This window comes from Chenopodium album, chromosome 18 (genome assembly GCF_948465745.1).
Source record: "Chenopodium album chromosome 18, dcCheAlbu1.1, whole genome shotgun sequence".
In the NCBI taxonomy this organism is placed as follows: Eukaryota; Viridiplantae; Streptophyta; class Magnoliopsida; order Caryophyllales; family Amaranthaceae; genus Chenopodium; species Chenopodium album.
The window spans coordinates 12,056,369-12,128,457 of NC_137851.1; the positions used below are offsets into that span (position 1 = coordinate 12,056,369).

General features: G+C 32.1%; 5 protein-coding genes and 1 pseudogene across 6 annotated transcripts; 4 read left to right on the forward strand and 2 right to left on the reverse strand.

Moving 5' to 3' along the window:
• The first annotated feature begins 14,961 nt into the window (after positions 1 to 14,961).
• On the forward strand, positions 14,962 to 18,042 carry LOC145591501 (pentatricopeptide repeat-containing protein At3g61360 pseudogene; annotated as a pseudogene). Its single transcript, XR_014102314.1, has 2 exons — positions 14,962 to 15,105; positions 16,402 to 18,042. The product of XR_014102314.1 is annotated as a pentatricopeptide repeat-containing protein At3g61360 pseudogene (transcript).
• A 566-nt stretch (positions 18,043 to 18,608) lies between these two features.
• LOC145591502 (short-chain dehydrogenase reductase ATA1-like) lies at positions 18,609 to 21,443 on the forward strand. The gene is made up of 3 exons (XM_081647976.1): positions 18,609 to 18,740; positions 19,852 to 20,102; positions 20,702 to 21,443. Coding segments are annotated over exons 1-3 (807 nt in total). The 5' UTR covers positions 18,609 to 18,738; the 3' UTR covers positions 21,256 to 21,443.
• A 1,342-nt stretch (positions 21,444 to 22,785) lies between these two features.
• On the forward strand, positions 22,786 to 28,483 carry LOC145593106 (cryptochrome DASH, chloroplastic/mitochondrial-like). Its single transcript, XM_081649615.1, has 13 exons — positions 22,786 to 23,271; positions 24,627 to 24,766; positions 24,860 to 25,084; positions 25,205 to 25,330; positions 25,492 to 25,566; positions 25,744 to 25,860; positions 25,963 to 26,009; positions 26,097 to 26,173; positions 26,314 to 26,389; positions 26,822 to 26,891; positions 27,000 to 27,123; positions 27,555 to 27,604; positions 27,916 to 28,483. Exons 1-13 carry the CDS (start codon positions 22,833 to 22,835, stop codon positions 28,132 to 28,134), a joined length of 1,785 nt encoding a protein of 594 aa, XP_081505741.1. The 5' UTR covers positions 22,786 to 22,832; the 3' UTR covers positions 28,135 to 28,483.
• Positions 28,484 to 29,379: 896 nt separating this feature from the next.
• Positions 29,380 to 37,962, reverse strand: LOC145591503 (RNA-binding KH domain-containing protein PEPPER-like). Its single transcript, XM_081647977.1, has 6 exons — positions 37,558 to 37,962; positions 35,182 to 35,434; positions 33,505 to 33,653; positions 33,168 to 33,425; positions 30,355 to 30,549; positions 29,380 to 29,785 (listed from the first exon to the last, which is right to left on the reverse strand). The coding sequence occupies exons 1-6, from the start codon at positions 37,831 to 37,833 to the stop codon at positions 29,588 to 29,590; spliced, it is 1,329 nt and encodes a 442-aa protein (XP_081504103.1). The 5' UTR covers positions 37,834 to 37,962; the 3' UTR covers positions 29,380 to 29,587.
• Positions 37,963 to 52,698: 14,736 nt separating this feature from the next.
• Positions 52,699 to 58,295, forward strand: LOC145593107 (protein CUP-SHAPED COTYLEDON 1-like). Its single transcript, XM_081649616.1, has 3 exons — positions 52,699 to 52,879; positions 53,963 to 54,234; positions 57,538 to 58,295. Exons 1-3 carry the CDS (start codon positions 52,699 to 52,701, stop codon positions 58,093 to 58,095), a joined length of 1,011 nt encoding a protein of 336 aa, XP_081505742.1. The 3' UTR covers positions 58,096 to 58,295.
• A 3,412-nt stretch (positions 58,296 to 61,707) lies between these two features.
• On the reverse strand, positions 61,708 to 65,485 carry LOC145591824 (uncharacterized). The gene is made up of 7 exons (XM_081648318.1): positions 65,192 to 65,485; positions 63,708 to 65,102; positions 62,767 to 62,979; positions 62,586 to 62,608; positions 62,366 to 62,537; positions 62,066 to 62,314; positions 61,708 to 62,022 (listed from the first exon to the last, which is right to left on the reverse strand). Exons 1-7 carry the CDS (start codon positions 65,483 to 65,485, stop codon positions 61,708 to 61,710), a joined length of 2,661 nt encoding a protein of 886 aa, XP_081504444.1.
• Positions 65,486 to 72,089: the final 6,604 nt, after the last annotated feature.

The window sequence follows — 72,089 nt, forward strand, 5'->3', positions numbered from 1 at the left end:
AGTTATGACCTCTGCAAGTTCTGCCTATTCTTTCCTACGAAAATTCAATTCTCTTTAATCCTATTCCTTTATTTTCTTCATGGTTAGTTTTCTAAAATACAAATACCTATTTCAAAGCTATAATTTTATATTAAAGTATTATTTTAAAAGATTTTTATAGTCCATGCACATTAGATTTGAGTTTATGTTGTGATAACCTTATGGTTATGGTATTTGCAAGGTGTATTCGTGATTGAACTTTGAAAGTGCGAAGTGTTGATTGATATTCAGAATCAAGGTTCTTGAGGTTCTTTTTGTGTGGTTTTTCTAGCAAGGATCAAGGTACGTTTAGGTGGCTAGATACCTTTGAAAGTGATTGGTTTGAAAACATGTTTTATATGATTTTATTGGTGATTGAATTAAATTGATTTGAATTATGATTTTGAAATATATTATGTTTGAAGGTATTGATTTTAATAAAAGTATTTTGAATGATTGATTTTTAAATCATGTTTTGAATGGTTTGAATTACTTATCATGTTTAAATAAAGGAATTGATTTTAAAAGGTTTGCTGAATTAAATAAAGGTTTTTCAAGGAAGAGTTGTTGATTTTGAAAAGCTATTAATTAATATGAGATTTTATTCTCAAGTATTTATTTACAAGGTTTGATTTTGAAAGCATGTGGAATTAATAAAAAGGGTTTTGAATTATATTAGAACTATTGGATATTAAAAGGATTTATTGAACCATTGAATTATTATTATTATTATTAATGTTTTATAAGCATGTTGGTAATCCCACTATGCGGATTTGGTATATTGATTAGGCCTTGGACTTTCTATGACCAGGTCTTTCCTCAAGAATAGCCTTGTAATATAAGGAGACTAGCTTGGGGGGTGTGCACACTTGGGTGAGGAATTGGATTAAAATAAATTGGGTCTTAATAAAGAAATTGTTTTATTAACTATTATTTTGAATATTGAATCATTGGAATCGGTTTTGGAATAATGAATTTTTATTTGATTAATTATTGGAATTGATTTTTAAAGCATGTTTGCAAATAAATTGAGTTTACATTATCTTGCACTTATCGTACTTAGCATAATTTGCTAATCCATATTTCTTATTTGTTTTGGTTCGCCCTGTTTACCGTAATGGTAAGCAGTGTTGACTAATTTCACGTGGAGTCAATAATTGAGCATATGGAGTCCCGGAAATGGTTTCACCTAGTTTAAGAATGTTGGTCTCATCTTTATTTTGAGTACTCATAACAATCTTACTATTTTTATAAGTATTAATAAAAGAAAGTTGAATTTTCGCTGCAAGTTTTGTTGTTGAGTTAAGTATTTTGAGTAGCCTTGCGTAATCACGCGGCGGTAATACGCCCAAGTCTATCTCTACGGTATAATTATACTTATTATACTAGTATTTCCATAGAGGGAGATTTGGGGGTGTTACATAAGTATCTTTGAAAAGGAAAGGAGCCACTATTGACAATGAAGAATTTGAGGAAGTGATAAACTACATTACATTTCTAGAAGAAATAACTTTTAGTAAAATTCTTACGTTCTATGATTATATAAAAGACTCCAGAAGAGTATGAAATATCCAACAAGATTAACATGTATCAAGTTTATAGTTTAAACTCCAGTAGAGTATGAGTAATTATTGGATAAAATATTAATTGATTGTCTTGCCAATTGTATAAAGAAATACATGTTGGTGTTACAATATCAAATCATATTCATAGTCATAAAATTAAGTTTAATAAAGTGATCACTAATGTTGAAAAACTGACTAGAGTTCAAATTTAGAGAAGTGATTGGATGTGATAATTAAATTAGGCCATCTGGGTTTAATAATTAACTGTTATGGAAACTTGAAGTTTCATTTGATAATGTGCTGACGCTCTCTCAATGTTAGATATATGAAATGAATTGAATGGCAAGATATAACATTGAAACTGAGCTATATTTGGATTGTGATTCATAATAATTTGTCTTGATGAACATTTCAAGAGTTAATAGGTTTTGATTTCTAATATAAAAGAGTAATGGGTGACCAAAAGCTCACCAAATACACTATTTAAGTCATTAAAGATCCAGAAGATCACCACCTAGTAGAATTACAAGCAAGTGATTTATGCTTGTATAACAATTCTTTTGATTGGGGCTATTATATATCAGCACATAAGAAATTGGAAAAGAAGGGAAAAACATACAATTGCACAACACATGTCTCCCCATTGACATTGTTTTCTAGAAGGTATTATGAAAAGGATAATAATAAATACACATGCAATGTAAAGCTAATGAAGAAATGATTCTTCATTGAAGTTGTTCTCCAGAAGAGATGAAACTTGTTTAATTCAAATCTTTTGATAAATAAATTTTGATAGTGATTCTCCTAATGAAGTGAATTTTATTAATGCACATTTGTCTACTAAGTTGGTATATAATAAGACGCCCCTATAAATGAGATATTTTACCAACTTAGGGGGAGAAGAACGGATTAGCAAAAGTTGGAAAAATTAATTAAATAAATAATAATTATGATCCCTATAATGGTAGTTTGAAAAGTTATATGCCAAATTTTGTATATATATTATCAAGATATGTTGCACATTTATGATTTGATTTGTATTTAGTTATGACTCATGTTGCATAGCGTTGAAGGTACATTTTGGTAATATTAATTATGTGTATACATTGAGATAAAATCTTGTTAATTATACTTGAATCACTACACCTGAAGTGTAGGCTGTATGATCGGTTCAAAAATAAAGATATGTCTAATAGATATGATATTTGGCAAGATAGTGCAGTTAACACTAATAGTGTAATAGTATATAAACACCATAGAGTATGAAATAGCCTAAAAGTGGTATAGATATCTGAATTATTGTAATAGATGATTTATGCTGTAAGAAAGTTATGATGGTACCAATAAGAGATGTATTCAGATATCATAGTAAAATAGCATGCAAAATATACGTTAAAGGAATTTTATGATACCGGTACATAATGGAACCGATGAATAATATGCATATGCATAATAGAGCGGACTAGTGAATAAGGGATCTGAAATATATGTCCATTTTGATGTCGACATAATGATAATGATCATAAGTTTATCATGGACCAGAAATATAATGAAATATGGATTTTTAAATCCACACTGTTGTCTTGCATTATTTTGAGTCCTATTTATGTTCATATGCATGTGTGAGTCTAGGTTAATGTATTATCAATTGCGTATATCGAAAGTTGTTAGATGCATTACTCTATGTATTATTTTGGTTTCTATGTCTCATATTGCTGCATTAGTTTCTATACAATAATTGTGGTATATGTGAGTGTTTGTTTAAAATAAAGTAAATAAAGTAAGGCGTATTTGTAACTTTGATGGAAAATTACAAAGAAATATTTATATTCCAATGGGGTTATAGTTTGATGAAATTATTAATGACGTCGATTTTATAGCATGTTATGAATCATGTAAGTAGAGTTCCTGAAGAACTTATGTACGACGTATTTATATATCTAGCCCTACACATTTTATATTTTGAATATTGTAATTATATCAAACTTTTGGTCTGTGTGACCATATTATTGACATCTTAACTTGAAGTTTGAGCATATGATAATTAGTGAGATCGAGAATTAATATTTGGATTTGCATGAGAATTATCGTGTCATTTATGAAACTTTCAAAGAATATCAACGGGATACTTATGCGCGAGACTGTTTTCTTATGGTCCAGAAGAACCATAATCAATGTATATAATTACATGTGTTATATTATTATTATTTCATACAAGATTGAAAAACAACATTAATAATATCATGTATTGCCATATAATTATTAAGGAATGCTTGATCAAATAATGATCATCTATTTCTATTATTCACAGCTTCCAGAAGAAGGTATAAGTATTATGGTTAAGGCAACTTTAAACAGAGATTTCGTATGAAATGTGGACTAACACATGTATTACTATTATTATTATAGGTAAGGTGATATGAAGACTCATTTGTTCGCGTGAAGATTTGAAGATTTGGGAGGATCGAAAATCAAGAAATGATAATATTCTGCATCATGTGAGAAGACACTCAACTATATTGGATTTATTGAATTAGAAGACCTCAAGTTATGTATTGATCAGGGGGAGAAATTACGCACTGCACTTTTTTTCCCTTAACCATGGTTTTGTCCCACATTGGGTTTTCCTGGTAAAATTTTTAACGAGGCAGCATTTCAAGCGTATTACGAAGAATGTTGTACTCTTTTTCCTTCATTAGATTTTTATCCTACTGGGTTTTTTCTAATAAGGTTTTAACGAGGCACAATCTTCGATAATGGACACTCAAGGAGGAGTGTTATGAAATATTTGTGGATATCCATTATCCTCCTTGTATCATTCCGAAATATTCTAGATCTATGGTTTATATTGCTATCCAACCAAACTCTAATTATATTGTATGTGTGTATATATATATATATATATATACCCCATCATATGGAATAATACAGATTAATCATTTCTCAATCTCTTACGTTTCTTCTTATTTCACAACAAAATATTCAATGTTACGCCTTTTTATGTCAAGTACTTATAAAAATTTTACCAATTTTGGCAAATTTAATGGTATTAATTTTGAACATATGATGAATTGTTAGCATTAATGTTTGAACACATGCCCTCATGCTTATTATACTTTAACTTCTACCACTACTTTAATGGCATATCTTATGTTTGTAATGTTTTATAAAAAAAATTAATCTTATTCATAAGAGAGCGAGTGAGGGATAACTAGTGATTAAAAATTCACTCCCGATTCTAAAAGATTCTGGGATCGATTCTCATCATCCGTCCATATAAATTTAACAACAATCTATAATAATAAAACTAAATCAAAAAATATATTTTAAATAATACAACTACTGAAGTAAATGTAATTAATTTAATTTATATTTTTATTTCATCGTATTACTCATTTTCAATCAATAATCAATCAATAATATATTCTATATATATACTAAAACAGAGGGCACTCGAAGCTCCACTCTAACTACACTTTGACATGTGTCGAGCGATTGTTAAAAATTTTCCCCCTTTTTCACTCCTAAATATAGCAACAAAATCAAAGATTATATGTTATAAAATAATATAAATATTTTATACTCATTTACCTATTACCATAATATACCTACTTCCTTCTTATGATAATGCATGTAAATCAGATATAATCTCTGATTATACTTCCTCATAATATTATACATCTAAATATTTTTATTTTCTTGATCTTAATATTTGATCTTAAGATTATTTATTTATTTATTTTTTTAATAGCAATATTTGATCTTAAGATTGATGATCTTAAGCAGTGAAAATTCTTAATTGCACTACGAGCATGTATTTTTTTAACAATGGGTCGTGGGTTTGCACTTCATCATTATTGATGATGTATTTTTAAAATATATACAGTATAAGAATTTTTAAAACAGTGCAATTTATTTTTCTAAAACTGTGAAAATTTTATTATATATATTAGAAATGATGAGATAATAATTGATCGTATATAATTTTGTGACCACATTGTGACCTGAGACAGCGAGAAAGTGTTATTATGTTGATTGATCCTAAAGTACACATTTTAAAGGTAATCATAAACTTTCATATGTTAGGTGCTACAAAATCAGTTAAGCCACATTTTTAATAAAAAATTGGTCGGAGGTTACTCACTCGGCCAGGAGTTACTCGGTCAGTTAGGGGTTACATGGTTAGAGGTTACTCGGTCAGTCAGGGGTTACTCGGTAGATCATGGGTTACTCATCGGTTAGTCATGGATTAATCAGTCAGGGGTTACTCATCGGTTAGTCATGGATTACTCAGTCAAGGGTTACTCGGTCGGTTAGGGTTCACTTGGTTAGGGGTTACTCGGTCGTGGTCAGGGGTTACTTGTGTCATTGTGTGTTAGCTAGTCACTTACAAAAGTTGTTGGAAGGTAATATAATATATATATATATATATATATATATAAATGAGCATGAGTCATCCGTATTTAAAAGGTAAAATATGTAAAGATCATAAACCTTTTTATATCTCCAAATTTAAATTTTTTTAATGTAACATTTAGTTAAAACTCTATTACACAATACCATGATAAAATGGGTACATATCAATGTGAATTTACGCGGGTACTAACATGATAAAAACCATAACTAACATTAAGCTAAATTTAGTTTCAAATTTCAGTATATATAATATATCTGTAATACCCCTTATGATTGCTTTAAAGGAGTTTGATATACTACTCATATCAACAAGATGCATCTTCCTTTTAGGGATCCCATATGCTAAGAATACTCCATAGTTAAGCGTGCTTGGCTGGGAGTAGTCTTGGGATGGGTGACCTCCTGGGAAGTTTTCTCGGGATGCGCATGAGTGAGGACAAAATGCGTCGGAAGGACTCGTGTTGGTCTGTGGGGACAGTTGTTGGCCCTCGATGCGCATTTCGTGACAATAGGCACCTCCCTAATCTGTTTGGGGTTGGGGTGTTACAAATGGTATCAGAACAACCTTGCGATCGCGTGCTGACCGTGGATAATTGATCCTATGTCAGTCGTCTAGCGGGGGAGAATTTTGGGGCCATATGGCCATAGCCAGACTGGATGTAACACTTTGGCTACCCAGTTGCCATTAGGTGTAATACTGGAGTCCCTAGCTTTCCAGGTGCAACGAGGGCGTTGCCGTTCTCAAGTGGGGGTGTATGTAATACCCCTCATGATTGCTTTAAAGGAGTTTGATATACTACTCATATCAACAAGATGCATCTTCCTTTTAGGGAGCTCATATGCTAAGAATACTCCATAGTTAAGCGTGCTTGGCTGGGAGTAGTCTTGGGATGGGTGACCTCCTAGGAAGTTTTCTCGGGGTACGCATGAGTGAGGACAAAATGCGCCGGAAGGACTCGTGTTGGTCTGTGGGGACAGTTGTTGGCCCTCGATGCGCATTTCGTGACAATAGGCCCCTCCCTAATCTGTTTGGGGTCGGGGTGTTACAATATCAACTTTCAAAATCATGCAATTTGCACAGGTACTATACTAGTATATACTAAAAGATACACCAGCAATGCTACGTGTCATCTTCCGGTGTGTCCATAGTTATATATATATTTATTTTTTTTGAAATAAATCTATTAATTAAGAAAATAATATTATTTTTTTAGGAAAAATTGAAAAAAATAATCCTACTTTTGATACATCTTATCAAAATAATCCCACCTTTATGTATTCCAGAAATAATCCCACCTTAACACCCCATCTGCTCAAAATATTCCTTTTTACCTTCAATCTATTTTACAGGTTAATTTTGTTTTTTTTTTTTTTTTTAAAGTTTTTCTTTAGTTCCTCTACTCTCACTTCACCCCCTTCATCCCTGACAACCACCATCACCACCATCTATCCATCACCACCACCACAACACCCCACGCCCATCCACCACCACCACCACAACGTGAAACTTTCACGTACTTCCTAGGTTAAATGAAAATAAGGTTAGCCGAATTAAATTTAAAACATCCTCTATACTTTTACCTAATTGTACAAATATACCCTATATGGTTCATGCAAGTCATGGTAAAAGTTCTAATTTTGGCAGTCATCACCGTTCAGGGCGTTCACCGATCAGAAGAAGAGTTCATGATAGAATTCATGCTATAGTTGATAAACCCATTAATGATTTATAAACCTTACAAAAAAAGTCTTTATAGTTGGACCGATTTAACTTTAACATGTGAATATGTGATACTTGTATTTTGTATTAAGACCGGACCATACCAGATTGCCAGCCTCTTGTTGTATCTGTCGGCCCAATTATGCGCTACTTTTCTACTTTGTCCTACTACACTCCTACTACGGCCCTGTTCTTTTGAGCTTCTGGGCAGAGCAGAGCAGATTTCAGCAGAGCAGAGCAGATTTCAGCAAAGCAGAGCAGAGCAGATTGAAGCAGAGCAAAGCAGAGCCGAGCAGAGCAGAGCAGATTTCATTATTATTATTATTATTATTATTATTATTATTATTATTATTATTATTATTATTATTATTACTAATATTGTTATTATTACTATTATTATTATTATTATTATTATTATTATTATTAGTATTATTATTATTATTATTACTACTACTACTACTGATACTATAATAATAATTGTAATGCTTTATTATTGTTATTAAATATTAAATATTATTATTATTATGATTATTATTATTATTATTATTATTATTATTATTATTATTACTACTACTACAACAACTACTACTACTACTACTATTATTACTATTATTATAATCATTAAATTTTATTATTAAAAATTAATTATTATTAATAATATTAATATCATTAAATATTAATTATATTATTATTAATATATTATTATTAAATATTAATTATATTATTATTAATATTATTATTATTAAATATTAATTATATTATTATTAAATATTAATTATTATTATTATTAAATATTAATTATATTATTATTATTAAATATTAATTATATACTTCCTCCCATTTCTTTTACTTGCAACACACCTTTTAAGCACGCAGTTTTAGGAGATGATTAGTGAGGGTAAACGAGCGATTTTATCAATATAATTTTTACACGAAAATTAGAATAGAGTTAAGTATCATTTGTAAAAATTATAATGAAAAATTTGTCCATTTACATTACATAAACCAGAGCTCAAAACATGTGCCACAAGGCTGTGTTGCAAGTAAAAGAAAACGGAGGAAGTATTATTATTAATAAATATTAATTATTATTAATAAATATTATTTATTTATTTATTATTATTAAATATTAATTATTATCATTAAGTATTAATTATTTATTATTATTTTTATTAAATATACATTATTATTATAATAATTCAATATTAAGTATTAATTTTAAGCAGAGCAGAGCAGAGCAGGGCAGGGCAGGGCAGAGCAGAGCAGATTGAAGCAGAGCAGAGCAAATTTCAGCAGAGCAAAGCAGAGCAGAGCAGATTTCAGCAGAGCAGAGCAGCTCTAAAGAACGGGGCCTACCTCATATACTCCAACTTTGTTTTATTTGCTCATTTCAATTTTACTTTAAGCTAAAAAGTCCGAGTAGAAATTATTATATTACCTCCGGTTCTTAAAGGGGTATTATTTATGAGACATAAAATATTCCTTTGTTGCGAGTAATTTGAACCGGAGGTAAAATTTATTTTACAGGTACTCGTATGTGATTTCACCTTCAACTCTATTTTTATTTTGATTATCATCTAATTAGTTTTAAGTATCATTAGTTTAAAGTATTAATTTAATTTTATGTGGTTGTTTAGGTGGATTTAAGAAGTTTCGCATTTTGATTTGCAAATGTTAAAATATCGAATACAATTCCTTAGTTATGTAGAAAATGCCGTTAATCATAGTTAATACCCTCTCTGTTCCAGAATATTTGGAATGTGGGGGTTTTTTTTCACTATTCATTTATTAGCTAGGACCATAATACTCTACTAACATAATAAAAATATATTTTATACGATTTGTTGTTAGATATAAAGTAGGTATTAATATAAAGTTTCATAATATAATTGTTAAAATAATTTTCATTAATATTTAATTATGTTAAATAAAGACAAACTAGTAAATTGGCATGTGTGCAAAGTTGATGATGTTGAGTCTTGAGACAGAGGGGGTACACACAACTTATTTAGAATTTTAGAGCACAATAGATTGGATAATTGCAAATTGCAGCCATTTAAAGTTCGTATTTTGCAAATTGCTGCCATTTAAAAAAAATTACAAATTGCAGCCCAAAAGTTCGTATAAATTGTAAATTGCAGCCCGATTTAACTTTTTCATCGGTTTACATGTCAAAAAATCTTCGTTTAAAGTTTTAGGGGTTATTTTAGCCCTTAAGAGCCCGAATTGAGCTCTGACTTAGCAAAAAAATAACGTAAGTGTTTGTTTTTACAGTTTCCCACAAATCGATACATTTTTGTTATGCAAAACGAGACACTTGCGTTATTTTCATTCTAAAGATGAAGATCAAGTGGTCATATTGGACCCCAAAATGAACGTCGCGGATTACTTGGGGAAATATGTGATTAATCGGTTGGGTATCAATGGATATCCCTTGTCCAGGGAGAACTGGAGGCGATAAGGGCAGTCACCTTAGAGTCTTTGCTGGTTTATGGGTCACGGGATTACGATCGTCGCATGAATATGACTAATGATATTGATCAAGTGCCTATAGCAGAACTCCGGGGAAAGAATGTTCTTCTTTACATTGACCAACCGGAAACGCCGTCAAACACTAATCATACATTGCTTGACTGGTATTACCGGATTAAGAAGACAGCAAAGGCTGCTGATTGTGAAGTGGTATTTGTTCACTTTGATGGCAAAGAAGCTACTACTAGTACACCTTTTGGTAGTGCAAAGCCAATAATGCCAATACAAATGCCTATGCCATGGTTGGTGTGCCCCTTTGACCCCCCAACACACTGTTTTTGTGAAAGAAGTGATTTTCAAGGCCCATCCAAATGTGGGTGGTATTCTTGCAGCATTTGGTAAAGATGGCCATATCATCACATTATATGCTGAAGATCTTCTGGACTCATTTGGACCAGAGGGTTTCCCATCGTACAATGGTTTGCACAACGAGATGGTTCACCATATTGGGCTTTATTATGATTTAAACATGGATGATTTGTTTGATGATGGTCCTCTGAAATCCAATCTATTACTATTAACCTGAAATAGTAGAGAGTATCGTCTTTTCACATACTAAAAATGCATGCATTTTGTCACGAATGTCACTATCTCTTCCCTTAAACTATCTTTCTTTTCACTTAATATCTGTATACTTTTAAATTTCTCACTTTTTAAGTTCCTTCACTGTTAACCTTTAATTTTTTTATTCTCTGATCCATGTTCAAAGAAATGGAGTCAATTAACCTCACTTATTTTTGTAAAACAAATACTTGTTACAAATATTTGAAAATAAAATGAAGAAATAATAAATTATTTAATTTTAATTTAATTTGAACCAATTAATATAAAATGCTAGATTCGCCACTGAACAATGTATTATATAGTAGGTAGTGTTTTATTATCTTTCTTATGCCTTTTCTTTTATCTTTGTGGTGCTTTGTAATCTTATTGATTATTGATTACTTTAATATACGAGTAATGCAAGGAAAAACATACATATTTTAGGTTCATATGAGAACTCTTTTTATATAAGAATCATGAGGACTCCTCAAATTTAGAACATGCGTAATATTTTTAGAACATGAAAACTTGCACATATATAGATTTTCTTAAATATCAAGGTCATGTTCTAAAACATCAAGGTTATGTTCTGAATTATGAAGGTTATGATGTTTTAAACACGATAATTTAAAACATCACCTTGAAATTTTAGAACATATACTAGTATATTTGTTTAGGTTTCTATGCTCTAAAATGTATACCTGTATGTTCTTAAAAAAGTATTGCATATGTTCTAAATTTGAGGAGTTCTCATGGGATCCACACTATATATATATATATATATATATATATATATATATATATATATATATATATATATATATATATATATATATATATATATATATATATATATATTTTAACACTCGATAATATTCAATGACGTAAACTTTCCTTGACTTGCTGATGTGAATTTATACAAAACATTGGATGAGCTTATAAACTATACTAACTGTACTACAACTTAAAAACAATGCTCTGTTAGACTACAACCTAAATAATCAAGTAGTATTTCATAATAATACATCAACAAAATTCTGAGAAAATACAAGTGTATCATCTTGATAAAGAAATTTTGTTTGTTAAGTGGTAAAACTGTAAATAAATCAATAACTTTTTTATAAATATGGTGGGCGCAGTTGTTGATATAAATAAGAAAATGCCATGTTGACTCCGGATACTTTTGTTTGTTTATCAATGTGATAAATTGGGGCTTCCTCCATAAATTTTCATTTTTCATGAACTTTATATTAAAAAGTTTATCAAAATAACGAATGCACGATGGTCATTTGAGATTTTGCTGACTCTTCTTTCTATTTTTTTCTTTTAAACAATAATGATTTTAACAACTTGACTAACCTTTACTCTAATAGTTCATAATTTTACTTTTTTGAAAAAAAAAAAAAAAGAACTTACAAAAGTTAAGTAAAGAGTTTTAATAACATAATTATAAAATTGGGAAGCGAATAAAATGATTGAATTAGAGAAAAAGCTTGAGTTACCTCCTAAAATAAATATTGTGTATAATTTTCAGTTTGTGTCTTGTTTTGATTTTTTTTTTTTTTAATATTTTTTATAAACTGTTTTTCTTAAAAAATAAAAAAAATAGATGTGGGCCCCTTAAAGTGGGGGCCCTGAGCGATCGCTCAAAGAGCTCATGCTATTGAGCCGGCCCTGACTTGTTCTCTTATATGGTTTCTAAAGTTGTCTTTCTCAGCTTGATGTTAATTATAATACTTCCTCTGTTGTTTTTTTTTTTTTTAGTTATGTCACATTTATCAAATGGCCTTCACATTTTGTTGAGGTTTCACAACTAGATAACCAGAGGAAGTATATTATTGATGGACTGACTATTCACAATTTCACATTGCAGGATATTTCGTGACTTGCATAAGAGACCTTAGTCAGATGAAGGTACCTGTCATGTCATCAAAATAATTCACAGATGAAAGGAAAGCTATGAGCAAACAAGTCCTTGTAACCTTCTGTGGAGTTGTCTTGAAATGCATATTAATGATCATCAGGTAAGTGAGGTAATCAAGTATGTAACAAACAGCAGTGCTGATAGGCTATCTGGAGGCTTATTTTCATTGAAATGCAATGCTTTAATTTCTACTACCTTCGTTTCTTATTATGTGCAACAAAGGAATATTTTATGTGAGAAACGGAGGTAGTATATAAAATATTTTGTGCTGCATGTTTTCAGCTTCTGTCATTTCATATTCTTATGTAATCTTTAACTCTTTCTTTTCTCCTTTATATTTTCTCACCTTAATGGAAGTTTTTAGTTGTCTTCAACTTTCAATGAATGCGTTTTCTATCTTTTTCTTGGGACTATGTGCAAACCCTTCTAATAACGTGGGGCTTGGTAAGTAAGTTCCTACATTTTGTGGGAACTCAAAATTCTTAGGAAGTTTCACTTCTCTTATTTCACCAAATTTTTGTCAACCAAACAACACACCAAATTTACAATTCCTAGAAAGTCTCACATTTCACGTTTTTTTATGTCAACCAAACAAGCCCTTATTTTTATGTATGAGTCATGTCTTAAGTCTTTATCGGAATAAAACTTGGCTAGTAGTGCTACTTGATGTAAAGGTTGTAAATTTGTACCGAGTATTGTCATAATTAATTCATTCTTTAGAAGTGGTTTTAGCAAATGAGATCATTAATTAAAATAAAGTTTTATCCATTAAAAAGAAACGAAGTTTATAACCAATCTTACGTAGCTATCGGATGGTAATTTGGAAATAAAAATATAATTCATCCCAATGCATAAATGTAATTAAAATAGTGAACAACCATAGATGTAAAAAACTATAAATCAACCAAAGAAGTTAATGCCGAGGAAAGGAGTGAGATTTCAGTGAGAACCCAATTAATGATCAAGTGGGAGTAGAATCCGTTGGCTCTATTGATGATGATCCCATGCCTTTTGAAATCAATCAAATGCACCCTATGCTCACACCCACTACCTTCATTTTTTCGTCCAAACCAAAGAAATATGGTACATTGCATATGCCAAAAATGAAGATCCAAAAAGATAAGAATCACCCTAGTTATTACTTTTGCAGGTCCAAGAAGCGCAAAGCGGCAAAGGAGTTACAGACAGCATTGATCACCTAAAATCAAGCATTCATGAAGGAAATGATCAACCCCCTTATATGTACTTGTTAGCAGGTCATGAGCTATGTACCACTCCTCCCATGTTAATTATTACTTGTGTAAGGGTGGTTAGTACCCCTCATAAGTATAATTGGATTTTCTCTTTTGTAAAAGAAAAAAAAAACCATCCAATTTTAGGCATGTCCAAGATATGTACAACTACAACATCTAACTAGATCAAAATCATTGGACCAAATATCGATCGAATTCATCCTTTTTGATGGATTGAAGACCAAATTGGAATTTCTTCAACCCACGTGCATGAGTCTAGACCTAATTTTTAAGACCCATATAAATCCGATATTAGTCAATTCTAGTTCGACTTTGGACCAATTTAGACTAGTATCGTAAAATTAAACCCTTAATATATTTATTTGCATGTTTCTTTAACAAAATTGCTAGTAGTATTATATTATTTCATACAAAGTATACCGAAAGCATATTATAAAATTCAATTATGTATCCTATATGAATATTTGAGAATCAAAGTTGGCCTAATGGTTAGAGACCTTCCTTTCAATCTTTTGAGAGAGGACTTTGGTTCTCACCCCAAGCAACTAGAATTCCCAATTTATCCCCTTACTTGGAAGAGAATTCTTTTGAGCACTTAGGATCCTCATAATCAAAATATATTACTCATAATCACTTATTCTTTTTTTTTTTTTTTTTTTTTTTGGGTGTGTACATAGTCATAAAGGCGGGTGACAAATCGATGACACTAACGAGAATCAACACCAGGATCCTTTGATACCAATTCCTTCTATATGATCTTTTGGATTGATACATTTCATTTAAGTGCTCTTCTCGTGTTACATTATTAACCACCGTTTTAGAACGAGTGTTGGGTGCATATTGTTCACTAAAGATCCAAGCACACAATTCTGACATGAATCGCTCGATATTTACCGGATATAAGATGGGGCCCTACTAAGCCGAAACCAATCAAGCCCTCTAGTTAACTTCCACTTGGTGAGCTAAAATTAAGTTTGGTTCATTTATTTTTGAAACCGAAGTTGCCATCATCTCAATTCAGTAATTCCAAAAAAAATTCGTATGAAATTGTTACACCCTACTTCATTATTTGCTCTGTATTATCTTTGCTTCATCGAAGTTCATTCTGAGTTCTCCATTGAAGCAGCTTCTGGGGTAAGATGTTTTCTTTTTTAAATCCCTTTTTTTAATCGAATATCAATTTCGCAACCTAGTGTTTATTGTTAATTTCATTGTCAGTATAGTCAATTTAGGGTTCTTCTTAGGTTGATTATTGAACTTTTACTTATAATTACTGAAGTTATTAGATATCATAATTCATAACGGTTGATTTTTTTTTTTTTTTTTGATGTTTTTAAGCTAGAAGAATTTTATGTGAATATTGGAGCCTAATTTGATAATTGAATCAAAATTTGTTGCTAATATGGTGCTGGGTTTTGTTTACAAATCTTTAATGTTAAGATGAAAGTATGATATTGTACCTTCTCTCCTAACCCCCGGCGAACCGCCCTTCTTGCCTTAGCTCAGGGACTTGCCTGCTTATTGTGTGATTCATCCACTAGTGTTTAGTGGTAAATCTTGCATTGTTGTTACTGTGAAGACTCCTGAGAAAAATAAATGAACCGGCTGCGATGGATTGCATTGGAATTGGTTGTCGAGTATTGCGATTCCTGATATTCATTGTTGTTAGAGCTTTCCTGTAGAATATGGGCTTCTTTCCATTAGTTGTCAGTTGATGTTGACACTGTGCGTAGCTCGTGACCTTGCGCTAATTTTTTAGCCAAGGAGTTGATAATTAACTATGCGAACGAATTACTTAGTGTAGGGTAGCAAGAACTGTAAATGTCTTGGCTCATCTATAATCATATTTAGGAATAGCAGGATATGTTTGTCGTAAGTAGAGTGACATATAGCCTCTAAATAATTTTTTGTCTAGGAGGAGCAATGTGGATTAGTGAGCAATCAGCTTGCTTCATCCCTTGTATTCTTTGGGAAAATGATATGATAGTATAGCTAATTTTAGTTAGTATCAACTAAAAGCTTGTGGATGTAATAATATTGAACCAAAATTGAATATTGAACAAAAATCACTGGAGTCTTTGGATTCTTGTGGTGGCCTCTGATCCTCCATCTAGCAAAACTTCTAGCTTCAAAGCACAATTAGGGAGGATTCAAAATCTGGGGTTGATATGTAATATGTTACATGTCACATGACAAATTCTTGAGTTGCTATGTTTTTGTGCATTTTAAACATTATTTGTCACTATATTCTACAGTCTTCAGTATAATTGTATGTCTGTATGTCTAAGTCTCATGTCTTGTAGATATTTAGCTAGTCGGCTTTTTCTATTTTTAGAATGTTATTGAAGTTTTTTTGCTCATTAGAGTAGCATCATATGCTTCAAAAAAATTTCTCTCAATGTAATAACTATTCTATGATTTCCTTATCAGGTTACTGAAGTTGCTGTCATTACTTCCTTCTCATGGAAGTAAGATAGTCTGGATATTTATGCATGCCCTTAACTCAGGTGAAATAGAGAATGCTTCTTTTCTTCCATCCGAGGTCTGTTAGGCAGTTGATTAGATATCACCAGAACACTGCATATCTTTCTGTTGCTTCTAAGTCAACCAGCCAGTCTCGTCTTTTCCCAGAAAGTGACAGAGAAATTGAGAAAATTACTAAAATAATAAATGGCCATCCGTTTCCTGATGCACCACTTCAGCCTACCCTCCTTCACCATATTTCGCCTTCCAAACTTTCAGCTAGATTTGTGGAGAATGTCCTTGGCAGACTTTTTGCTGCCAATACTAATGGTGTCAAAGCCTTTGAGTTCTTCAAGTTCACCCTTCACTATTCCAACTTCTCTCCCACTCCAGATGCAATCGAGAAGATTCTACACATTCTTACAAGAATGCAGTATTTTGAAAAAGCATGGGAAGTGATGGAAGAGATCGTCAAAATAGATTCTTCCCTGCTGACACTCAAGTCAATGAGTATTGTTTTATCTAAAATTGCCAAGTTTCAGACTTATGAAGACACACTTGGTGCATTTGAGAGAATGGAAAAAAACATATTTGTTGGAAGAAAATTTGGAATTGACGAATTCAATGTGTTGCTTCGTGTATTTTGCTCCCAAAGACAGATGAAGGAAGCAAAATCTGTGTTTAGTAAAATGTATTCACGATTCCCATCAAACACTAAGACCATGAACATTTTGCTTTTGGGTTTCAAGGAATCAGGCGATATAACTTCAGTTGAATTATTCTACCATGAGATGGTGAAAAGAGGTTTTAAGCCTAATAACATCACATATAATATCCGAATTGATGCTTACTGCAAGAGATGTTGCTTTGATGATGGATTGAGACTTTTTCAAGATATGGAACGTACAAATTGCTCTCCAACTTTAGAAACAGTCACTACTTTGATTCATGGGGCAGGTGTTGCTAAAAATGTGACTCGGGCATGGGAGTTGTTCAATGAACTACCTACAAGAAAGTTATACCCTGATGTTGGGGCTTATAATGCAATGATAAGTGTTCTTGTGAAATGTAAACAGGTGGAATATGCCATTAACTTGATGAATGAAATGGAAGAGAAGCAAATTGCTCCTGATGGCATAACGTATCATACCCTGTTCCATGGCTTAATGAAGTCAAATGGCATCGAGGCTGTTAGAGGTCTCTACGAAAAAATGGTATTGTTAAACTTTATTCCTGAGACCCGTACAGTAGTGATGCTTATGAAATTCTTCTGTGGAAATCACCATCTAGATTTAGGCTTGAATTTGTGGAATTACTTGATGGAAAAGGGTTCTTGTCCTCATGACCATGCATTGGCTCTTTTGGTGACAAGTTTATGTTCGCACGGGCGGGTTCAAGAAGCTTTTGAGTGTGCCAAACAGATGTTAAACAGAGGAAGGCATATGGGAAAACCAGTGTTCCACATGTTAGAGAGGTTTTTGCGGGAAGCAGGTGAATTAGACAAACTGCAGAACCTTGATGAGATGATTAAGAAGTTGGGCAGTGTTTATCCCCCATCAAGGGGACATGCTCTTGGACTGTCTACTTCATTCTGTTGAGATACCTTTTTGTTACCCAAGTGATCTTCATGCTGTGTAGAATATCCCCCAAGAAAGAAATGTTTCAGAGGAGAAAACATCGTAATGAAATTGCAAATAACAATCTGATTGCTGCCTTAACTAAAAGATGAAATCATTCTTATTTGATTTTAAGGCTAAGAATGATGTTGATAACATCCATGCTGACATGGTTTTGAGGGTTATTGAAAAATTAGGGTAGGATGTTATGGGCTAGGAGGTGCATGAGCTCAATACCAATCCTAATGGTGTTTGATTATGCCTATTCTTCAACCAGAAAGAAAAGGAGTACAGGACTAAAGCATATGAGTTGGATTTATCAGCAGAGCAATTTTATTTGATACGAAAAAGTGTTGGGAAAGATTTTGTCTGTCAAATGCTGACAGAGAGGAGCTACTTCTGTTTTGATCAGTTGCGTGATGCTGCTGCAGAGTTCTGATTTCAGTTGTGGCTTTTGGTGCCATTAGTCGAACGTGTCTGCTGCTGTCAACCTGTCGTTACAATGAACCAGAGTTTGTTGTGTGTTATGCTCAAAACGCAAGCTTGACTACCTACCTACCGCTTGATATAATTGAGTGTTCTGGTTAATTTTTCTGCTGTGACCCTGTGACATTCAATGTGATGAACTCGCATAACTATGTGAAATCCTAGGAGATTCTTTTTGGAAGGTGATCCTCTTGATTCCGCAATGTAAGTTGGACTACTTCCCGTGTTGTCTGAGCCTTGTGGCTCTACCCATCAGTTACACTTTCCATTTTGTATCAGTATATAGTAGTATTCATAATGATTTCCTAAGAAAGGATGTTAGATTGAAATATTTAAAACGGATGCATGATTATTCCAAGATAATGTTGCATACTCATGAAAAGTTATATATTACTACTCTGAGATGTTTAAACATTGTCTCTTTCTTGTATTGAATTGTCCAAAATACCTTCTAGTTATACGGAGTCTGAAAAGAAAATAATGGAGGTGACCTAAATTATTGTTGTTAATAAAAACACTTCTAACCTCTAACCAAAAAAAAAAAAAAAAAAAAAAAAAAAGGAGGAATTCTAAGAGAGCTACAGAAAAGAGTATAATTTCAGTAATTTATATTGTCAATGATCATCTTGTGCATGGTGATGAGTGTTTTGGTTGAGAATTGGATAACCCACAGAAATAGAATACAAACAAATATCCTTCTAAATTTGGATTAAAATAGGAATAAGGGGAGTTGTTGTAAAAGTGGGAAACGTGTGTTGGAGTAAAAAAACCATCATCTAAAGATTGTGACATTTCACATTATCTTTCATGTTTCCTTTTCTGTCGGAATTCCTTATCTTATATACATACAAGTATATTAACACTTTGAATCAATTTATACCAATCAATAAATGGAGGGTAATGACACCAAATGCAGTGGAGAACAAAGGTAAAAGGGCTCCCCCTTTCTAATTTTTATAATTGTTACTATTAGTACTGTATTTTTATATCATATGCCAAACTTGCAATACCATGTAAAATCATTTTACTATTTGTTTGTACTTTAATCTTGCACCATAGCGAAATGAAAATATATATTGATTTTTCAATGTTGTAGGTTTGTAGTAGTATGTCCTTCAATGTAAGATTTCCATTACAAAGACTAGCATATTTGTAGTGTAATCTTTTTATGCCCTTTATAGTTTATAGTGAGGTTTGGAGAATTGGATCTTAAAAAAAAAGCTCTTTTTATTTAGTTGAAAGGTAGTTGGTTGCTTATTTCATGTACTCGTTGTGAGAAATTACTCACAAAATTCTATGATAAAATACATATTAGGTTGAAGGGTAAAGTTGCAATAATAACAGGGGGTGCAAAAGGTATAGGAGCCACTACAGCAAAATTCTTTGCCTTAAATGGGGCTTATGTAGTCGTGGCTGATGTACTCGATGAGCTAGGTATTGCCCTTGCCGATTCCATAGGAGGCCGCTACATACATTGTGATGTCTCGAAGGAAGCTGATGTAGAGTCAGCTGTGAAGCTAGCTTTCGCATGGAAGGGCCGTCTTGACATTATATTCAATAATGCAGGTAGGTACGTAATTGAGAATAGTTTCTAGCTAACATGTTCAAATTACTTGGAATTCTGGAGCATGTAAAAATTTTCTTCATCTGTTTTTCCTACTTTCTAGTTTGAAAGTATATTATAGTTATTGCTCAAAGGGAGGTCATTTTTTTTGGTTATTTAAGGTCTAGTTTAGTAATTTGTACCAAATAGCAGCTGTAGCTAAGAAGTAAATGGTTTTGCAAGTATAGTCGCACAAACAGGCATTCTGTTCAAGCCAATATGGTTTGACTGTTTCAGCAATTGAGCATGTACTCATGTTTGATTAATTAGTTTTCGGTTCATTTCAGATCGGTTTAGTCGTATACAGGATAGCTCAATCTATATTAGTCATCTTAGTTTACTGGCCAGACTGGTTGTAATTAGGTTGATGTCAGGTACTATTGGAGTTAGAGTTGGGTAATTCTTGTCAATTAATCAGGTTTGAGTTAGTTATTTTAGGTTTAGCTTATAGCATTACAATTTAGCAATCAGTAAAATTCAGTTAATCATGATTGAATTACATATTGCTAAATTCTCTTCATCAAATACTTGATAAACTTGCACTGCCATAATTTTCTTGTAGGCACATCTGGCGCAGATGGGAGCATCACCAATGTAAACATGGATGAAGTAAAAAACATTGTTGCAGTTAACTTGTATGGTGTTGTACATGGGATCAAGCATGCAGCCCGTGCCATGATCGAGGGCAAAATAGGCGGTTCCATCATATGTACCTCTAGCTCAGCAGCAATCATGGGAGGCTTAGCCTCACATGCCTACACAATGTCAAAAGGTGCAATCCAGAGCCTGATCAAGAGTGCAGCATGTGAACTTGGAGGACATGGTATCCGAGTCAACTGCATTTCTCCTCATGGGGTTCCTACGGATATGCTCATTAGCGGTTATCGGAGGTTCCTCGGGGACATTGATGCAGAAGAAGTTTCCAAAATAAGTGCTAAAAGCTGCAGTCTACTGACAGGAAGAGGTGGGAAAACCCAGGACATTGCTGCAGCTGCCGTATTCCTGGCCTCTGATGAATCTGAATTTATTACTGGACATAATCTAGTGATTGATGGAGGTTACACTGAAGCTAGCACTACTATGGTTCATATGTACCAAGACACAAAATCCGTGTAGTGAATTGTACTATCCTATCGGCTTTTGTTCAGTATAATCAGTATAGTATTGTATGGCGCATAGTAAACTGCAGAAAAAAGCATGCATTCCAGTTGTAACTGTGACCAAATTATAACTTCTGGTTAAGCTAATTCAAAGCTAATAATAGCGAAAGAAGTAATTTGTATCCCATGTTACTTCTTTTTTGTATAAATAGTAGCAATCACTCAATTTTTTGCTTCAATATAATGTTGGACAGTTTTCAAATGGCCACAATAAAATTGTGGCCATTGTATTAGATTAAATCACAACCATTTAATTCTCTTGACTAATGTGAACCGTTGATTTAAAAAAATTAAAATCTCCCATGTTCTATCCCACTACAATTCAGTTTTCAATTTTTCACGGTTTATGTTTGTTTTCCCTGCTCAATGTCGTATGCTTTCTTCTTCTTAATTGTGTTACAGTGTTACTTCAAGCCTTCAATCCAATCCTCATCCACTTTAATTAATTTAAATAAGCATAGATTTCCCAAAAATAAAATGTAAGCAACACAGAAATACAGAATTAACAAGAATGAACTTCATTGAGAAAAAGTAAATCCAAATGAAAGGACAGCAATGTTCTACATCGATGGAAAATTAATTAACAAATGACGAGCAGAAGGCAAAGCAAAAAAATGTCCAAGCAATCAAAACCTCAAAGGCTAATGTTACAGAGAATCTACAGTGAACAATTGCATCAAACATACAAATTTATAAGTTTCAATTCTATCGTGAACACATGAAAGCAAATGACATTGAAATAGGATAAAAAAAAAAAAAAAAAAAAAAACTAACATGTGAAAAATTGGAAACCAAATGATAGTGGGATAGAACATGGGAGATTTTTATTTTATTTTTTTTTAATTCTTTTTTGGTTAATATTTTCAAAAATAAAATCAATAGTCAATTTTATCAACGGCTCACATTAGTAAAAAAAAATAAACGGTTGCGATTTCATCTAATATAATGACCACAATTTTATTGTGGCCACTCAAAAGTCATCCTATAATGCTGTCTACAAATATAATAATCTAGGATCATTTCACAAACCCAAGCTACTCTTGAATATAGAAGGGGGAAAAATTGAAGTGGTGGAGTAGTGGCATCTCTTCAACACATTTGAGAGATTTCTTATCCCTTTTCTTACATGAGTCCTCTATTTTTATTTTATTTTTTTTTAATCATGAAAATACTTTATTGGTTACCATAATTTGATCATTATCGCATAATTTTCTTACCTAATCTATATCTAATTATGTAAGTTTGGGTACTAAAAGTTTTAATATGAATGCTTAAAATTGAATAGTTAGATTAGAATCAAACAATGTATAGTGTTATGAACCAAAAAGTACAATTTTGTCACACAGCAATGTCACATTAATGTACGGACAAGTAACTAATCTAAATACAAAATCAACCTTTCCATAGGCCAAAAGAGCTCCACATCATCTTTCATCACTAACTAAAAACACTTCCACGTGTCAACTTCTCATCTTCTACTCTTCCACCATTCTCTGTTCTCCTATCTCACACTAAAAACAGGAAAAGAAAAAAATGTACACATTAAGAAATTCTTCCCTCTCAATTTTATCCTTACAAAAATTTACAAATTCATCAAAACCCACCTCAAATTTCATCAATTTAACCCAAAATCACTTTCCAAAACAATTTTATGCAATGAATTCGACCTCTAATTCTGAAAATATTCAATCAAAACCACCCCAAAAATCAGTAATTCATAAAGTTCCAGCCTTGGAAACTAATGACATTGACAAAATTACAGGGCAAATTTTCCAAAGATACTATCTTTCTTCTGAAAATAAGAGAAATGGTAAAGGGGTTTGCATTATATGGTTTAGAAATGATTTGAGAGTGTTGGATAATGAAGCATTGTTCAAAGCTTGGGCTTCTTCTGAGGTCGTTTTGCCTGTTTATTGTGTTGATCCTCGCCATTTTGGGACTACTTATAGTTTTGGGTTCCCTAAAACTGGAGGTATGATTGCTTCTTTCATATAATTCTTGTTAAAAGTTAAATTATTGGGTTTCTGATGTTTACAGGAGGAAAATTTGTAAAATTGTGATGTGGGTGTTTATTCTTTTTTTATTTTTGTATGGATTTTGGGTGTGGGTTTATCTTAGACTATAGATATGTTTGCAATTTTTCCGGGGGATCAAAATCTTGTCTACATCACTGCCATTTGTGGCTTTCTACACATGAAAAAATGCTATCTTGTTTGATTTTGTTAAAAGATGATCTGATGGTGTAGTTGATGCTTTACAAAAAATATGTTTTGCCGTTTTGGTATTAGGAGGGAGTGAAGGACTTCTTTATGCTTGTAAAATGGTTATTTAACAACAGTCTTATTAACTAGAACAATAATAAATGATAATCCTCTTAGGGGCTGGACATCCAAATTGAGTTAATCTGTATCCATTTGCTTGACTAATGGCCCACTTATGAAAACATCAACTACATGAGTTATGAATTTATAATACCATAGGAAAATTTTAAGAAGAAATATGGAACGGGTTGTGAAATCCATGGAGAGTATGGTACTTTGGTTCACTTGTAAGCTTATAGGAGGTTCCGTCCTGAAAACAATTGGTGATAAGAACTTGGTAATGTGGTACTCGTAGTTGCTATTAGGAGGCTTGAGGGTTGGAAAATTTATTTGATTAGGATAGTTGAATGTAGAAATGAGCTGGATGAAAATTTTGGAGTATGAGCTTCTTTTGTTCCTTGGAGGAAAATTTGCCCAATTTGAAACTAACTAAAGCTTTTTACCCAATTGTATGTATTGGATGCTTAGCAAGATTGTGAGTTTTAGGTAACATTGCCTTGATGGACAGAAATGTGATGATCATCTAGTGGAAACCAAGTCCTCAACTACGGTGATGTATAGAAAATTTGAAGCCAACTTTGTTTAAGTATATCTTGGAGATGTCTAGCTTGCTTTAATCAGTTTAATGTTGCAATGTTTAGGGCTGTGTTTCTATTTTATATTCAACTTTATGGAAAAGATTTAAGTATCAAAGATAGGCTTCAACAGTTGGCACAAATGTTATCATACAATGTGCTCTTTATAGTTTCTACGTCTATCCGCCTTACATGTATTTGGTTTGGATTTATGCTGAAATTTGTTGATGACTTGGTTGCACGCAATCAGGTTCCTAGTTCTTTCTAAAGCTGGAATACTTTAGAGGGAAAACTTATGAGCTGCTTTCTGCTAATGCTATTTCTTCCAAAGTTAACATAAAGGAGGCTCTCTATTACACTTTAAAAAAAAATTTAAAAAGGATTTAGCTTGTGATTTGTACCTAATGTCAGGCTCACCTTTTATGTGACAGCATTAAGAGCACAGTTTCTCATAGAATGTTTAGCCGACTTGAAAAAGAACTTACAGAAGCATGGTTCAAACTTGCTGATTAAACATGGGAAACCTGAGGAAATTCTTCCTGCACTTGCAGAAACCTTTGGAGCTCACACAGTTAAGATATTTCCTTAATTTGATCTTCTTCTGTTCTTTGCTTTCGGTTAATTTATTGTTTAGATAACATAAATTTCAATTTGGCTGTACCAGATATATGCTCAGAAGGAAACATGCAGCGAGGAGCTAAATGTTGAAGTAAAGGTAAATAAAGGTTTGCAAAAAGTATCTCTTCCATCAACAGTAGGCCAATCTACAGCCCAAAATGGAGCAATGACTCCTAAATTGCAACTTCTTTGGGGAGCTACTTTGTACCATAAAAATGATCTTCCCTTTAATGTGAGAGACATTCCTGATGTCTACACACAATTCCGCAAGGTAAGGTCATTTTAATACTCGACACCAAACATCCTCCATCAGTTGCTTCGTTCATTTCTTGTTCATCCTTTTTTATTTTATTTTTACAATTTTTTGTATCATATATGTTGGAATTTGCAGTCCATTGAATCCAAGAGCAAAATCAGAGCCTGCATCAAGATTCCTTCGTCACTTGGCCCTCCTCCTGAAATTGAAGACTGGGGTGCCATTCCTTCTATTGACCAGTTAGGGTTACATAACCAAGAGGTATGTTACTGAGGTATCTGAGTTTAACTAAATTACGTATCTATGAATTGACAAATGTTCATTTACCCTCACCCCCTAAAAAGACACCATCCCAGCCCTTCTTTTGCTGTTTCATTTTCCTGACTGAGACGGAATATGGCCTAATTCTTGTTATGTGACAGGTAGACAAAGGTCTAGTATTCATTGGGGGTGAAAGCGCTTCACTCAGCAGAGTTCATGAATACTTCTGGAAACAGGTTAGCTGCTTGATTTTTCAGCTGACAAAGCAGCTAACAAATAATGTCCATCTCCTCGAGCATATAATAAGATGCATCCTTACGATATGAAACATATTTTACATTTGTTGCTACATTGCTGTTTTAACAGCCCATGTTACTATGACAATTGTTTTTAAGAAATTATAAAATGTTTAGGATCTGTTGAAAACATATAAGGAGACTAGGAATGGAATGATTGGATCTGAATACTCGACAATGTTTTCTCCATGGTTGGCTAGTGGAAGCTTATCTCCACGCCTCATATACGAGGAGGTTGAGTATTGAACCTTTTCTCTATCTAAATATTCAGTCTCTTCAAACCATGGAAAAAAAATATAACACATGGAGAATGACTTTATGTTTATACTTTTATAGGTCAAGAGGTATGAAAGAGAGAGGGTAGCTAATGATTCAACATACTGGTAATAGTTCCTTTTATTAGTTATATACTCATATTAACTGCTTATCCAAGAAGAAATTTGTTTCTAAACTGTTCAATATAATTTCAGGGTGTTATTTGAATTGATATGGAGAGATTACTTCAGGTTTATATCAATCAAATACGGAAATTCTATTTTCCATTTGGGTAATATCTGAAATTCTAGCTCTCAATCAAATGCATGGAACACTTGGACTCATATTCACTCTTGATGATACATCTTAAAATGTGGCCCAACTGATAAAGATAATAACCATTCTTAATTTATTTCCTTGCTTTTCCTTTAGGTGGTCCTAGGCATGTAGCTAACAAATGGAGCCAGGATACCACGTTGTTTGAATCATGGAGAGATGGCAAAACTGGGTATTCACTTTTCATTCAAGTTGCTTCCCCGCCCCCGCCCCCGCCTCCTCCCCAGCTACAGCATTCTCAAATCCTACCTTTTATTTTCCAGTAGGTCCTGTATCAGTATAAAAATGAGCTTAGACACCTGAAATTTTGTAAATGTCACTTCAAATCACATGAAAGTTGCATCTTTAGAAGCTGACTTATATGCAAATTGGTGACATTATGATTTTTGGGGCGATTAAGTCTATTGTATACAAATGCACCAGTTGCACTTCCTTTTTGAGCCTGGTCTTGAATGTGTGCCTTATTGTTTCTTCAGTTGTGGCGTACAATTCATGACCAAAACAGCCCTTATGAGTATTTAATGTTGATTCTTTTATGCTTTTAGCTGCATGGTTGTCAGGTACTCGGTCAAAACATTTCACATGTATATAAACTACATTTCAGGTACCCACTAATAGATGCAAATATGAAAGAATTAGCAACTACTGGCTTCATGTCTAACAGAGGTAGACAGGTAAATTCCAACTTCTCGTGAAGCTTGTGGCCATTTGTGAAGATATTGAAATTTTGTATTTATTTTTAACATGTATATAACCTAATTGAGGCATTGGAATGTTGTTAGATCGTTTGCTCTTTTCTTGTAAGGGATATGGGCATTGACTGGCGTATGGGGGCAGAATGGTTTGAGACGTGCCTCTTAGATTATGATCCTTGTTCTAATTATGGAAACTGGACATATGGAGCAGGTAGTTTCCTATTCTTTCTCTCTCTTGAGCACAGAAACACGAACTCATATATATATGTATTCACTAGTTGTTTATGGTTGCTGGCCACGGCTCAATCTTCAATCTTCATTTTATGATCATTGCCTCACATTCAATCTCCGGGGAACATGTCTTTCATGGTTTCATGCCTTCTCAAAACTAATCACTTTAATCTAATAATATGGAGTGCAAGTTCATCTAGATATGTTCCACTTTGAACATATTAATCTGAAAATGATTCTGATTTGTTGGGATGGTACATAGTGAATTTTACAAAAAATTTAAGCCATTCTGGTAGATGGTGCAGTGGTGCTCCACCAGCTTATTCATCTATCTGCGCTATGTCCACTTCTTAATATCCATGTGTCGTAAATTTTAGTTTACTAAGTTTCTGTGCGATGCTGTGTATGCAGGTGTTGGAAATGATCCCAGGGAAGATAGATATTTCAGCATTCCCAAACAGGTATAACCTTCAAATTTCAAGCCTCTGTACAAAATAATAAGTATAAAGGGTGCTTTTTCGACAAGTAAACATATGATCGTCTTAACCTTTATAGGGGTTGTAGACTTGTAGTAACTGGTGGAATATCGAAAAAATAACTGAAATAATCCCAGATCATGATCTCAACTACTAACAGAACATAATAATCTAGCAATGAACTTCACACAATACTGTATTTTATAGTTTACGGTAGCAAAAGAACGCAAGAATATATCATGCCAACTCAAGCATTGCTGACATTGTAAGGGAACTTGGTTCAATTTGATTTTCAGGCACAGGTATACGACCCTGAAGGGAAGTATGTAGCCTATTGGTTACCAGAGCTAAGGCAGCTACCCAAGGATAAACGTCACTTTCCAGGGTTTTCATACCTTAAACCTATTGTGCCCCTTAAGTTTGGAAACACTGGGAAACAGGGTGGCCAAAAAGCTGGCCCTTCTCGGAGAGATAACAGAACAGGCGGACCAAGGAACAAACATTTTACAAGATAAAAGGATGTCAAAGTAGCCTGTTAAAGATGAAGATAAAAGATTTAGAATTAGGAAACGAGGAGAGATATATAAATCATACCTATTGTTCATAGTGTCTTCTTGTGTACACCCAAGGTTACATTTTTTTTGGTGAACCAATTGAAGTAATGTTCTACAATATACTACCTCCGTTTCTTATTATGTGCAACAAAGGGGTATTATTTGTGAGACATAAAATATTCCTTTGATGCATATAATAAGAAATGGGGGTAGTATGTACGAGATACCAAAATTTTTTGTTTAGTATAACTAATTCTCATGTATATGATAGACATGCGAAAATTAGTTAATTTAATAATGATCAACGAAGTCAAACTTAGTAATAATCATTCTCTTTTCCATTTGGAACCCTAGCTTTCTCCAATTGGCAACCCTTGCTAGCTTTCTCTTTAGATAATTGATTTCAAATTAGCTTATTTTTTTCTTAGAGAATGAGCAGATCCAAAACTTCGATTTATAATGCAAGTCCAACAATGCATTTATATTGGCTCAAGACTGTTTGTTGCAAGGCATTTCCTTCTTTGTTAAGTAATAATGAAACATGCATTTATAGCTTTCAACTGAGCAGCAAACCAACGGTAACGTGGAATCCCGTGTGAAGATAATCTTTGTCAAACATATTATCAAACATATATAGGTATGTTCTTTGTCAAACAAAAGTATACTCTTTCCGCCTTTTTTTTTTTTTAACTGGGTGTACCATACATCCATACGCATGGTGCACCCAACCACCCAGGTATACTATCCTATTTTCAGTGTGAAGAGGGCGGGATTCAACAAACAATACATCAATTGTCAAATCTTCCAATTTTGCTGTAAACCACTAATTCCGCCTAAGCATGGGAGAATGAAGAGTAATGATTTCAGATTTTCTGCAAGAGCAGCTGGACGGACTAGTAAAGTGAGTCTTGCCCTGAAGATTACAGATTCAAATTTCAAATCCTGTCCCCGCCTGTTTACATCAGCGGTCACTAGTATCAGTCCTTGACTCCTTGTACAATTGAGTCCAATATCCATGAGAACCCCGGTAATTTTCAGGTCAGGTAATAAGGATACTGATACCGTGGAGTTCTCTCTGCATTAACAAGTAGTTGTATGCAAATAATGCACGAATAAAATTGTATTAGGCAGAAGGTTCTCACAGATTTCAGGCTCTGTTGTCCAAAGAAAGATATAACCCAGCATTTCTCAGTTCCCACGCAAAAATAAACAAATAACAGAAAGGCATGAGATTAAAGGAAATATCATACAGCACAACCTTCTGTCTTTTGCATTTGACAAGATTAGAAGGTTATCAACTTGAAAAATTTCCTATAAAGTACATCTAGTAGTAAACAATACAAGTATCAAACAAGAAAGTTAAAGATACAAAGTGAAGGCGGATCTGGAACTGCAGCGGTTACTACAAGACACCTCAAAGCCTGTAGTTGCTGTAGCCTCCCAAGCCAGAAGAATAACCTCCTCCAAGACCTTGACTTGTATAGGATGATAAAGACGACAATGATGAAGGGTGATATGTGCTTTCTGGAAGATGTGAATATGCAGCACCCAAGCCCAAATCACTTTTGCCATACATGCTAGCAGGGGCCACCTTTTGCCCATTAATTGAATCCTGCAAACGGTTAGGATATATCAATAATTTAACTCATTCTGAGGTAAATTAGAACATTTAAATTATCACCAATTCACCATCATTGACATTACCATATAGTTGTCATTAAGTTTTACAAAAACCGTAATAAACTCCAGGTCCAGTTTATAGATGAGGAAAAAAAAAAAACTCTTATAAATAAGCAGCTATTTTGTTTATTATATCCAAGTGGGTTTGAATTTGTATATTGGGTAGACAGGTAGTCTAAATTGGGTAGACACAGGCTATGGATGAAAAAAGAAAATATTGAATCCTAGTGGTTATAAAATGTACGATAATTACACATTATGACAAATGGAACAAATCAGGCCGGGTTCAGGTCATGTTTGGTTCAACATTGTCTCACTAACTTTGGTCAAGTCAAGTCGTGCTATGATGTCCAAAAATTGTCAGCATTATTTGAAATACCAAAGGGACTTAAATGAGTATCTAAAGATTGAACAAAAACTTTTTGATTAGAATGAAAAAAACAACATATTGCAAAAGTCGTAAGTAGATGCAGAAAAACTAGAATAAACAAAGGCAAAAACCTGGATAAGCTGTTGAGCAGTCTGGACCTGCGTTGCAGTGCCCTTAATTTCTACAGTGATCTCATCACCTCGACCATGACTTTCTTGGACGGTAAGAGCTGCACCACTGGCACGACGAATGAAGGCAATATTTCTTCCAGCAATTCCAATAATGTCTTCAGCGTATGAAAGTGGTACTTGCATTGTTTGTGTAACCTGATTAGAGCAATCAATCAAAAGGACGGAGTTAATTGCATATACATAGTTAAAAAATAGAACACAGTGTCCTTAATGTAAAATATAATGTAGGATTGTTGAATATCTCAATTGCAACTATGATGTTGCTGGGAAGCAAAACATACCATATCTAGACATTCCTTCTTCATTTGCCCCAAATTAACCTTTTCACTTCTAATTCGGAAACTACCCCACAATAACTATAATTAATCCCTCTTTCCACAGACAAAAAATTATGATCTCACACAACTCTCATCCACACACTCATATTCAATAAAACAAGATACACAAGTAGCCGCTGGCCAGCACAAAATTAAGAGGCTAACACATTTAACTCAATCTAGTACACAGACAGAACATCCTGACTTACTCTATCCCAAACCTTCACAAGTCATATTAAGATAATAATATGCTGCACTAACAAATAGCATTTTAAGAGTAGAGCTACTGGGCTAAAAGTAAAGAGTTCTTCCAAAGACAACAAAAACAAAATTTCTTTATGGAAAAAATAAAAATACGCACAACAGCATTCACATGTATCTTAGACACGTGACAAAATTTAGAAAACTACTAAAACTGCAAACATCACCATTAAATGACTTAGTCATCAAGAAACAAATCCTAGAAAAGGACAAACAATACTGGCAGCAGGAATCCCTAGCGAAGCCTGCTCTATACCCCCTCCCACAAGGCCTCACAAAACAGCACAATTAATCAGGAAATTCTCTAGAATAATAATGTATAAGCAAATGCGCTATGCTTGCAAATAAATTTCTCAACTAAATTTCGATACGCATCACAGATGAAAACTTGAATCTCAACTAAATTTTGATCGATAAGGTGTTAGGCATGGTCAGCACTCAGCACTTAACCCATAATAGCTAAAACGATTTCATTTAAAGTCACTTCATATTATTCCTTCTCACTATATTCTTTATCTATTGGATTCTTGCTATTTTCTTTGTTTTGTGCTCTTGATTAACAGGTTTAATTAGTATCTCAAACATCATTATTTCTTAAGAAAATTTATTATGTGATATCATTTCTCCAAAGAAAAAAGTAATTGGTAAGCAAAAGTCCTACATAGGATAAAATAACTTTCCATTGGATTGTGGTTTGGAATGATCAAACCATTAAATAGTTAACACTAAAACAATGACGTGTTGCAACTTGCAAGTACAGATTTGACAGACCTATTAGAATTCTTTTCTTTGGTGGAAAAACAAGGGTGAGCCCCTGAGATTGCAATATTTTGGCTCATGGATCAGCAGTTAAAGTCATGGGTAAAATCAACAGTAGAGTGTGATGTTCAATGATCTGAGGATCAAGGATAAGAGAAACAGAGGTTTTTTTTTGTTGTATTGCAGAAATTTTAAGTCAAAAGTTATTCCTTGAGCAGATGCTTAAGAAGATGGGTGACTGTAAAAGTAATTAGTAGATTTCGGTATCCCCTAGTCCCCCTCATTTTTAGTAGGAGGGATTGTTTTGCTTTTTGAATACCATTATAGCCAGAATCCTCAATCATAAAATAGTAGGAGAACATTTGACTTCAGTCTCTTTGACTAATCCAAAAAACCTTTTTAATTGTCGCTTCTCTCTGAAGTGAAGAAGAGAACCCCAAAACTCTCAAGGGGGCTTTTGGTTAGGGGTATTCAAGGAAAAGATTAGCAAGACAGACTTAATTACCTAAATTGTTGTTTGCTAAGCCTTTTTAATCATTTCCTTCACCCTGCTGTTTCCCCCACTTCCTTCTAACATGATTCCCTGCCCTCCATAAGGAATCAACCATACCCCTAAATTCCTCTACACCAAACCATCTTTGACCAGCATTGACTATTCCATCACTTCTCACCAACGCCTGACCCCATGTCACCAACCAACATCACACCACGCCATCGCCACATCAACCCGCCTCAGAAGTCATCACAGAAAACAGCCTCAATGCCCATCCAAAAACCACCCTCCCACCACCTCGAATACCACCCCACTTACCCCGAAAACCAACCACAAGATTCCACAAATCACCCAGCTACCCGAAAATCATCCCTAATCTCACCCAACCACCACCATAAGCTACCTACGAACCAGATCTAAGAGAAAAAGAAAAACAGAGAGAATTGTAGAGGGGAGTGGTGGCGGTGACGGGAGGAAGGTTGGTAGCGGTGGTGAAAATTAAGGAAAAAGTAGTGGAAGCTGGTGTAAATTTGAAGGATGGTGATGGTAGTTGATTAAAAAAAAAGGTAATGGTACTACTCGTAGTAGCCTAGTAGGTATACGTCCTACCTGAATAGTCTCAGCAGTTAATTAGACAATTTTTTCTCATTACATAAAATTTATCTGAAATTTGTCCAGGTAATTGCTGCTCACTATGTGATTCACTGATTCATAACAAACTCTTCGCAGTTTCAATAGTTCATAATTTTCCTCCCCGACACCACCTTCCCTTTAGGCAAGACAAATATACAATATAATTTGTATATATCAGTATTAAAAGCCATCAAATTGACAATACATAATAATTTACTTCTTGCAAGGTGCAGGTCACCTAACACCCCTATCCCCAACATATGTACAACGAAATAATTGTTTATATATACCTGAGTAATTATAGGAGCAGCAGCACGAGTAAGTCCCGTAGAATGAAGAGAACTGAGCGCTGGATCTGATCCATACAGTGACACTGCAGAACGAGGGAATTTCATATCAAGTTCAGCTTCACGGTCATAATAGCTTTCCCGCTTCAATGACAGAGAATGATCAGCAATCAATGACTGAGATGTGGTAGCCTGAACCAAAGATTGGGATTTATCTTCCAAAGCATCAGCTGTCCTATCTTGCGATATTGTCCCTTTGTACTGCAGAAACAGCATATAAGTCAAAACAAATGCCCAATGAAAGAAGACAATGCTAAAGTTCAAAAATACAACTTCTTACAGTTTGCTCAAACACAGCCACAACACTGTGATCATGCAAAAACTTCCTCAGGTGACCAAGGACTGCTTCAAATGTTTTTTGAACTTTGAGAGCTTCCCCGTGTATTTCAATAATCCTTTCATCAGAAGCTGCATATGACGGAAGTTCACCTAGACAAGAATATATCCATTAGAGTTTATGCAAAACAGAAGATGGAACAATAATATCTAATGTTAAATTACAATGAACTATATAACAAAAGGGATAGAACAAGATTCTACTGAGTTTTTGTAACAACACTCCAAGAGGATAAAATTGTGTTTACAAATGCATGAATCAACCCAGCACAGGACACCTGTTGCAGAGAATGTTCTCCCAGCTAATCATACAGAATTCAGCGGCACATTGACCATTGGAACCAATAGTTTGTCCTAAGCACTATTGGGCTGAAGTTCATATACTAGTGGTAGTTGAGTCACCTGAGTGACACAGCAAACAAATACTGAAACAATCTATTTTCATCCACTATGTTACTTACACACGGGTACAGATCTAAATGTCTGACACGATAATTCTGACAATTTCAACTACAAGGGCACCATCTTAACTTTGGACACAGGTATGAAGGTAATTATAAATTTTTCATACAAATTGTCTCAATTCTCTATTAAAATATCCAAATATAGTTGAAGAGTCAAATACTTTGGTTATTCATATTAAAGGGAAATTATAACATATAACCAGCATGTGATTCTCTCTCTCTCTCCCCCCCCCCCCCCCCTCTCTCTCAACCCAAACTCATGAGCAAAAGGCCTGAAATCTGAAGAAAATAATCATATATTACAACTTCAATTACCAGAACTAGGGTTCACTACTCATACCCGAACATTTGATGGTGTATGAAGTAAATAGGTAATCAATCTCCTTTTCTCTCCGGTGGTTCCTGTCATTCCAGATCTAACCGTATCCCAGTCTTGAGATGAATAGGGCTTCCCTTTTTTTCAATATGTAAACAAAATGATTTAGGTCATGAGGAATAAGTTTGACTCTTATAGTCTTACATCAATCAAAACTACTTTCCAAGCCTTGAATATAATAATACATCTTTGCAACATCAAAACAACCTAATACAGCACCTCTAGTCCAACAATTCCACTGCATCCCCTTCTTGCTGTTATAAATCAGAAAACTAAAACCATCAAGATCTCCTTTTCCATAAATTTTTCATTGGAAGGAAAAATTAGGTTCTATATAGAAGTTAATCATCAAACCCATACTTCCATAGTTCCATCTTAGTATTTATTTATAAACACCATGACCATAGATCAGATTAATTTGGCTTGATGTCAAAATCAAGATTAAACTTTTATCATAAAATGATAAGTCAACTTCCCTGTAAGACCATATCCTTGCTACAACCACATATAAGCTCATACCTTCAACAATGACTCAAGGAGACACGTCCCAAACACAGATGATAAAATTTGTACACAAAGACAAAAGTTTTTGAGGAAGGTAAGAAAATACAGCTACAAAATGAACTTTAACTGAAGAAAAATAATAAGCAGGGGCAGCAAAGTGATAAGCAGAACTAGAGTACTTTACATACAGGAGAAAAAAAAAAAAAAAAAAAAAAAAAAAAAAAAAAAAAAAAAAAAAAAGCAGTATTGAAAGCAAAAGAATAGTTGCAACACAAACCTTCAGGCAAAATTCGCACAACACCACCACTGCTCTCCTGTATTGCTTTAATTGTAGATCCCTGCTTTCCAATCAGATTAATGGCTTGTGTTGAGGCGACCAATAACCTTATTGAACAAAAAGCAGCTGCATCAGCTGCTGAACCTTTATCGTCACCTTCACCAAGACCAGAAACACGCTTAAACACTCTTACTGCTGCATCCATTGCTGGAGACAGAGCAGCATCTGGCTCTTCCTTCCCAGATATCAGAACCTACATATAAATAAAGAACACTATGAACAGCTATTGTATTGAAGAGTGCAACAAATATCAACAGCCGTTGAACTAGAGGATACAGAAAAAGCTCATCCCTTTCCCAAGCCCAAACTGATAATTGGACATTGATGAGTAATATAGCTTTCACTCTTCTTGTTCTTTCATTTTCAGGGTTTATAAGATTAGTCACTCTTATCAGACAGGATGATGCATAAATATAAAAGGTTGAGGGCAACATGTCCTCAGAGATGAGGAACATGAAAACATTGTCAACCTAAAATCCCAATGGATGAACTTAAAAACTTAAAAGCAGCCACAGTGACAGATATATGATCAATACGGTTATTGGTTGTCTCACAGCATATATTAAACAGCTATACATTACCCACATAACCCATAAAGCACTTCTTTCCAATCAAACCAAACCAAACCAAACTCATTTATTACAGTCTTATGGTACAGACTACTGAGTATGAAAATAATGGCCAGTACCAACCATAACTCTCTAGACTCCACAAAAAGGCTTAATATTGTCCAGGCTCCCTATCAGGATAAAGTCTCAACTAGGAAAGTGATTTTTAGAGGAATTTGAAGAAAAAAAAATCTTTTGAAAGGAAAATTAATCCAAATAAATCCCCTATCAAACCACATCTTTCAAACAATCTTAAGAAATGACGAAAGTTAACAATAATCAGGTGCATTTTGCATGAAAAGCCTAGGACAAAATCATATCAGTCAAGCATCCTCCATGTGCACATGTCACTACCAATTATACTTGCTAATTCACAAACTGTAACCCCATAATCAAAATTAGTATAGATATCTAGAAAGTGATGATTTGTGGCCTGTAGAAAATTAGAAGAGAAAATACTGGAGCAAAATAAGATTTTTCAAGCAAAACAAGGTTAAGGCTCCTCTCACAAAAAAAGCAACCTCACAGCAGACCTCCTCTACAAGTCAACAACAGTTAATGATACAAACTTAATGAACTGTCGACTTGGCCCCAAAAAGCAAAAAGGAGAAAAGGAGCACCAACCCTCTAAATCCACATCCTTACAGTTTGTTCATGACATCAGATACAACATGTTTCGTCTCAATACAACCATACAAGCACATATAAGGTTTTCTCAAGGAAAAACCTATTTATATCATACATTTCACTCCAAAAAAATATACCCTTGAAGATGTTCCTCTGCCACAAAGAAGTTGTTTTAAGTAATAGATAGTTTATTCATAACAAGGGGTTTGAAAATTTGTACCAAGTTTGTACAATTTATATAACAGATTTATAGGTCCCAAAATGAGTACTAGTGAGTAGTGACACATAAACTCCATCGTGCTGAATGGTCTATGAGGTGGACATTGCACACCCATACTATGTTTATGATCTGAGCTTAATGTAAATTAGGTAATCATGAACCCATCCTCAAAATGATGTTCTCCATTGAAGCCTAATTTTCTTCACAGCAAAAGAAAATCAAATTCAAATCTATTACTACCTGTTAACAAAACAGCCTTGACTAAAACAACCAAAAATAATCAATATGCTAATATGTTATACCCCAAGAACCAAACTTTAAACCATCAAAGCTCTCTTTTCCACACATTTCTATCCAATTTCAACACCACAATATCCTTCATAACTACAGACACATAGCCCTAACTCGAATACCAGTTCCACAGCAAAAGCAACCAAATTTGCCAGTTCCAAAACTACTGTACTTAAAGAAAGCCAACAGCTTAACCTCCAAAGAGCTCTCTTTCTCAGTCAAATACCGCCCTCGTATCGAACACCATTCTGCCCAAAGAACAAAACCCTAAATTGAACCAACATTACCTCACCCAAAACCATCGCATCAAAATACACCAACACTTCAACCAAACAACAAAACCCAGTAAAACCCATCAACCAAAACCTTACAAGATTCCATCTTTTCCTCTAAAAGCTCAATTCTACAAAGTCATACTCATCATAACAATCAATACCTAATTCAATCAACTCAATGAAATCAAACAATACCCACAAACAAATGAAAGCTACAAAACCCTAATTAAAAACCAAATTGAATTAAACCAAGAAAAACAGTTCCAAATTAAATTCAACGAAAAGGGTAACTAACCACACGATCGGCAGTACCAACAGGGGCTTCAAGAATCCGAATCCGAGCTCGAGTTTCATCACACATCTTCTTTACAAATTCCCCTTTTCGCCCAATTACACCCCCAACTTGAGGGGCAGGAATAATGAGGCGGAAGACATTGTCGCCGGGCCAACCGGGCCACTTGGGTGTGGTTGTTGTGGCGGCTTCAGAATCTGGCGCCGGTTGGGTATCTTCCGCCGTCGTTTCTGGTGGTGGGGTTGTGTGTTCGGTTTGTAAGTCGGCTGTTTCCGCCATTTTTATGGGGTTGTGCTGCTCTACTGGGAGGAGGAGAGAGAAAGAGAGCGCGAGGAGGAGTGTTGAAGACAGCAAGGGAGTTTGGGAAAAGAAGAAGGGGTTTTGGAAGGAAGGGGTGGAGGGGAGTGGAAGAGCAATTCAGAATTGACAATTGAGTCAATTGACTATATGGTTAATTGGCTATTTGGCTTAGCGATACTAGAGGTGACAATGGGTCGTTGAGTCGGATTCTGGTCAATTCAAGTGTTCTGGAGTTTTAATTCTTGAATCATACAATCTAGTTTAATGTTGGGTGCGGTGAATGATGTGTGATTGATTATATTGTATCACAATCCTTTTATGATATTCATGCTTTAGGTTTGAAGTGTGGATACATCATGACTTTTTTTATGCTTATTGCTAAATATTTTCGTAAAAAAGGGTAATAATGAGATTTGCACCCATAAACAGATGGTCAACCTCAAGATTGATTTTATACTTTATCAATGTGATTGTAAGGGCACTTATCCCTAATCCCTAACTTTTTAAAAGTATGACTAAACTCTTATAAATAATGTTGAGACGATTATGGACCTAAAAATGTATTTACATATTTAACCCTTTTAAAAGTATGACTACACTTTTATAAATGGTGTTGAGACGATTATGTCCCTAAAATATTAATTTACATACTATTTTTTTTTATTTGAATAGCATGTTAATTTACACATTTGTCTTCATTAATGTTAATTATTTTTTTTAAACCATGAAAAATAGTGTGTGAACATTTATACTCTTTAAAATATTTGTTTATATATATTTCCTCATTAACACTACTAGCAACTAAAGTTGTAAGTTTGTAATATAATGCCAAACTGGAAGAACTTCTATAAAAATATTTAATATTATTTCATGAGATGTAAAATACTATTGGTTATTATATATGTAAGATTATACATTGAGTTATATTATTAAAAAAAAAAAAAAAAGTTTGATTAGGTACCAAGATTATTAGCTTTTTGAAGAGAGTTTACAATATCCTGTCCCAAAAAAAAAAAAAAAAAAAAAAAAAAAAAAAAAAAAGGGTACAATAAGCAAACGAGTAAAACAAATATTGTGAGTGCATACAGTGGAAGCTGGAAAATGGACACCTTGATAAAACTGGATCAATCTTAAAGGGAATGTTGTGCCAACCAAAGACATCACATTCGACAATTTGCTTAACACTTGAGTTGATTTTGAAGTTTGAACCCAGGTTCAATATGATTGAATTGTCTAATTAAGTTTTGATGAAGTTGATGTGGACTGAGTTGCTCATGAGTGGGTTGCCCAAGCCCAATTTGTTATTAACCTCAATACTTGTATATTCTTAAACCCTATCCAATGGTGAGATTCAAGTGAGTATTTTTAGGAGAGAGATAGAGTATTTTTTGCAATATATACCAATAAGTTGGTATCTAAACTTAGAAAGTTACTAAGTTTAGATACTCAACTTTGAGTCTCACCATTGGAGGTAAAAAACAACTCATTTTATATTTCAATACTCAAACTTGAGTCTCACCATTGAAGATAGTCTTACTTAACATTCTAAATTTCTAATATTGATCATTCCATCTTCCAAGATAGGATTACTGAATAAAAATAAATAGTGTTGACTTATTTAGTAAGGTTCTTACCTCATATTATAGAGGTTTAGGGTTCAAATCCTGCAGTATTGATTTAATTACTCCTTTACTTTTTATTTAAGTGTTCCAATTTGACTTAAATACATACACATTAAAAAATAAAAATTAAAAAATTAAAAAAAAAGAATCGTCTATTTTGTGAGGATTGAAAGCAACCCCCATTGACTTAGAACTTCACTATATCACCACTGAACCAAAGCACCTCATATTCTAACTTTGCACAACAAATTGTACGTAGTATATAACATGTTGATCATCTGAGGCCTCAAACAAAATTTAGGTACTGCGCAGCTGCACAATCTGCACCGCCTAGGGGTCGGGCTTGGGAACTTGCCAAGAGAGGGTGCTTTGGGGCCTAGAGGTAGGGATTCCGATATTGTATCATCCGTTTGAGCTTTGGTTAGGGACCTCCTTAATTACACACTCAAAAAAAAAAAAAAAAAAAAAAAAAAAAAAGGCTAGAAAAGTCCAATTTTTAGGGGTAAGTTGATATGAGATTTTAGATTTTAATTTTAGTTTAGGTATCACCACCCTATAAGAAATTTTAATTAACAAAATTAAGACAATATCACATATGAAGTATGGATTAGCCTTGACCATTACTAATGAAATGTAAATGGAGGCTCCAAGTTTATTACGAGTATAAACTTTATCCAATTAAAACTATCGAGAAAATAAGATGTAAACCCAAAAATAAAAAAAAAAGGACATTTTCCACATCCCATAGGCCATAGATTATTGGAATCGATAGTGCAAAGGTAATTGATGTTAACGAGAATAATATATATATATATATATACATATATATATACATATGTACATATGTATACATATGTATATATATACATATATACATATGTATACATATGTATATACATATGTATATATATACATATGTACATATGTATATATATACATATGTATACATATGTATACATATGTACATATGTATACATATGTATATATATACATATGTGTACATATGTATATATATATATGTATATATATACATATGTGTATATATATATATATATATATATATATATATATATATATATATATATATATATATATATATATATATATATATATATATATATTTTAAAGGGTAAGAAAAAAGAAAACATTAGGAACTCCCTCCTTACGAGAGGAATTCCTAATGCATCAGATGAAATAATAGGGTATAAAGATGAGGAAGTGCAAAGAGTAATTGATATTAACGAGAATAATATTAATTTTCATTAGCATAAGGTATTACTTTCAAAATTATACGTATCAATTAAGTTAGTTGACATTTTATAATGTTAACCTTTTTTATTACTTTGCACCACCCGTGGGTGCGCAAGTGTAGATCAAGAGTTCAAGACATGCTATACAATTATTTTCCCTAACTTAACGAGCAGGGCATTGAATTTATTTCTCTCTCAGAAACAGAAGGGCCGGGGTTGCATGGTCTAGAGTGGCAGCAGTAAATAAACGATAGCAAAAAGAGGGAACTCTATCTTCCTACCTATTACCTAACATACGTGAGCGTAATACACAAATTACACCACTTGGTTATGCTATTTTAATTTAAGTGTATGTTTACAAGAAATCTACATAAAAAGAATTTCTACACTTATGGACTCATTTACGTATGAAAGTAAATATATATTGAAAGTAGTTACTATATTTGAACTAATTACGGGCTAAAATCATTTACAATTCATCTATATTTATATGTACTTCAATAGCCATCTTATACTTCTTTTGTCCGGAATTACTAATTGTCACATGGCTCTAACATTAACACTTCGTATTTAATAAATTAATTAAAGGATATGACATGTATTTTTACATTCTTTTATTTTTTATTTCAAAAAATAAAAAAATAAAAAATAAATAAATAAAATCAGTTTTATACGGAGTAATTCTTTTCACATGAATTATATATTTCTATTAGGTAATGATACACTAAAAATATTCAATCATATCATAAATGGTCATTCTTACAATTTTTTTTTTTTTTTTTAACAAATATCATGGACAGTTTTGTAATGGCTACAATAAAATTGTAGCCACTACAATAACAAAATCTACACCCTTAATTATCATTATGTAAATTAGAACCGTTGATTTAAGTTGACCATAAAAAATATCAAAAAAAATTCTTTAACTGTTTTTTCCTTAATCCTCTACACAATAAACTACTCCATTCCCTCAAAAAAAAAAAAATTAAACTACTCCATTGATAAATTCTATAAAGTACGAAGAACAAAACAATGCACTTAACTTGGTTTCAAAAAAAAAAAAATGCACTTAACAGCTTAATATGAAATCCATCAATTAGTACAAGAATTATGGAGAGCAATAATTCAATCACTATGAACTGTATAATTATGCTACGGAGTGTCAAATTAGCCATGTAACTCGAATAAAACTATCCAATGTATAAAATCATATTCCTTTTTTCTAGGTTAGTTGGTAGTTTTCCATTGATTGTTTTTTGGTTATACTTTGATCCATCCTCCATACCTATCTAATGGAGATTTATGTTGAAGGTGAATACTTAGAAGAGTTGAAACTGCATCAATGGCAGCGACAAAGAAGTTATTTTTGCAGTTTCTTTTTTTTTTTTTTTTTTGTGAAAAATAAAGTAATTTTTATAATTAATTATAATTAGGAAGTCAAATATATGAATGGACAAGATTAATCATTAATATTTAAACGGTTGAGATTGAAAGTAGTTACAATGGCTACATTTTTTAATGTAGCCATTGAAAAGTCTTCCCAAAATATCACATCAACATGATGTTAATATATAAATATATATAGTATTAGTAAAAGTAATTTAAACTTTTAGCTTATTAATTTAGAAAGTGACCCATCCATCATTTTATGATAAACTATGTATGTACATCAATATTGTCCACGCGTTTTGGAAACATAAAATTGGCCAAATTTGCATAATCTCAGTATTTTCCCGATAATTTCCTTCTAGCAATACTTGATACATTTCTTCTATCTTCAATTTACTCTACCTAGTTCAAAATTAAAAACTTGTATATATGTTTAAAATTATACTCCGTACTTTATAATTCACTTGATTTGTTTGATAAATAGAAGCTAATTGTGAAGCATCTAGGAAAAATCCATAACTATGTGAAAATGAACATTTAGGGCACATTTAATATGCATGAAGTGCTTCATAAGTTATATCATAATTTTGACAATCATATTTTCTGCTTATTTATCTTGTTCAAGGTTTCTAGACACTTTCCCTTGACAAAAACCCAGCAACTACTCCCCTGTAATGGTGGATGAAGTCGTCGATTTCAATGAATTATTGCGAATTCGGATATATCATGGAAGATGACATGAACAAAAACTAATATTATTGTTCTTATGAGCTTGTTCTTGAAGAGTATTATGTCTGCTACACATTCAAACACTTAAATGGCGACATGGCGTATGTCACACTTAAAGTTGACAAATGACGTTGGTTGAGGTCTTCATATTAGTGTGTGTTTGATTTTGAGGAAAATAATTCAATTGAAATCAACTTTCTAAAGTTGTTTTCATTTCTATTTCATATCATACATCTGAGTGTAATTATATGCCATTTTTCTTACTAATCTCTTTTATGAAAGAATATATCCCCAAATAAAGTCTCATTTTACCCTTGAAAATTGTCCCTATACATTTTGCCTTTATTAATCTATGTCACTCATATATATTTGAGTATCCGACAAAATTGTGTATAAACCTATGTATTCACTTTTAATTAACCAAACACTACTATTTGTTTTAATTTTTTTTCTTCACCCTCCTTAAAACGTGTGCAAAAGGCAAATAAAAGTGTTATTTAGATCTAGAGATGAATACTAAGAGAAGGCACAATTAAATGTTAAGTTCGTTGCAAGATTGATATAACATATAACGAGTCTAGATAACGAACAAGGAGAAAATTGTGGCATCCTTTAAATAAATCATAATTATCTCGTGTATTTATATGATAGTTAGATAGATTGAATACAAATTCTATTATCAATCGCTTTAAAAAAAATTACAACGGGTCTACACGCTTCAATACAACCCCAATTAAGTCATCGTAGAATTTGTTTCCATGAAACTAGAGTCAATAATGTCGACATGCATGATGAGAATCAAAATTAACATTTGACAAAAGAGATCCAATTTAGTGGGTTTTGAAACCCTAAAATTCCTATTCAAAGATAAGAACATATATCTACAAATTGACGCATAATTACATCTAGTCTTTCATTATTATTATAATTTCAACTTTTTCATCGGAACAGATCTAGCAACTACTTTGTATAATTCTTGAAGAAATCTAAATTAATACGGAGTATTACAACATGATAAGACAGAATTAATGTCTGCAAGAGGCCAACATGCATATGCATAATTAAGCTAAAATTATGCAATATTGAATGATTAAAATAATAGTTTATATTTGCTTGTGTTAGTTGATAATTGAAATTAAGCTATCACATTTGGAATTGTTCTAGGAAATTAGCTGGACCAATCAGTGTTCACTATTATCTACTCGATTATATTAATTAATTATCTTCAATTATAAGAGTTATTATTTCATAAATCTCTTTATTATAATTGATGTATACATCACACAGTTTTGTTTGTCAAGTGGTTTGTCTTTAATTTGAAAAATTAGATTAAGTGTTCCATTATTCCATCTCCAACCAAAAACTCATATAGCAAAAAAAAGTTATATTACTAATTAAGGCAATTTTGATACAATTGTGTCCTATGTTACCTTAACCCCCAATTTTTTTTTTTTTTTTTTTATTTTTTTTTTTTTTTTTTGTCACCAACACACAACTTTGATTATTAATGTAACTAAGTAAACTAGTTATTAATTATGAAAACAAATTATATAAAGCTGATATTAAAGATATTATGGGGATTTATAGAGGATTTGTTTTAAATTGTTCTTTTTGCTTTAATTTCATTTTTATTCCCTATATATAGGGTGGTGACTTGGGAAATCTTGGACAAGTGAGTGCTTAATTTAAAAATAAATAAATAAATAAATAAACCTTCACTTAGCCAAGTACAAGTCCACACCAAAGGAAAGTATAACATAGTTCAACATAATTTCATCCTTTAACCAATAGGTGTAGTCCAAACCACCAAAGCACCGATCTTGTATTTTAATCATTCTTCCTCACTCTATAGCTTTATTATTGTGGTCTGAGACAACTAATTTCAGCACATATGTGATTTATTTTCCTAACAATACATTTCTTTTCAAAGGTTATTTTGACATACTCTTTTTACACTTAGCTAGTTAGCTATAAACTTTATTCTTATTTTTAAAAAAACCGCGTGCTGACACCTTTAGTTTGTGGACTTGTGGTTTCAAAAATTATGTCATAGCATAATTTTTTTAGGTAGGTGGATTCAATGGCGAATCTTGGTCGAAAATATTAGAGGGGCTGGAATTTGAATCTTTTTTACCTCTCGATCAAAAATAATCAGTATGCCTCAATAATTTATAAGACAATATAGGTTATTTAAGTACATTAACTAATCAATTACAATAATTTACGGGGGGTCGGGCCTCGAATGGCCCCGGTGAAAGGTTCTCCTCTGGGTGGATTTTATATATTCTATCATGCATAAAACTAGTCAATCAAATAATAGACACAAAATACCTTAGAATTAGAATAGAATGAGTTAGAGTTCCATGGTTTAGTTTTCGTTTTGGAAGTTAACGAAGTGTTCCCGTTGTCTTTGGAGCCTTATTGGTCGGTGTCAAGGGTTGTTAGTTTAAGCAATCCCTTGTTAGTTGGGTTGGTGGTCTGTCTAGTAGCCTTGTCGGGGTGTGAATATGTTCCCCTAGTAGTTAACACAGTTTTCCAGGGGATGGAGTTACTTGCGCAGGTGGATGGTTTTCCCTGCATATGGAGTTTGCAGGAGGAGAATGGTCTTGAGAGAAGAGTTTTGTTTGTTGCTCTTGTTGATTGGTTATGGGATGATATAGGCATTCATGCAATTGCAATCATCCCTTTGTTAGTTTTGGTGATGGCAAAGTCAGTCATCGTTGTTAATTGATATCTTGTAGGAGGCTACCCATCTTTAATGTTTGGGTTAAGCAAAGTCCTCCAATTTCTTGCATTATCTCTTGGTAGAGGTGCAAGAAGAGAACCTGCATTTGGATGCATGGCTTCTCAGGGTAGAGTCATTAAAGCATATGACTCTATTGGTTTTATTCCCAGATCCCTAGGATGCAACTATGGTTTTCAACCCCTAGGAGTGGAATTGTGTCAAAGGTCCGTTCGTCAGCAACAGGGTACATCCAGTTTCCGGTTTTTCCGTCTCTCATCAACTTCCATCTTGAGTTTGCTTAGGTATCAGTGCCAATTTCGGTTTTCTTCAATGCTTATGTCCTGCGCTCTTGGTCCATTTCGACTATCACGGTTAATTTGGCTTCTCTTGGCCCACAGTTTGGATGAGTTCGTTCCTCTCGGTTGTTTAGGCTCCGCAACTATTGGTATGCTGTACGACTTTTTCAATATTTTGTACTCTTTGTTCTTCCTCTAAAGGTAGGTAGCAAGCCCCATATGCGGGTTTGTTTAGGTGTGCTGCTTAGTTATTTTAGGTTGTAATACTGCGTATATTTATATAGTTTTCTTTGTCAAAAAAAAAAAAAACTTAGAATAAAAAGTGTTTATGTGATAAATGAACAATAAGGTGCATATAATTATAATCCACCATGTAAAGTGTACAACAAGTAATGCTAAATTACCAATTAAAACAGATGGCTAGCAACATTTACTCACACGGTTACACCCTTTTTTTTTTTGTTGTTTGTTTGTTTACTGAGTTATCACCTTAATATAATTCTTTTAATTAATTTTATTAAGCAATCAGACAATTAGTGTAAACTTATGAATCTTTCCAAATCATAACTACTAATGCTTTTCTGAAAGTGGATTGATTGCGAAAGATTTGACGAACTCGCAACTGCTTGATTGCTCACTGAGTGTACTTACTAATTAAGTAGGTTTGTCCAAAGCATATAATGATCACAAAATTAAGAAAAATAACATAAGCTCATAGTCCGTACATCCTTGCTTTAAGATTGTATGAAGTATAATGATTTTGCATTCATAGGTTTGATACCGGTTCATGTTGATATTTGTAAATATATTTAATACTTATATATGGCATGCACAAAGAGTTTGATAGGAAAAGTGAGTTTTAAACATAATGTTGCAAACAATATATGGTTTTGTTTGAGCTAGAATAACATGCATGATATGTTTTGAATAAAATCGAATCCAACCCAACATAATTAATCTGAATATAAAACAAAAGTAAGAATATATACTGTGGTGTGACACAACTTAAGAACGGAGAACTACTCAGTCTCTTTGTTGTATTTTGAAAATAGGAACACTATTCAATGGCTACATTAAAATTGTGGTCAACTGGCCACTATATTCTTTTTAATCTAGACCCTTCATTTTTAGAGGAGATCTTATCCATTCAATTATTCAACCATAATTTTTTTTTTAATTACAAAAAAAAATAAAAACTTGCTTTTACCAATTAATAAAAAAAATCAATAAACTTCATCAATTTATTTAATGATGGCATAACCGTTTTAACTGTTCCTCTAATGATAGAAGATTGAGAATTAATTTCCACACATACACTCATATAATATAAACTAGAATTCAAATTATATGATGAAACAACATTATTAGATTGAATAACATAAGCATTAGATTACAGAAAATGGAAGAAAAGGTATATAGAAGAGATGATCAATGGTGGAAATTTGACTGATATATTGTTTTAATTTCTGCCGTGTACGGATACCTATGAAAACAATGAATTCATGGTAACCAATGGAGTAATTTAATAATGTAATCTAGAAAGGAAGGGGATAATGCAGTTTTAATTTTTAATTTAAAGGTTAAATTTTTATTTTTTTATTTTTTTCAAGTCAACTAACTGCCTCAACTCGACATGGAGGACAAATGTACGACCATGATTTAAAAGTTATAGTGGCCACAAAATTATTGTAGCCATTGCAAAATTGTCCTTTGAAAGCAATATATACAGAATATATAATCTTTTAAAATAAAGTTAACTGGAGATCGATTGAGTATATGACTGTTATTTTTCAACGGGGGAGAAGTGGTGTATCGTGTATGTACGCAACGACAAATATAACTTAAGGAATGAGGAATTAGGTATCATAAAAGAAATGCTGAAGAATATCCTGGTCTCCTAAGATAGAGTAATCAGCATCTACACGACTAGTCAACCACACGTACACTAAAGTTACAACCGGCATCACCTTATTATTGGCTTTGGGAGAACAAAATATGGACCATCAAGATAATTCACTAGATTTAGTACCTGTTCTTCGTGTTAGCATTATGATGCCATTGTACCATGGTAATAAAGCAGTCAAACCACCTTTTATTTACTTGCATCTTCGTACATTTTACACTAGTATATATTGCCTCTTATTTTCGTCATCATCGAGCAACAAATCTTACTTCTTCATTTCATAACACCAAAAATTACATTACATGTATGGTTTTGATCGAATTTGTTTATGCAATTTTATGTGTACGTTTTTACGTACATAGCTTTTTCTTCTTGTGCTTAGCTTCATCGAAATGTATAGTGTAGTTGGAAATGGATAATCTGCATCCTGAGGCTCAATTTCGAAGACATACAATGCTTAATTGTCTAGCTACATTATTATGTTGAGCCTCTGGATGCGGATGATCTATTTCTCACTACAAGCTTGATTAGTACGTTATCAGAAATTATCTTATGCAATTGTTGTATATCCATGTGTGGTGCAGCAGGGTATGTACCCAATGACCAATCAAGTCATGTGACGAAATTGTATATCCTCTTTCAGTACGTTGTATGGAAAATGTTACCATACTGAAAGTACGGTATAGCCCTAAGTAAGAAAGGTATAGTATATCGTCTCTTGTATTGTGTATGTCTAAAACTCCTTCAGCAAATTAATTACCCGATCTTTATCTAGGTTTTGGCATGCATAGTAGGAGATCGAGCTAGATAGGTTGATATTATTATATGAAAAATGTTATACACAACCCTCAGGGCTACATATAAGAGCTAAAGCGAAAAAACAAATGAAAATATACATTTATTACACTGATTTGTGCGTTATTTTGTCATGCATTCCTAAATTAATACTACTAATTAAAGAAATTATTAAATGCTTATTCTTAACCCTAAGGGCTACATATAACATTATCTATCCTTATTGTAATTCACTAAGTGCTTGCAGTAAATATGGAAAAGGTCAATTAATTAGAGATTGTGCTTGCCTTGCATTTTTGGTAGATGTTTATACATAAGATGTTGATATATTTTCAGTTTATAATGTGCATTGTAAGTTCAAATAATATATAAATAGTGAGTTAAATTTTCAAAATTTGGGACAGTTTTTTTTTTTTTTTTTTATTTTATTTTATTTCTTTTTTTACACAAGGGATATTAGTTAGAATTATGTACTTTGACGATTACTTATGACGGATTAACTAGATTGAACGTACGGAGTGCGAGCTATGAACATCTCACTCCAGATTCTTACGCTGCTATGCAAGCTTATCTTGATAACCCTTTTTTTTTGGCATGAAAGATGAAACTATATTCTGGTGAAGGCACTTTTTTTGATGCGATGTTGTTAAGGCACTTTGAGTGATAATGAGATGCACATATTTTGATCTTAGACAACAAAGATTGATTGGACTTGTGTTACAAGGACTCGGACTTAAGAATTTTAGATGAATAGACTTTGATTAAGTCTCAGTTCTCTCCAACTTAAAATAATGACATTAAGTAAAACAAAACAAAAAGATAAATTAATTTCAGCAAAATTACAATAAATTAAGTTCAGCAAATTCATAAAAATAAGTTAAATTTACTTAAACTAAAGCCTTGTTTAGCGAAAATAAGTGTCGCAAAAATAAGTTAAATAAAAAATTGAATTATTAAAAATCAATAGCTTTAAAAAATAAATACAATAAAGAATTTGTAAATATAAATTTTAACTCAGTTAAATAAATTAAGTTCGATAATAATAATTTAAATTCAGCAAAAATAATTTAACTTTGGCAAAAATAGAAATTTAAGTTAAAAATAAGGTGAAAAGAATAATGCCTATAAAGTTCAACATTAAGACCCTTTCTTTTCATCTTAAAACAATAATGTTCTGTAAAAAATAATTTCAATTTAGTATAGATTTTTATTCTTTTTATGAAGTACTTTAATTCGTATACCATGTGAATTTCATAAACAAAAACCAATTACAATGATAATGAATAAGTCCCTAATTATAATTTATTAAATGCTACTATTTCATTAAATTATTCCTGCATCTTATAATAAATTTTTTACATCTTTCCTTTGGAATAGTGAAGTCAAAAATTGTTTTTTCCATTTAGTTATTTTTGTGTGCACTATTATATTTAAAAACGCCAAAATCAAAATAATTTTAGAACAATTATTTAACATAATTAATGATTATGATAATAATACCATATTCCAAGTTTTTTTAAAATATATTTAACAATGAATTCTTAAATTGATCATGAGAATAGTATGTACATTAAAAATTATCAACAAAGTATATTTAATGTTTATTTTTTAGCCCTAAGGGCTAAGTACGTATATCTCTAACCTTATTATTATTATTATTATTATTATTATTATTATTATATACAAGGAAGTAAATGTTATTGCTTGTTTGACATAAGTGAAAATAAGGTGGAAAGAATAGGGCCTAAGTACTTAACTTTTACAAAATTAGATTTTTTTTTTTAAAAAAATGCATTGGCAATTTTAAAATGAAAGTGTTGCAAGTAAAAAGAAACAAATAAATAAATAAAATAGAGAGTATATGATAAGAAAAGTTTTTAAAAAATCATGTGAATAGAAAGCAGTCTTAATTTTATTTTATTTTTACATTATTTTTTTGTGTATTAAATGGAAAGGTTTAGGTAATTCATATTTTTTTTTGAATTGGCATGATTGTTTGTGGTGATTTGAGAGATTGATAGAGTTTTGGAGAAAAAGGAAAAGCACAAAACTTTTAGATTAGATGGATCGGACTAGAATATACTCGCGTTAATTATGCTGATCAAAAGAGAAATTATTCTATTTCATCTTGGTGTAAACATGGATAGATATTATGCATGAGAAGTTAATTACTTTTTGAATTTAAATTTTGATTTGTAGGAGAGTGTGTCTATATTAGGGTTGTAGTGAAAAATTGAAAATACGTTCACATAATGATAAAAATAAGGAAATTTTGTGAAAAACTACTTATTATAGTTCAGAATTTGCGAGAAAATACCTATTAAAACAAATGCTGTAATTGACTACCTAATTTTTGAAAAATGTTGTAATTTACTACCTTATGTCGAAATATGAAGTTTGACCAAAATTGTCCGGCGTTGACTTGGTCACGTTGATTTGGGAAAGAAAGGGGTCATTAAGTGTCACGTGATGGTCACATGACCAAGTCAACACCGGAGAATTTTGGTATAACTTCATATTCCGGCCTAAGGTAGTAAATTACAACATTTTTCAAAAATTAGGTAGTCAATTACAATATTTTTTTAATAGGTAGTTTCTTGCAAATTCTGGACTATAATAGATAGTTTTTCACAAAATTTCCTAAAAATAATGAAAGTTTCCAATTAGTCCAAATTTATAATAGAGGCCAAACTTGATTCACCACTAGAGAAATAGTGAAATACCCATCTAATTATCTAAATAACATTGAGATGCATTACATTTGAATATTTGATATCTACTAGTCCATTCCTTGATTCACCTCGCAGCTCTTAAACATGTCGAATGAAAATGTTGATGAGTATTTGAAATAATGTACACTATGTTGTTTGTGACTTTGTGTAAATCAAATTAACAAGTACAATGCCTTAATACTTTAATCCTTGCACTACATGAACAGAAAAGGAAAGAAGGAAAGAAAGAAAACCCTAAAAAGTATTAATTATTTTTTTAGTGTGCTAATTTAATTGATCAACATGTTATGCATATGAAAAAAATGGTCATAAATCTACATGAAATGGACTGAATTTAGGTCCATTAGTGGAAGCCTTGACTCTTGAGTAAACTCTATGTATATTTACCATCTTTACCCTTCAAAAAAAAAAAAAAAAAATCAATCTCTTCCTAGTTGAAAATATCAACTCAAATTATTTCTGGCAGAAAGGAGTACGCGATGAAGTAAATAAGAATTTCTCGAAACCAATAAACAATCATTTAATACCCAATAACAAAACGACAATTAAATCCAATAGGTATATTAAGGCCAGCAGAATGATATAGACAGTTACAATAACATGGAGCAACAAAACAAAGAAGTAATCTTACACCACCCTAAAATAAGGTGTTACTTCAATGACCTTCCATACTATATATTATAATTATATTAATTTCATGCAAGCACCTTGTATCTCAAGGTCCATAGTTGGTGAGAGCTTCAAATACACACATGAATACATGTCACACGTATAAACCCTAGAAACCTTTGCTTAAATTTCATACATTTTATTATGTATATAAATATGAACGTACCATCATTTATTTAATAACTATAAGTTGTTCTATAGTAAACCCTTATTTCTTTCTCTCTTAAAATTCTCACCCATTTCTTAAAATCTTAAGACTTTGATTGTGAGACTGATTTTCCTTCAATTCATCATATTAATACAACCACCAAGCTCCCTAAAGCTTACTTCTGTGGGATGCTCGATTTTTCGATTAGGAAAATATATTCCTTCAAATTTTTCTAGGAGGTACAAGTAATTTACAAGTTAACTTGCAACGAACAATATTAATTATTTTCTAATGTTTTCTTATATTATTGTATGTCAAATATACTATAGCCTAAAATATAGGTTAAGGAATTTGTCTATAAATAAGATGTAGAGATTTCATCATCTACCTTTTTGACTCTTTTGATTAGTAGCTTAATTTAGCTTATTAGGTTACTTGATTATATGTTCCTAACTATAATTTGTTTGCAGAATACAAGGTGATTAGTACTTGGAGGAATTAAAAGTTGTACTTATAGCTAGCAAAAAGTTGCGAAAGCTAATTAATTAGCTTGCTAAAAAATTAATTAAGGTTAGTTATTATCGTCATGGAAGGAGGAGATCAACAACAACCAAAGGACGAAAATCTGCCACCGGGATTTCGGTTTCATCCTACTGATGAAGAGCTCATAACTTATTACCTTGTGAGCAAGATCTCAGACGCGACGTTTTCATGCCGAGCTGTAGCAGATGTTGATCTTAATAAATGCGAGCCATGGGATCTTCCAGGTATATTTATCTTTTTTTTTTTTTTGGACTTTACCTAATTCTCAAGTATACGTGATTAATAATTACCTCAGTATCTTGTTTAAGTAGTACATAGTATAAGATTGATTAAAATGTTCACCATGAATATAAGTATCAAGGAAATTGATCGAAAGTAAAAGATGAACTCCATAATCTAAGAATTGTAGGTTTATCAAATAAAGGGTGGTTAGGAAAAAAAATTTAGGGGGGAAATAATTTGTTCATTTTGTATTTCTTAATCTATCGTATCATTAATTTGATAAAATTTTGTTCAAATTAAATAACAATTTCATTCCATGAATTAAATGTATAGTAAAGATAATTTCTTGTTTAGTTATATAAGAACCGGGTTAATAGATTTTATATATTAAAAAATGTAGTCATTAATTATCTTTCATTTGAAATATGTATATTTACAATCTCATTAAATTTTTTTAATGAAGTATTTATAGTCATAAAATTTGAGAGGAGAAAAATAGGGAAAAGATGATGTCATAAGTATTTTAGACGAGAAAATGTTTCATAGAAAGTTGGCACGTATCCCTTAATGATGTCACCATACAACCTGTTTTTAATAAAATTTGAATTAACCAATTAGATACTTGTACAAAACTATGGCTAGGTTAAAATTTAACATAATTTAGATTGATCCATTATTAGGTTGATCTACGTATATTGCAAAATATTATAATTTTTGATCCGTATAAGATTAACATACGTCTTTATCATATTGGTCTTTAATTCGTGCGTTTATTTTCCATGTAACGCAAAATTAAAATGAAACCAACAAAAGAATTTTTTTTATTAAAAAAAATAAATAAATAAATAAAATAAAATAAAAAAAGAGAAAGATGAAACCAAGCTTCTTTTGTACTACGGAGCTTGTATGAGGTTCTTAATAAATGCTTTTTACTTCAATTCAATCAGCTTATTTTTGGGAGAAGTTATTGTCACAACAAAATTAAAAATTTGAAGTAATATGCAAAGAAACCCTAAAAAAGGTAAAACCAACTTCTAGTTTCTAACTTGCACTTTTTGTTCATTCAATAATTTAATTAATTATAGGGAAAGCAAAAATGGGAGAAAAGGAATGGTATTTCTTCAGCTTAAGGGATAGAAAATACCCAACAGGAGTGAGAACAAATCGCGCAACCAACACAGGTTACTGGAAAACCACCGGGAAGGACAAAGAGATCTTCAATACTGTTACGACGGAGTTGGTTGGAATGAAGAAGACATTGGTGTTCTATAGAGGGAGAGCACCTAGAGGGGAGAAAACCAATTGGGTTATGCATGAATATCGTGTTCATTCTAGATCTGCTTATAGAAGTGCTAAGGTGAGTTTGTTGCTACTTCACTCTAAATAATTTTTAGGATCATTTTCTAATTCTAATTATGGTAAGACTTATATTAGTTAGAGTTAAGTCTTTTCATATTAGTTGCTAAAAAAATATAAATATTTGTTTCTTGAAAACGCTACATCTTGTTTTCTAGATTTATCACTAGTTTTACAAGCACATTTTTATTTCAACATAGCTCTAAATTGAAAATTTATCTTACTTTTGATTTATCTTCTAATTTATTTAAATCTGCTACTGAATTTGAAATGATACTATGTTAATGAATTTAAAGAAATAAAATTTTAATTAAGAAATAAATTACACCAAGTTTATGCCAATATATATTGAGCATCTTTAGTGAAATGATGGATATTCAAGTCACTAATTTAAATGTCTTTAGTGACCAAATTCATATTTAGTGTAAATATATGTATGTGTTTAAGTAAATGGTTGTAGTTAAGTCATAATTCATAATTTTATATCAGTGAAAGTATAAAAATTACTAGTATATGTCTAGTATATACGACATATATGATCTACTCCCTCCAACCTGAGAAAAAACTACACACAATGCAAACTTGTAGAGTGTATATAATTGGGTTAACGATATTTTTCTACTACAATTACTCTGTATAATTTTAGAGTGAGAGAGTAAGAGAGAAGGTTTAATACAAATTAAAATATTTCCTTTATTTTTTTTGAAATTGCAAATAAATCTTTGACTATTACTCTATTTATATACTAACTCTGATCACCTCTTATTATTTATTATACAAAACACTTCGATTATTAAAAATTTATTATGGAAAATATTATAGAATAAGTTACAATGTACACTTAAAAAAATATCAAATTATCAATTTTATTGGTAAATAATTAGTATAAAATTTTATGGTCAAAGGTGTTCATCGTCAAGAAAGAAAGTTAAAATGTTGCAATGTTAAGGATACTAATTAATGACGTACAAAGTGTTTTTTTATAAAGCAAAATGGAAATTGGATCAGAGAATGGGACGGGGGGGGGGGGGGGGGGGGGCGGGAAAGTACGAGTGAGGCCTTGTTATGTTTACCTTATTTTTGCTGAACTGAAACTATTTTTGTTTAACTTAAATTAATTTTATTGAGCTGAAATTAATTTTACTGAGCTGAAATTAATTTTGCTGAACTGAAATTATTCATACTGGTTCCCTATTAGATTTTTCTTTAACATCATTGATTAAACAAATTAATTTTACTGAATTGTACTTATTTATATTGAACTAAAAGTATTTTTACCGAATTTTTATTTTTGTAAGGTGAAGAGAGCAAGGCCTAATTAACATGATATAAATTCTTTGTAAAAATAAAGATTAAGAAAAATGATTATGGAAAAAATTATTAATGGAATAGTGTTTTTTTTTTTTGGAAGGGTATTAGTGAATAGTTTTTTGTGAAAGAGGATATTTAAATCAAAATATTTAATGAAATGAGACTATAACAACTTATTACGTACATGTGCAGAGAACGAGTTTTAAAATAGGAAATAATAGTATAATACCTAATTTAATAAATAGGACCCTAAACCCCAGCAAACTTAATTAACTTATTACGGAGTATTAAATTAGGTTTAGGTTTATTTCATCATTATTGATATAGATGATCGGAGAATGGAGATACAATACCTAATATCGACTAGCTTGTTTGCAAAATTTTGTGCTTGTCACTTTTGAACAAGCTCATACAAGATTATGAAACCTTAAACAAAATAACTACAAACAATAAATTATGTAAGACTATAAAATTAATTCATCAAGTTTATTGAGTCAATTCAATATCAATCATATATAGATTTCATAATACAATTTCTTTGGGTTGGGTTTTACTAGGTCTAATCCAAAACCCTTACATAATTTCACATATATATTTATATCTTCTAGAAACCCCTACCTCAATCTGTAAACCTACTTGCATGACTGTACTAATTAAGTACAAATTAGAGATCTCATTTTAAAAAAGAATTGGTCGTAAGCTCGTAATTTGAAAATTTTTCCATCTTCAAATCTAAATCAATTACAGTTAGGAAGATAATTTTAAGTTGTTCATAAATTTGCATTTTATAATGAACATAAGGGAAAGTTCTTTAGGAGGTAAGACCAATGAAATAATTTAATATATATATATATATATATATATATATATATATATATATATATATATATATATATCTTCTTAATGTATGTAGCTTAATTAGTACTTGTATCATATATTCTTAACTAACTCAGTAACCCTAGTATATACTTCGTAACAATTTGCTAAACTAAGTAAGAATTTAATCAATAGTAGATATATATAATTATATGCAATTATACATTATTGTATTATTATATAATATGCTAGTACTTACTATTGAAAGCTCATAATCCACGTTAACAGAATTGGTCAAGTCGGTCCATATTTCTTTTCTACTACTGTAGCCTTAACTTATCAACCTTAGCAACCAAAAAGATCAGATAAAGATTGAATATCAAGTATCTGTTGTAGTGTGAAAGTATTAACAAGAAGTACCTACTAGAGCAAACTGATTTTATTATTTATTGAGAAACTTTGAAATAAAGGTTGAGTAAGTCTAAGTGTCTAACTAGCTCGTGAATTACTAAGTTTAGCTCGAGATTTTCTTAAGCCAAGCAGAGAGAAGTTAAGCTTAATATTTAGAAGACTCAATTTGCAGTCGCGTGTAAATGTTACAGTTACGTACATAAAAGTAACTTTTGTAACGAAATGGTTGGCTCATATTGCCAGTTTTAACTAGTGATCAGGCCCATTTATGAGATTTTGGTGGCCTAAGGGCGAATAAAATAAAATTAGGGCCCTAATCGACTAATATTTGAATTTATTATTAGAAGATGGGGCCCATCAGACTAGTAGTGATAGTAAGATCATAAAGAACCAAATTGGAAATTTTAAGTAGGACTCTCATTAAGACATACCTCATCAGTCATGACATCAACTAAGTTAATTATTACTCATTTAGCAAGACGGTGAGCAACTTCATTACACTCTCCATAGCAGAAGGAAAACTAAAAACTCCTCCAAAAGAAGATTTTATGTCAAATACATCATCAATATGAAGTTGATTATATATCTCAGGCATGAACAATAACAATTTTGATTTAATTATACCGGATTAATTGTACCATGTATGCTATACAAATCATTATGAACATACATCCTTTTGCAACTAACTATATGATGATTATTTTTCTTGGTTTATACATTTGTTAGATACTATTTACTAACTCACTACTTTGGATGTTGCAAACAGGATGAATGGGTAGTCTGCAGGGTATTCCAAAAAAGTGCAGGCATCAAGAAATACCCTACAACACAATCAACAAGAGCAATTAACCTAGAAATGGGACAAAATCACATACTTCCACCCCCTATGCTTCCCTTAGACCCAGCTCAATTTAACCTTGGAAGAAACTACATGATGCACAATCATGTTGATCAACTTGCCGAGCTCTCACGTGCCCTAAGAACTAGTGGTGCCACTAGTGCAAATTTACCTATCCAATCCCAAATAAACTACCCTCTAGGAGGTGGTGGTGCGCCGGGTGGTGGTGGAGGGTTTACCATCTCTGGCCTTAACTTGAACCTTGGAGGGGCCGGAGGTGGTGCAACACAAGGCCCACCGCCTTTAAGGCCTATGATCAACCAACAAGGTGCACAACAACATGATGTTACTTCTTCCATGTTGAGTGGACTAGAGAATGGTTATGTTCAACTAGATATGAACATAAATGGGCATGGTGGATCAAGTAATAGGTTCATGAATGTGGACAATTGTGTCGAATTCGACAATTATTGGCCTACATATTAGGGAGAGTAATAAGAGCAACAGCAACAACAACCATCAATCTAGTATGTATTTTGCCATCAATTGAGTATGGCGCGACCGGGGAAGGAAAATGGCAAATTTTTTACAAGGATAAGTGTATGTCTAGCTAGGGAGATGCAAGTAGATAACAACCATATGGAAGTCATTTGGTTGAATTACCAATAAGCTTAAGTGCTAATGCAAGTTCATCAAGTTTGTAGTAACTAAGTAATATAATGTTTATCAGTTGCAACTTTGTTAGTTTTTTATTTTTAATATCTTTTTAACATGTAATTTGTGGCTAATAGTGAAGTTAGAACTCCCAACAAATTAAATCTGTGTAATTGTCTCTTCTACATCTTTGGCTTATTAATTGGAAGATACAATTATTTTCTTATTCTTAGTAATAAACTAGCTTAGTGCCCGTGCGATGCACAGTTTATAAATCAACTTATTATTTTTTTTGAAAAAAACATTATTAATCCCGTAGGAAAAAAAAAGCTAACATAATTTTCAATTTAGTAATAAAGGGTTATGTTTTACTAACAAATTAATTATGTCTTTGGTATTTGATTTATTTTATTCCCTTTTATTTTTTTTATAATATTAAAATTTTAATCGAAAAATAAATGAATTATACACCACATAATTATATAAGAGAAGTAAATCATTTCCTATCTCTCGTAGATAAAAAAAACTAAAATTTTATTACCATACGATTCACTTCAGCAGCTGTACAATCAAATATTTGCTTTAACCATCGTGTTCACCAAATCTTTATACACAATAATAACCTTATATATGACTCACAACTATATACATTTTTTTAAGCAAAACATTGTGTCAAAAACAATTACATAATATCCATACAACCAAGCAACAACTGATAGAATATACAACACTAATATATAGATATATACGGATATTGGTTAATTTTTATACGAATAAAAGATATTTATTAAGGATTTTTAAGAATAAAAGACAAAATTCATCAACTACCCAATCATGTATGTAATTTATTCTTTTACAGACATATATTCTTATTATGTAATTATTTAAATTTTGAATATTAGCATTGCATTAGTACGAAAATATGAAAATTTATGGTTATAGAAATGAGAATATATTCAATTTTCATATAAATTTCATTAGAAATCTATGTTAATAAAAAAATATTTTAAAATTGTACGAAATCTTTAATTATTATATATGCATAAATTTTTGGCATAATTATTGTTAGGAAAATATTGTTTAATTTAGGAAAAAAGTTACATTAGATATTTTTTTTTAATCTAAGTTAATTTAATTTATTTCACTTTAATTCGTATATATCTTTATTCGGATTGTATATATCTAAGTTAATTTAATTTATTCACCATGATTCTTTAAGAGGGGCAAGGTCAAATATCATAGTGAATGTCATATTGAAGAACAATATATTAACCTTTAGGTAATATAGACATATAATATGGCCTTGAAATAAAAAATGTAAAGACTTATATGACTATGAGTCTACGACCATGGCTATTATTTATATAGATGATAATACAAAAAATTTTGTATCTTATTTTATTATTTAGAATATTTTATTTTACCCATGCTACCATTATATTTCTAGACTTTTTTTTATTTATTTATTTTTATTTGAGAAATAATATTTCTAGACTTTACTATATAATAGATCAGATAATTTCAAAAAAAATAAAAATAATAATAGATCAGATGCTCTGACCATTATGCTCGTATCAATAAGTATCATGTAATCCGAAATACTTGTATAACTCTTTCCTTTGCTCATTATGTCGCAATAATATTGCTAGACTTTACTATAATGACCATTATCAATTTATCACGACAATCTATTATAGTAACTGATTACATTATGAGCAAAGAAATATCACTCTATGTTTTTTTTAAAAAAAAATTTTAACGAGAAGAAATATCACTCTATGCTAGTATGCTATTATTTTTTTTATTTATTTTTTTTTGAAGGAACTATGCTAGTATGCTATTATAAAAGGCAATTTTTCAAAATGTAATCCTAACACTTTCTTTTTATTTGAGATTTAATATTTCTAGACTTTACTATAATAGTTTAGGTAGTTATTTTGTAACACCCCGTATTTAAGAATGGGGTGTTACATATTTAGAAAAAGATATTTAGAATATTTTTTTTAATATGGAAACATAAATGTTTAATAAAAGATAATAAAAATTAAAAAAAGACAGCGAATAATCATAAAGAGACATTTGTCAGTCTCACATTGAGGCGCCTGTCTTTTAGTATAATATATTGATGAAAGTGTACTGTTAAAAGCTTTTGGAAAATCACCAATGCAAAATGGAAAATTTTTAGTTATTAAAACATAAAGGACTTAGATTTTAAGCTCAAATGTCAAATCAAAACAAAAAAGGCTAAGATTAAAAGGTTAAGATCGTTGTAAATCCATTGAAGAATTTATGTGCATTTGATAATGTAAATCCACGTGTGTAGGATTTTATATTTTTATTTTTAAATTTATTTTAGAAGTGCATGATTTATAAAAGATTTTTGGGAGGAATTAGAAAATTAAAATCTGTCAAATTTAAATAAATTTTTAGTTTTCCTTTCATAACCCTTATTAACATTGGAAAATATGCATGGTTGTCAAAGTGCGTAAACTGAAGCAGAATCTAAGAACAAAAGTAGCCAAACAGAGAAGAAACAAAACAGTTTATTGAATTTTATTCATCACCATTAATGGTGGAAAAGTACCTCAAGCTTTTACAGAGAGAAAATAGTAGGGAGAGAAGGAAGTGATTTTATTATTGTGCAATGAATAAATGAAAAATACACAGCTAAAGCTATTAAATACACTTGTCCTAAAGTAGTTGAAACAAATAAAAGAAAATGAAAGAATCAATAATGCTGACTGTATAAATGAAATAACAAACTAGAAGTTTATTATAACCGAATCTTGCTGAGTTGGCAAACTTGCTGAGGACTCCAAGGCTTCTGGAAGCTTCTGTTCTCCACTATCTTCAATACCCCCCCTCAAGCTTGGGGTGGGAACCGTGCCAAGGTTGGACAACAACTGCTGAAATTGTGCAGAAGGCAAGATTTTTGTGAAGATGTCAGCAATCTGACTTGAAGTTGGCAAATAAGTGAGCTGCAGTAACCCTTGAAGCACTTTGTCTCTTGTAAAGTGACAATCAATTTCTATATGCTCTCTCATGGAAAACTGGGTTTTTGGCTATGTGAAGAGCACTTTGATTATCACAGTGTAAGGTTACAAGCTTCAGAGAAGTCAATCCCAGCTATTCTAGTAACCTTACAGCCCAAGTGACCTCTGAAGCAGCTGAAGCCATTGCCCTATATTCAGCTTTAGATGATGATTTGGATGTTGTCCCTTGCTTCTTGCTCTTCCAACTAATAGGAGACTGACCTAACATCAAGATATAACCTGTGACTGACTTCCTTGAATCAAGACAGGCACCCCAATCACTATCAAAAAAGGCCTGTAAAACCACCTGATCAGAAGCTCTCAGCAGAATTCCTTGTCCCATAGTTGAAGCAACATATTTGAGAATATGCTGTAAGGCTTGAAAGTGAGGAATTCTGGGTCTCTGCATGTACTAGCTTAATGTCTGGACTGTATAAGACAAATCAGGTCTTGTATTGGTCAAGAAATTAAGTTTACCAATCAAGCACCTGTACAGGAAAGGATCATGAAACAGATCCCCTTCATCTGCATGCAGCTTCAAATTCTGAGGCAGGGGAGTAACAACTTTCTTGTTTGTTTGAATTCCTGCAGTCTTCAATAGCTCCTTGGTATACTTAAGTTGAGACATAGTAGTACCATCTTCAGAGTAACCAATCTCAATTCCCAAGAAAATACTCAGAATTCCCAGATCCTTTATACTAAAGGTCAAATCCAGATCTGAGAAATACTAGTGTTGTCAGTCCAGTGATGATCATATCATTAACATAGACTGCAACAACAGTGATGTGCTCTCCTTTCTTCTTGATGAACATTGAATAATCATTCTTGGATTGCACAAACCCTTGAGACAATAGTTCAGTGACCAGTTTTGCAAACCACTGTCCAGAGGCTTGCTTAAGGCCATATAAAGACTTTTTAAGTCTGCAAACTTTATTCTCTGAATTAGGAACTCCCTTAGGCATCTTCATATAGACCTCCTCATGTAAATCACCATGTAAGAAAGCATTGTTAACATCAAGCTAATAAACATTCCACTTTTTACAAGCTGTCAATGCAAGAATACTTCTTACAGTAGCTATCTTGATGACTAGTGAAAAAGTCTCAAGATAGTTTGTCCCTTCCTTCTGAGTATATCCTTTAGCCACTAATCTAGCCTTGGACCTCTCTAAAGACCCATTAGCCTCAAGTTTAACTTTATATACCCATTTACACCCTATAGCCTTCTTCCCAAGTCTGATTTCTCTACAAGGCATCCAACTCCTTTTCCATTGCTAGCTGCCAATTCTTAACCTGAGAAGCCAACTTATAGGAATCTGGTGATACAGTTGATGTTTAAGCATCTATGACTAATAGAAAGATCCTGATATTGCACTAGATTGCACCAATGCTTTGTACCAGATCTTCTCTTTGTTATGCAGTCAAAAGCACTCAATTAGGAAGGGGGTTTAGTTGGTCTAGAAGAGGTTCTTACTGGAATATTGGAAGGAATGGAAACTAATCCCTGAGATAAATCAAGGATAGTAGAGCCAGAATCTAGATTTGATGCAGATGCAGAATCAGAAGTATTTTGTGAGGTAGGTTGTTTTTCTGGTGTAAAAACATCAGGGAAGTCATATGTGGTATCATATGGGGTATTTATAGGAAGGTAAATTTTGAAAGTGGAAGAGAAAGGAACAGTGGGTGACTTAAAAAAATGGTATGGGAAATGTTTCTCATGAAAAACCACATCTCTAGACACTTGGATTTTCTTTGTGTGAAGGTTCAAAACTTTGTATGCCTTCTGGTTTAGGGGATAACCAAGGAAAACACAAGGGTGAGCTCTTTCATCAAATTTAGCTCTTTGTTGTTTTACGGTTGAAACAAAACACAGACAACCAAATAGTTAAAGATGCTCAATTCCAAGCTTAACTCCAAACAACTTCTCATAAGGGGAAACATTATGCAACACCTGTAATGGCATCATATTAATCAAATGGGCTGCACACAACAAACACTCTCCCCAATACTCTTTAGGAACCTTAGACTGGAAAATAAGGCCCTGGCAGTCTCTAAAAGATTCCTATGTTTCCTTTCCACAACTCCATTTTGTTATGGGGTTTCAGTGCAACTATTCTTAACAAGAATCCCTTTCTAATTATAAAACTTCAGAAGTTCCCCTTCAGTAATTTCTCTTGCATTATCAGACCTAACACACATCAAAGAAGCAAATTAGGTTTCAGCATAAGCCACAAAATTCTGCATAATATGAACAACATTTGACTTAAACTTAATCAAATGAACCTAAGTATTTCTGATAAAATCATCTACTATAGTAAGAAACATATTACATCCATTGTATGTAGGAATCTTGTAAGGTCCCCAGACATCTACATGAATCAACTAAAAAGGCTTAGTACTCTTTATACTACTGACAGAAAAAGGAAGCCTAGTTTGTCTAGCAGCAGGACAAATTTGGCAAATACAATCTTCTAGACAACTATCATTCAAACTTTCCTTAATATGGTGTAATCTAGAAAAAGGCAGGTGACCAAATCTTAAATGCCAGAGTTTAGCTTCTTCTTTAGCTTTATTCTTCTCACTAGAACTAGATGAGGAAGTATTTACAGCATGCTTGTTAAAAATATCTTCAAGATTTCCCAAAATAGGACTGGATTGCTTTGGTCCAGTACAGTATAAACCATCATTCAAGTTACCGAGAACTAGTTCCTGGTTCAAGTGAAGAACCTGAATTTTACAAGAATCAGCTGTAAAATTCACACTGCAATTTATATCTCTGCAAAGTTTATGCACAGAAATTAAATTAAAATGAAAACCAAGAACATGCAACACATTTTTCAACAGCACTTCATCATTCAAACTCACTTTCCCTATGTTTAATATTTTCACCTTTTTGCCATCAAGAATTGTAATAGTATTATTAGTATCGGTCATGAGGTTATAAGACTCAAATATTCTCAAATCATGGCATATGTGGTCAGTAGCACCACTATCAATCACCCATTGTTTACAAAAACTAGCCATAAGACAAAGTTTACCTGCAAACAAAGCATGTCCACCAAAGTTCTGCTCGTCTGAGTGCTCAGTTTCAGCATTAGACTGCTTTCCAACAAAAGCCAAGTACTGATTGTACTGATCATTAGACATTTGCACTGTCCTATTAGAAGACTGATCATCAGTGAAGCTTTCATTCTCTTCTGAGTCTGTGTGAGCAAGATTAGTTGATCTTGCTTTCTGAGCATTGCCTGTCCAACCAGCTGGATAGCCATTCAGCTTGAAACACCTTTCTATACCATGACCAAGCAGCTTACAATGATCACAAAACCAATTTAAAGGTCTCTTTGTTCCTGCACCAGATCTTCCACCAGTATTCTGATAAGCACCTCTATTGTTATGTCCATAATTGAACTGCTTGTAGCGTTTCTCATAGTTTCTATCATTAAACCTCCTTCTATCTACTGCAAAGGCCATTGACTCAACTGTACTGCCAGCAACAATTTGACTGACTTCTTTATGCCTTTCTTCCTGCATACACAATTTATGAGCAATACTTATGGTAGGAAAGGGCTGCATCATAAGTATGTTTGTTCTAACACTCGATAACTTGTCATCTAACTTCATCAAGAACATCATTAGCCTTTGATCTTGTTGTATTTTGAGCAACTTCTGAGTTATAGCACAAGTACAATTGTTGCAGGAACATATTGGCAAAGGATTTTCACTATCAATAGCATCCCAAACAGTTTTAATTCTTGTAAAAAATTTATTCACAGACTCATCTCTTCCTTGCTTCATATCAGAAAGCTCTTGCTACAATGAATAGTGTTGTGCAGCAGAGTTTGACCAAAACGATCCTCAAGATCCTTCTACATCTCTCTTGCTGTCTTATAATACCGAACTCTTTTTGCAATTTTCTTGTCCAAAGAAAATAACAGCCAGCCAACAACAAGATCATTACACCTCTGCCAAGCTCTAACAGCTAAATCAGATCCAACAGGTTGAGCAACAGATCCATCTATGAAACCTAATTTTTTTCTTGATGAAATACCTAACATCATTGTTCTCTTCCAATTATTATAACCAGTACCATCAAAAAGCTCATTCACCAGTTTTGTATTCGAGTTGTCAAAAGGATGTATGTAATATACACTACCAGGAATAGTTGTAGGATCAACTGAACTTTCAGCAGCCATTATCAACCAATCACAAGTATAATCAAGAGAAATCAAGCAATTCTTACAGCAAAAGAACTGTATCTATCAACAGACGCTATTACAAGCAATCAAGAAGAACCTCCAAGCAACTGATTAAAATCTCAACAACAAAACTTCAAAGAGAAGACAATCTGCAATCAACAATTCTTAACAACAATCAATAATCCGCAATAATAATCCTCCAATCAAACAATCAATTCTGAGCACTTCAATCAATCTTTCCAAAAGGAATCAACAGAAAAATATCAAACTCGGCAAATACCTCAATTTGCAGTCAAAACAATCAATCAGAATTCTTCAAGGAATAAGAACACACAATCGCAGCAATCTCCAGAATCTCACCGCTCTGATACCATGTCAAAGTGCACAAACTGAAGCAGAATCTAAGAACAAAAGTAGCAAAACAGAGAAGAAACAGAACAGTTTATTGAATTTTATTCATCACCATTAATGGTGGAAAAGTAGCTCAAGCTTTTACAGAGAGAAAATAGTAGAGAGAGAAGAAAGTGATTTTATTATTGTGTAATGAATAAATGAAAAATACACAGCTAAAGCTATTAAATACACTTGTCCTAAAGTAGTTGAAACAAATAAAAGAATCAATAATGCTGACTGTATAAATGAAATAACAAACTAGAAGTTTGTTATAACCGAATCTTGCAGAGCTGGCAAACTAGCTGAGGACTCCAAGGCTTCTGGAAGCTTCTGTTCTCCACTATCTTCAATAATGGTTTCCATCTTTCCTTTCCCTTATAGCTCTTCCTTTCCCTTTATTCCTTCCTCTTCTCCTCCCTTCATTACTAATATGACAAAGTCTTGTGTACAATGGGTGTACGTTAATTTATTGTAAAACGGGTTAATGTTATATTAAAAGTACTTAAAGTTATTTTATTCTACAAAAGTTATTATTTTTCTATTAATAATTTTTATCTTATAAAAAACTTATAATGTATTGGATTAATCATATTAGTCTTTATAATATATAATCACGTATCTATAAGAGATTACACATTAATATAAAATTCAAACCAATGACAAATTAAAACTTACTTTAATGGTTAAAGTTACCATAAAAATAGTTAAAGTTACGTTTAAACTGACCGTTTTGCAAAAGAATTAATATACACCCATTGTACACAAAATTTTGTTTAGTATTATTGAACCAAACAAAGGCTTTAGTGTCTCCGTTGCACGAACTATATAAATCACTTACTTCTAAAGTGTAAATGACGTATACCATTTTTTTTAATAGTGATGCATACAATCTTTAATTAAGGCTACATATCAAGAGTTAAAAATAAAATGTTAAGGTAGAACAAACATTAATTACATCAATCGACATGTGATTTATCATCTATTCCAAAATTAATTAATTATTAATTTTAAAAACCTATATGTCAATATGACAATATCCATGAATCCATGATTATTATATATTTTCCTTTATCATGACGACAGGACATGGTGGCCATGGTTAAGTATCCATATCTCCAATGCAAATGGATTCTAAGTAAAGGCGTTATAGCATCATTTTAAGCCCACATCGATCTAAGAATTCAACTAAAGGAGACTTGTTTTTAATTAAGAACTAACGAAGCTGTAAAAGTTGCAAAATAATTATTTAATATTAGCATCTTATAATAATTTTTTAAAATTATATGTGTATATAAAAAATAAAAAATAAATAAAAAAAAAATAAAAAAACAAAACAAAACAAAAAGCATAGCATCTTAGGTAGGAAATTGTTACAAAAGAAAAAGAACATTTCACAGCACACATACATATAATTATTTTTACAAGACATGGATAAAATATTTTGCACAATGGCTTGGATAACTACAAGTCTAATAGCACAAAGAATAGGAAATAATTATAAAAGGTTGTGTGCTGCATGCCTACATCTTATTCTTTGTCTACATTTTTTTCTGATATTCTCTCCTAAAACTCTGTCAACAAATTGTAATTAAAGATATTAATTATGTTTATTTTTCTAAATAAGAATTTATATCATTTGGTATGACTTATTTTTTCAATATAAGTAACAAGTTGATGAGCGAGTTTTGATACATAACAATTTTAATCACCCTTTTCATGTATGGTTCTTACATGTATTAGTTAATCTATAACCCTACTTCAAATAGAAGTAAAAATAGGCACCTCTATGAATTGATAATGTTTGGTCGAATTGAAGGCATTGGAAGCACTTATCAAAAAAATGTTGTTTTCATTATAATCTTCAAGCATGCATGACAATATGACATCATACCTTAGCTTCATAAAAGAATAAAATCTAAGGATGTGATTATGTGCATAATAATATCCAAAGTATTTAGTATAGTAAGAAAATAGAAAGAATTATAATACCAAAAGATGCCCTAGAAATATACTTTGTATATAATATGATAGGGCAGGAAAAATAACATCGATTCTCAGCTATAGGTCAATTCAACCCACTTTTGTGGGTTCTTCTTGCCTCCCCATCAATACTTTTCGGCCATATTAATCAATTTACTAATAGCATTAGATTATACTTAATTTTATAATAAACTTTTTAAAGTGAAAGACAATGATATTCTAGCAGTACTAATACTAAGATTTAATTATTGGGTACATTTTTGGAAGTGTATGTAATTAGTAATCTATTAGTCTAGTAAGATTTCCCACGGATTAGAGGTGGGTAAAAAGGAAATATGTTTTAGTGCTTTTAGGTGTCATTATTGTACTATTGGTTATGCTAATTGGGGAAAAAAAATATTTAGTATTACGGACCTGTTTTGATTTATTGAACTGAACTGTTTGTGAGAGAAGAAAATTAGAAAATAAACTGAAATGAACTAAGCTAAATTGAAATTAAGTTGAAGAGAACAGGTCTTTAATGTATGGTTACACACTAACACTATATCATGATTGACACATGTCATGAGTCTTGTGACTCTAAAGTGTAAGAAGCTTACTTTGATGAAATTTGTTGTGTGGAATAAAATAAAGTTCATATCGCTATATTCTTATATTTTAAAAAGTTTGACATAATTTTTATAAATATTATTAGTTTTTACATAATTTTACCTTTTAAAATATTTATTACTTAGAGCCTATTCTGATTTACTCAACTGAACTAATTTGTTTATGAGAGAAGGAAATTAGGAACTGAACTGATTGAAGCTAAACTAAACTGAACAGAACTGAATTAAGCTGTAGAGAACAGACCCTTATTTGTCCTTATTACTGTTAACTGCCTTTTTTTTTTTTTTTTTTTTTTTTTAATTTTTAAGTATAGTGTGTGAACATGTATACTCCTAAAAAAATATTTGTTTACCTATTTTGCTTCATTAATGTCACCAACTAAAGTCGTAGGCTTGTAACACAAGGTCAAACTAAAAGAACTTCCCAAACATAATTAGCTATGGCGGCAAACAATAATGACGTAAGAGATGGGCAAGTTAGCAACCCTAGTATATCAAAAGGTTAGGCTTTGAACAAGTTAAAAATGGGATTATTAGGGATATAGATATATGTATATAGTATTAACTAAGGCACAATTTTGTGTCACCAAGGTTTTACTAGAGTCTTGTAAGAGGACTCACAATACTTGAGGCTAAGAGCTTCCCATCCTCTCCAATATCTTTGTGAGCATCATTGATATAGTAGCCCAATAATGATATGGTTAGTGATAGGCATTTTTGTCGTCTATATATATATCCACAATTATAAAAGATTGGGGCTTTGACCATTTGGATAGGTGATTTCAAGGGAGGGCCTAGCCAAGCTATGACCAACACCATAATTTGCAACAATATTAAGAGGCAATTGTAGCAAATTGTAGTAATAAAAGTGTGTTGTGTGTCATAACATACACTACCTCTATTTCATCAAATTCTGGCCTCTCATTTTGTTCACATTTTTCATTTTATTTTTCAGTATTATTATTTAATTAATTTGGCTTGTCCTACATAAAGTTATGCTGATAGAGTATAAAACATATTTTTAGGCCTCAACCATCAACTTAAGCTTTTGGTTGAAATGGTCCTCATACCCAGCGCTTAATATTCCACTTGAAAGTAGAGGGTGGATGAGATCCGTGACCTTTGTGTCATGCTGGCTCTGATACCATGTTAAAGGATCATCTCAACCAAAAGTTTAAACTGATTATTGAGGCCTAGAAAATATGTTTTATACTCTATCATATGCCAAGCTATAAAGGTCGGAATTTGGTAAATTTACCTCCATCCTCTAGTAGTATATTCAAATTCATAATTTTGATTAAATATTATCCAATTATTCAATGCGGGAAAATTCAAGTGTGTATGTACAACATACATGTTCGACATAATTTTTATCAATTTATATGTGGTTCTCACCTTTAATCTATTTTGTATAGTAGGAGGTGATTTCAAGGCAAATGGGATGTTAAGCATAGAATTGGTGACTTAACCTTCAGTTAGTAGTGATCAATTTATCTTCCCTCGTTACTTTCATGTAATCATGTGTCTAAGTTGATTGTCAATTCTACCTATTATTTCCAAAATCAATTTCTTTGTATGTTTGATTAATTAACACTTACATTTCACCATCCATCAAGGTTTAGATGCTAAGAAGCAAAACCAAACTATAGAATTTGTTTACACTCCTTTCATACTTATTTTATATGCATCAATTCCTTTTGGCTATTTTAAAATTTTTGTAAGAAGTCGTATATTGAGTGATTACCTAATAAGTAATTTTGTATATAGCTAGGGTAGAAGAAAAGTAAAGGGGGAAAAAAAAAAATTATACTATCCATATTACTAAAATAGGACTATCTAAAAAAAGCACACAAAAAAGAAAGTTAAGCTACCTAGCTTCTAATTAGGAACGAGGGTATATGTATTTTGTAGCTGTGCATAAACCAAAAATCTTGTATATTAAGTTAATATGATTTACATAAATATAAATAGTTATACAAAAAAAAAAAAAAAAAAATAAGAAAGGGAAATTTTTAAAGGGAAAATTTGGGTAAATTGGTTATTAACCTGTCAAAATCAATCAAGCCAAAGTTAACTAAACACAAAATTATTTGACCATACTTGTATATTAAGCAAGTATGGTTTATATAAATAAGAAAAGTTAAAGTAGAAAGAAAATTTAAAAGAAAGATTTAAGCAGATTGGTTATTAACCTGTCAATTTCAGTCCGACCAAAGTTATCTTTACACAAAATAATTTGACCAAACTTGAACATGACTAGTTCTCAGCACAAAATGATCCATCTCAACACAAAATGATTTGATTCATTTAACTCACACTAAAAAAAATGATCCAAATAGAATCCGATTCAAATGAATTATTTGAGAATTGACACCTCCAATTTAGCTATCTACTAAAAATGGCAGCAAAAGTAGGGCCTCTATTGTTGAGAACCATAGAAGGGTAGCAGTACAAAATACAATTCTTTAGTGATCCAATAATACTAGATATTTAAATTTTAGTCTCACTTTTCAATGCACTTTTCTGCCATTAAAATGAGAATGGGCCCAACCAAATCTTTGTATGGGCCACGTTTCCTCCAAGATAATTTACCCAAAAAAAATGCTGACCATTATGGATAAAAGCTAGATATCATACACGATGCCCCTTTTTTCCCAATACATCTTTCTACCATTGTTTGGCCCTTCGCCATGCAATATGGTCACCTTGTCTCTTATCCCTGGAGCTTGGCATGGGTCGGGCCAGTTGTAGACCCGACACAAACATAGACTCGGGCCAGTTATAGACCCGACACAAACATAGATGTATGAGAGACATGATGATGGGTCATATATACATTGTGCATGTACAAAGTCTGCTAGCATGACACAATAACACATGAACAGGATTGTAAATAGACTCCGTTTATTAAGTAGTGATATAAGTCTGACACGGCACAATATTTCATTTACTTGTGTTAGGCATAGCCAACATAAGGTACATTAGCAATTAGCATAACACCACGGTCCAACCCATACCATGCTTTACGTATGCCTTATGCTACTTCTCAACTACTAACTAATCATTGTTTTATACTTTTAGTTACATGGATGTAAACTAACTTAGCTAAAAAAAAAAAAAAAAAAAAAAAAAAAAAAAAAAAAAAAAATCATGAGGCTTGAAAATTTGGAATCCTATATCATTAAAAAGTCATTGCTAGCTCTTTAATATCATCTTACTACTACTATTCTACTAGTATTTACTAACAGTATTAGGGCCTGTTCAGTTCAGCTTAATTTCAATTCAATTCAGTTCAGCTCTAATTAGTTCAGTCCAATTCAGTCTCAATTAGTTCACTTCAATTCAGTTATTTTCAGTAAATCGAAACAGGCGCCCCTCCATTGATTGAAATTAAATTCCTCAATTCTGAGATCCAATTTCTTTTATTTTGACCAATAATTTGTTGATACATAACAATTTAATTACTGCGCGGAATATTTCATAAAAGAAATATAGATCTATTCCAAAAGTACTTTCAAAAACTTGTACAGTTGTGCATATATTAGGATAGTGATATAATAAAACAATATTCAAAATCTGACTTTTAATAGATTCGATTCATTAGCCATAGTGGTTAAGAT

Coding starts and splice junctions, on each gene's coding strand:
- LOC145591502 (XM_081647976.1), top strand. Junction 20,103..20,701: donor CATTATATTCAATAATGCAG/GTAGGTACGTAA, acceptor ATTTTCTTGTAG/GCACATCTGGCGCAGATGGG.
- LOC145593106 (XM_081649615.1), top strand. CDS start 22,833: ATGTACACATTAAGAAATTCTTCCCTCTCAATTTTATCCTTACAAAAA. Junction 23,272..24,626: donor TGGGTTCCCTAAAACTGGAG/GTATGATTGCTT, acceptor TTTATGTGACAG/CATTAAGAGCACAGTTTCTC. Junction 26,892..26,999: donor TGTCTAACAGAGGTAGACAG/GTAAATTCCAAC, acceptor GAATGTTGTTAG/ATCGTTTGCTCTTTTCTTGT.
- LOC145591503 (XM_081647977.1), bottom strand. CDS start 37,833: ATGGCGGAAACAGCCGACTTACAAACCGAACACACAACCCCACCACCA. Junction 33,654..35,181: donor TGTGCGAATTTTGCCTGAAG/GTTTGTGTTGCA, acceptor ATTCTTGTCTAG/GTGAACTTCCGTCATATGCA. Junction 29,786..30,354: donor CTGCTCAACAGCTTATCCAG/GTTTTTGCCTTT, acceptor AACCGTTTGCAG/GATTCAATTAATGGGCAAAA.
- LOC145593107 (XM_081649616.1), top strand. CDS start 52,699: ATGGAAGGAGGAGATCAACAACAACCAAAGGACGAAAATCTGCCACCG. Junction 52,880..53,962: donor CGAGCCATGGGATCTTCCAG/GTATATTTATCT, acceptor AATTAATTATAG/GGAAAGCAAAAATGGGAGAA. Junction 54,235..57,537: donor CTGCTTATAGAAGTGCTAAG/GTGAGTTTGTTG, acceptor TGTTGCAAACAG/GATGAATGGGTAGTCTGCAG.
- LOC145591824 (XM_081648318.1), bottom strand. CDS start 65,485: ATGGCTGCTGAAAGTTCAGTTGATCCTACAACTATTCCTGGTAGTGTA. Junction 62,609..62,766: donor CCATTCCTTCCAATATTCCA/GTAAGAACCTCT, acceptor CTGTATCACCAG/ATTCCTATAAGTTGGCTTCT. Junction 62,538..62,585: donor CCTATAAGTTGGCTTCTCAG/GTTAAGAATTGG, acceptor GATGCCTTGTAG/AGAAATCAGACTTGGGAAGA.